Source organism: Lactuca serriola, chromosome 5 (genome assembly GCF_051521515.1).
Source record: "Lactuca serriola cultivar US96UC23 chromosome 5, Lser_US96UC23_V15, whole genome shotgun sequence".
Lineage (NCBI taxonomy): Eukaryota > Viridiplantae > Streptophyta > Magnoliopsida > Asterales > Asteraceae > Lactuca > Lactuca serriola.
The window spans coordinates 284,783,177-284,853,932 of NC_136412.1; the positions used below are offsets into that span (position 1 = coordinate 284,783,177).

A 70,756-nucleotide genomic window follows, 5' to 3' on the forward strand; every position below is an offset into this window, starting at 1 on the left:
TCGTACAACATCTGATTGGGATTTGGTATTTTTCATTAGGGTAAATTTGTAACTTCCTGTTTTGGGGGCTAAAAGTTTTGTGCTTTTTGGTAAAACAAAAATCTTTTTAAAAAAATGGTATAAAATAAATCGAAGCAAAATAGATTAAATAATGGAAATATGATTATGTGATGATAATAATAATAATAATAATAATAATAATAATAATAATAATAATAATAACAACAACAACAACAATAAAATCTTTTCATTACATGGTGTTTTAAAAATAATAGAATTTTAATGTCCATCGAAGTATTTTTGTTAGAATGGCTATTTGCGTCAAATGGGTGAAGCTTAGGTTTGACTTGAGAGTCGACCAACTTAATGACTTGCACTAAATTGTGAAGATTATAATGAATAGGGACCATTGTAAAAGATATTATATGTTCCTTAGTTTAGAGTATTTTTGAAAAGACTTTGTAAGGAGTGACTAAAAATGTGTAAGTGGCCAGAGATGGATCTATTTGAAGCCTTATTCTTCCTTATTTCCCCTCATTCATGTATTCTGCCATTTTCTCCCATATGAATGATTTTTTCACTTTAAATCCATGGAGTTTGATGATTGAAGATCCCACTCGAATTTGGTCAAATTCCTTCATAGTCTAACAACTAGAGGTAGTTTTCTCCTCCATTCTCTCTTTCATTTCATGTTTTTGGTTATGTGGCTCTCCAAGTCCAATTTATTCTTCAATCCATGGTGTTTCCATGAAATCTATGTTGTAATTTCATTCCATGATCCATCTCCAAGCTCCAACTAGCTAATAGTTGTGAGTTTTGTATGTTTTTGGTTGTTTTTATGGGTTTTCTAAACCCTAGATGATGAAATCCAAATATAATGTTATTTGTTTAGATTTGAGCTTGATTTTATGATTAATAGATGTATTTGACTTCAAATCTATGATTTATTTGTCAAATTGTGACGTATGGTGATATTTTCTTGATGTCTGGATCAAATCCAACATTTATGGTGGTGATTTGGGTGTTTTCAATTCTATGAATCATAGACCCAAATCAGTGAACCAATGTTTTTACAAAGTTATTTTTCATACTTAGATGAAGATTTGAACTCAACTAATGAGTGGATAATCTTCAAGACCTCTCAATTCATATGTTTTAAGTTGTAGAAATCATGTTTGGTCTTTTTGGTTGCATCTACCTTTCACACATAGTGAATTGTTGAAAATTTAAGTTCCTTAACCTCATTAAGCTTCTAGGTGAATTTTGTAGGATGTTTTGGTGTTTAATTTCTATTCCAAGGATATGAAGCTTTTAGGGATCCTTTCTTATGTCAATTGTATTGTTTTATTATGTATTTAAAGCTCCTTAAGTCATTCGGTAAGTTATAGGATGTCAAGATGCATTGGGGCCAAAGTTGGATGCATAAAAGTGAGATTTTGGCCATTTTTGACATGTTGTGTACGACACGAGTTGTGTCAATTAGACACGTGGTCGTGTATAGTGTTCTGATTTCACATCACAAATTGGAAAACTTGTTTTGTTCATAACTTTTTCATCCGGACTCGAAATTGCGCATAATTTTTGCCTACATTTTTATTTTAACACGAGGAAGGTTTTGAAACCATAAAAAAAATTAAGTTTTGGAATTAAGAACATAGTAAGTGACTTCATAGACCATTTTTGGGGTATTTTAAACTTAGAATGTTAAGTTAACCATAGAAGGGTATTATAGTCTTTTGACACCTTGTAATGATATTAGGTGTTTTATTTGGGGATTTTGGAGTTGGAAGTGGCATAACTCATGATTAGAGAATCATTGGTGTTGCAAGCTTACAACTTAAGGTGAGTACACTTACCTTGCAACACTTGTCCCCAAAATAACTATTCTACTTATGTTTTCCCTTTTGTGCTATGTTATACATATGTATATTATTTGAAAATATATGTTTCATTTTCTCGTTATGATTTTTTATTATTCGGTGACCTCCTTTTGAATTAAGGTCATGTTTTGAGAAAATTGATTTATTTGTGGGGGGGGGGGGGGGGGGGGGGAGGGGTAAACTTATTCTTTAGTAATATGGGCACAAGTGCCTTTTTGGTCTTTCTTGTGAAATATTGGAAGTACACATCCTTATTATTGATTTAGTGTTTTTGGAAACTATTTGGCTTATCCTTGATTATTAGTTGCCCGTATGGGATTTTCTTGTGCATTCATGAAATATTATTTTCATAAATGCTTTTGATTGATATAAAGCTAAAATGCTTATTTTAAGAAAATAGATTTTTGGCATCCTACTTGTTATATACATGAATATCATGCTAGGATGGGTGTGATTTTGTGGTCCCAAGTACCCAAGGATATTTGTTATTGCTTATTATTTGTTTGTGGGTAGATTTCTAGATAATCCTCACCTGCACCAGTAGAGGCTTGCTACCCCTCATGTGGCCTAGGTTGGATGGCCCCTAGTTCCTGGTTTGTTATGGGTGTAAGTGCAACTCGACAATTTTGTCTTTCGTGCGTTCTTCACATTCGATCATCTTTACCTTATTATCGGAGGTGAGTACAAAAGTTGACTATTTTTCATGAGTACTACACATCCGACTTTTGTTGTGAGCTGTACCTTGAGAGTGACAAGTGGTTTGGAGTAGTTGCATGCATTGCATCATACTTTTTATGATAAATATTGTTTTACCCCTTTGTTAATATGAGACATATTGTCTCTTTTTGGAAACTTAAATGTTTTATGGAAACCTTTTGGGCATTTAAGACCCTTAGTATTATTTTGGATTATAAATCAAATTTCTTATAATTCTTTTGGATGTGTTGGAAACATGTATTCAACAATGTGGATTTTTATCATGTTTTACGTCACTCGAGCATTTAAATGTTTTCCTATTGTATTTTGTTCTTATTATGGAAAGGTGCTACTCTGGGTACACCCACTTAGTATTATTTACTCAACAGTGAAGTTTATTTAGGAGTTGTCATAAATAAAAATGTATTTTGTTTTATGTATCATTTTACTCCCAAGCTATTCTTGAATTTGATTTGTTGTTTTTGAGAAGGTACAGGTTTATACATTGGTGTATGAACCATAATGTTCATTTATACACCGTCCATAATGTCTAACCCTGGGATCGTACTCACTAGGCTCCCCATAGCCTAACCCACTTGTTGATAAATTGTTGCAGGTTAGTAGATATTGTCAGAAGCTTAAGGGATTCATAAGCTTTTGGTATTTAGAAGACCTTTGGTTTGTAATATCTTCTTAAACCTTTGTTTTGACATATGTTGTATTACTCTCGCATGATTTGTTGTATTAAACCACTAAATGTTTTGGAAATTTTAATTGGGACCGTTATCTGTGTAACAACCATAAAAATCAAGCCAATTTTAAACTTTTTAAATCATTCAAAAAATTATAATTTGTAACGTCCGAAAAATTCCAACAAATTTTTAACTTTTTAAAAACAACCCGATTTCATTAAATTATTACAAAAAGGTTTTTAATACAAATGATTTAGAGTATTCCCATAATCACATCACAACATAAACATGAGGAGCGGTACGATCACGCCTTTGCCTTGCCACGGTCTCCTGAAGAACCTGAAAAACATTAAACCACAACTGTAAGCCCGAAAGCTTAGTGAGATATCCCCAAAATACCAACCACATATACCATACACGCATAACACGCCATATCATATCCGATCACAGAACAACCATGCACTTCGGGTCTACTGTGTGACTAGTCTGCGGCACCGACCAACAGTCCACCTGGTCCACCCTCCGAGTCTAGCCATATACATCGACTCTGCAGTGTGATTGGTCCGCCCGCTCCGGGCCTTCAATACACCTGGTCCACCCTCCGAGTCTAGCCATATACATCGACTCTGCAGTGTGATTGGTCCGCCCGCTCCGGGCCTTCAATACACCTGGTCCACTCTCTGAGTCTACAGTATGACTGGTCCGCCCTCACCGGGCCTTCAGTCGGCCTGGTCCACTCTCCGAGCCTCGGCACGTCTGGTCCGCCCTCTTGGGGCCTACAACATATCCGGACCGCTCGCTGGGCCTTCGGGACAACCGGTCCGCCTTGGGTATCTTGGCCTACAACACAAAGCACGACCCACCTCAACCCAACCCCAGTCCAACAACCATGTGCACATAACATACAATCATATAACAATTCACAGTCAACAAGCTGATCTAGCAGATCACATAACATATCATCATCCTAACCAGGATATCGACCTAACCGGTCACTAGCATAGCATCATCCTACATAACAGGATACCGACCTCAACCAGGTCTATAACATATACCATCCTAGCTACCAGGATGCAGCCATATCAAAGCAATAACATAACAACAAATACCCGGATCTCAATCGAATAAAAGGGTCGGCCTTGGTGCCTTAGACCCTGTTGATATAGTGAGGATAACTCACCTTGCCACTGCCGAAACTCTGAACTGAAGAAGCAGATTCTCGAACCACCGACTCACCGGAAATCCCGAACTAGCCAACATATCACAAATAATAATTAGGCTAAGCACAATACCCTTCCAAGTATAAATTGACCAATTTACCCTTAACTCATTCCAGCCCAACACTGGATAAGCTCTCAACCCCACTAATGGCCCAAAGACCAAAAGTCCAAAGTAAAGCCCAATATTGGCCCAATTTACTAAATTGGGCCCACCTCACCAAATGGACCTAGACCCATGGTCCACAACAACTAATGGGTCCACAATAATCTATCCAATATGTCCAGTCACGGCCCAAAATCCAGCAGCCCAATAACAGCCCAATCTCTAAAGCCCAAAATGAAAAACCCAACAGAGGCAGTACGCTGGGCGTACCCTCCTTGGTACGCTGGGCGTACATGCTGATTCACAACTGGGGACCGGGGCACTGACCCGCTACGCGGGGCGTAACCTCGCTGCTCATTAAGTCCACATAACTTCTTAATGGCTTAAGCTCTTAAGCCCAAACTTCAGATCCTTAGGCCAAATATGCCTAGGATCCATAAAGTCTCAAACTTTATCACTTGGGACGTCCATAAAGCTCTTAATCCAAGGTCTTAATCCATTAAGACCTACATATCTCACACATGGGACAACCACAGCCCTTGGGACCTCATTTTTCTCACTCAAGACCTCTCCAAAGGTCTGAAAGGACAGATAATCTTGACCAACTCAAAACATGCATCAAGATGAGGACTTTTGGGACAAGAATGATGCCAAAACTTCACAACATATAGATCTATGCAATATAAATGACAAGCAAGAAGCTTTATACCTCAAATAAGCTCCAAAGGATGAGATCTTCCCAGATCTATAAGCTCCAGCCACTCAACTCCTTCTTTGACAACTTCCTCTTTCTTCTTCTAGCCTCTCCTTTGCCAAAATAAGCTTTCCAAGGCCAAACACACCCAACAATGGAGGTGGAACGGCTATTCTAGGGTTTCTGAGGTTAAGAGAGAGCTTATGGAGGCTAGGGTATGCACCAACATGTTCCTTATATAGTGGCTGACCCTAATTTTAGGGTTTTAGAACTCTGAGAGTATGCTGGGTGTACCTCTAGTACGCTGGGTGTACCTCTAGTACGCTGGGCGTACTCAACCTTGCACCCGCATCACTTGCTCCATTACGCTGGGCGTAATCCCATCTTACGCTCGGCGTACTCGGCATGTCCCCAAATTTCATATTTAGCCCTCCTTTTCCACTTTTCCCACAAAAGGACCAAAATACCCTTCCTCTTAAATCTCGGGGACTCACAATAAAGTACTCTTAGGAACGGGGCGTTAGATAATTATTAGAAATATGTTTTCAAGATGGTTTAGTGTTAGAGCATCCCAAAATCAAATAATAAAAAAACATAAGGAGATGCACGATCACGCCTTCGCGTTCCCGCGACCATCAGAACTACCTAAAACAAAACCAACCACTGTAAGCCTGAAGCTTCGTGAGTTCCCCCAAAATACTAACGTCATACAAACCTTATCAATATCATATAAACAAACAACATGCATAATGAGCCATCAGCCTGAGTGGACCGCCTCGCAGGGCCATCAATCTATCTGGACTGCTCTCCGAGCCATCGACACATCTGGATCGCCTCTCAGGGCCTTCAGCCAATCCGGACCGCTCGTCGGGCGTTCGGCCTGGCTAGTATGCCGTCCCGGGCCTACATTCTATTCGGTCCGCCCTGGGTATCTTGGCCTTCAGCACAAAGCAGGTCCGCCTCAACCAAACCCCCAAATCAAACAATTATGTGCACATAAATATCATACGCTAGCATATATAACAGTCAAACTAATCTAACAGATCACTAATCATAGCAACATCCTATAACCAGGATAACGACCTAACCGGTCACAAACATATCATTATCTTATATACCAGGATATCGACCTACCAGGTCACTAAGCATATCACCATCCAAACTACTAGGATGCAAATCAATAAGCATATCATGCAATAAACCCGGATACAAATCTGAAAAGGGCTGACATTGATGCCTTAGACTCTGTTGATATAGTGAGAAGAACTCAAAATCTGGTAATGCTAACATGATTAGGTCTTGCATGGTCGATTTGAGCTGTTGAAAAGCCTCCTGTGCAGCCTCTGACCATTGAAAGGTTTTGAGTTTAAGAATATTGGTCAAAGGTGAGGCGATTTTGGCATAAAAATGAACAAAACGACGGTAGTATCCCGTTAATCCCGAGTAGGCACGTAGGGTAGTGAATGAGGTGGGTGTCGGCCATTGTTGGATGGCTTGTATCTTATCTGGTCCTGGAGCTAGGCCTTGTGCTGAGATTTTGTGTCCTAGAAAAGAGATCTCATGCATGGCGAACATGCACTTAGATGGCTTTGCATGGAATTGGTGTTCTCGTAATTTTTCAAAGACAATCTATAGATGTTTGTAATGGTCGTCTATGGAGGAGCTGAAGATGAGGATGTCGTCAAAGAAGATAAGAACGAACCGTCGGAGAGCTGGTCGGAATAAGTCGTTCATGGCAGATTGAAACGTCGATGGGGCGTTAGTGAGGCCGAACGACATTACAAGGAACTCGTAATGACCGTCTATCGTACGAAATATTGTCTTGTGTATGTCGTTTGCTGATACCCAAATTTGGTGGTAGCCGGAGCGCATGTCTATCTTGGAAAAGACTGTGGCGCCATGTAACTCGTCGAGTAGTTCGTTGATATCGGAAATTGATCACGCACCGTTACAGCGTTTAGTGCCAGGTAGTCTACGCAAAATCGCCACGATCCGTCTTTTTTCTTTACTAAAAGCACGGGAGATGAAAAGGGACTTTGGTTGGGTCGGATGACGCCCTGTTGTAGCATTTCTATAATTTACCCGGTCATGATTTGTTTTTGGTACTGTGGGTAGCGGTAGGGTTTTACATTGATTGTGGTATTAGGGTCTGTTTAACGGAATGGTATGGTCATGGGGTCGCGGTGGTGGTAGGGAGGTAGGTTCCATGAAAATGTCTTGAAATTGTTAGAGAAGGGAGTGTATTGTAGGGTTGGGGTGGGTGAGCTGTAATGGAGTCGTGGTGGGTGGGGTGATGTGGGATTATAGTTGAGGGTGTGTAGAGAGGCGATGGTACCTTGGCACAGTAAGGTAGATAATGCACTAGGTGATACCAGTTGACTCCAGGATTCGCCAGTCAAGGTGCATGATTGGCCATCGTGCAGGAAGGTAATATCAGGAATTGAGAAATATGCTAATAGTCATCCCAATGTGCTAAGCCATGTAATACCCAAGATTACGTCTGCTCCCTCTATGGGGAGAACGAAAATTGGTACCTGGAATCGAGCAGTTGATAGTTGTAGATGAACATTAGGACAACACCCTTGGCAATGGATGTATTGACTGTTTCTGACCATCACTGAGAATGGGTTGATACGAAGTGTTTGTGAGTGCTCCCACAATCAATCAAAACTCTGACCGGTTTGTTGGCAACGTATCCTATGATACGAAGTGTTTGTGGCGATGAGATCCCAAAAAACGCCGCGTCTGATAGGGACAAGAATTCGGGTGGTTGCTATGCTTCAATGGTGGTGGTGGTGTTTCCCTTATCCATGGTTTCGTGGTCGTCGTTGTCTACAATCAGAAGGAATTGTGGTGGTGAACACTTATGGCCTGGAGTGTACTTTTTTGGGCATTTAAAATAGAGTCCGGCTTTCCTTCGTTCCTGCAGTGCGTCCGCTGATAGGCGAGTAAGTGGTAGTGTAGGGTTTATTCTCGTGTTGGGCGGGTTGGTTGGTGGCGAAGGAGAGAAGGTAGGCGATACATTAGGCTTGGTAGGTGTAAATGGGGATGTTGTGGACCAGGTGGGTTTGAAGCTTGTGGGGGATCGTGACTTGGTTGTAGGCGCAAGTTTGTCTTCTATTAATTTTGCCAGTGAGCAGGCCTAGTGTAGAGAAACGGGCCTAAGTATGGTGAGCTCATTTTGGATGTCTTGGCGAAGCCCTGAAACGAAGATGTTTTTTAAACTTTGTTGAGAGAGGTTGTTGACCCGATTACTGATGCGTTCAAAAGCCATTTGATACTCTGTAACGGTGGAGGTCTGTTGTAGCTTGTAGAGTGCTACTTAATGGTTTTCGTAAGAAGATGGGCCAAAGCGCAGCTCTAGTTCTCGTTTGAATTGGGACCAGGATCCCAAGATATCATTTTGAGCTAAGTGTTTGTACTAGGAAAGGGTGTCCCCTGTGAGGTAAAATGTTGTGAGAGGAACACGCTGGGTGGGTGGAACTTGATAAAATGTGAAGTAGTTATCGGCCTGAAAAATCCAATCTAGTGGGTTGGATCCATTAAAAGAGGGGCAAGGAGATTTTGGGTGGTCGAAGTGTATGTTGGTTATGATGTGGCGGTGGTGGTGGGTTGGGGGTGGTTGGTGGTTGGGTGTATGACATAACGGAGTGGCGGTGTCATCCAACAAGAGGTGGTCGGATAGCGTGGTAATGTAGTTCACGAGATTAGCGGTGGTCTGGGACTGGGAGTCAAATTTAGTTGTTAAGGCTTCTATTGCTTTGATGAGGGTACTGAGGTGGGCGTTGTGCTGCTGGGTGGCTGTATTGGTGGCGGAAATAAGTTAGGCTAGTTGGTCGGCTATGGTAGGTGGTAGATCATCGGATGTAGAGGAGACATCTTTTCGGGGTGGCATTGTGGAAGGTTGAGACGTGAATGAAAGCACCAATTGTTAGGTTAACCCTTAGAGGGGGTGAGGCTCCAATAACAACAGAGAAAAAGAAAAGAAACACACTGGAACAATTTTCTGATCTCCTTTTATTCATGAAGTCCTAATCTTAAATGCAAGATAATATAGTGCATGAGAATTAAACGGAAACATGGGACATTATGGAAACATGGAAAGTAATCTATTCCTATATGCATGCATGAAAAACAGAAGGTGGAAGACTTATTCAATCCTCCAAACGTGCTGGTCTCCTGGTGTTTCTTTTGGGTCTTCGCTGGACTATGGTGTCTTTATTGGGCTGAATTACTGGGTTCATAACACAACAAGTCAGAACACCCAATTTCAACTTAAGTTCTTAATACACAATGTCGGCACCCAATCAAACAGCCTTCGCAGTCCTATCTCAAGTAGCCCTTGCCGCCGATGGCGCAGTACTTGGGTTAGCCTTAGCGTACATTGCAGTCCGCAGCGTCCTCAAGTTCAAGACGACCTCATCCTCCTTGAACAAAGTCAAGAAGGCACCGCCAGCGTCTCCGATCTCCTTTCTATCCTCTGTCATCCTTCTGATCAAGAGTCAGATACGATTACTTTCAGTGATGAGAGGATCGTCATCGTTCGAGGAGTCGTGGAGACGAAATCCGTCGTCAACGGTGATTGGAAGAAACAAAACGTTTTGCTCTCTCATGAGTCTAACGAGAAAGTTGTTACCTTGGAGAGGACACAAACGATATATATATTCCATATCTTAATCTTACTTTCTTTCGCATTGAATTCTATCAAAATCTATTCATATGCTGATATACAAGAGGTTTTCTAATATGCATCATCAGAACTAAGTATGCCCTCCAAAATTGCTCAACTAAAAATCCAGAACAATTTGCTTTGTTTGACCGATCGAACCAATTTTTGTTCATTACTTATAAATCCTGTCTTCTTCTATATCCAATTCAAAGTTTGAATAATCTTGAATTCCTGCAGTGTATATACAACGAATGGAGGGGATTTTTTGGATGGACTTCAGATTTTCGCTCCTTGTTTGCAAGACACTGATAAGAGCAAGAATCTTCATCAATAAGAACGGTAACTTCAAAATTCTTGATATCCTGTAAGTTGTTAACAACTTAACATAGAACTTCTCATGATGTAGAGTCCATTCTTGCATGTTACCTTTGATTTTAATTCATTAGTTTATGATAATGCTGGTTCAGTTCCCGTTGTCTATGATAATGCCACTTTAGTTTCAGAAGTATATTCATCAATGTGTTTGTGGTGTAACATGAGATTATATGACTATTTGATTAATGAATTTTATGTGTAAATCTTATTTTATCAACTGAATTTGTCAGTGTGTTACTATAATCTGATAATCTTTTTGTATAGGTTCCTTTTATCCTTGTTGATGGGGGAAATATGCCAAAATCTGATTATCTGAAAGTAAACATGGATGAGTCAAAACATCCTTTACCTCTTAAAACTGTATACCACAATTTGTAGCCTATAAGTGCGTTTCCTTATACTTTCCTCCAAGAATTTTTCGGTCATGAGTACCCTGTAAGTACATACATTATTTATTACTTTGTCACTTGTTTTTAGTTCTTCATTTGATTTTAGTTTTTGTGTTTCTTTGTTGCTGGTGTTGTAGGTCGGACTTCTGGATGAGGATAAGATTTTACCAGTTGGAAAGGAAATCACTGTCGTTGGTCTTGTCAGTTTGAAAAATGGAATTCTTGAAGTGATGGCATGCAGGGATCTACCTTTCTTCTTGTGAGGATAGTTGTTATCAAGCTTTTTTATGATATTGCCTGTGAAATATTTTAATGACTTTATGTTTCTCTTGCAAGATCAAATATGAGCAAAGATTAGATGGTAATGGAACTTGATTTTAGGACAAAATTTTTGTTGTGGAGTGGAGTTGTGATTGGTTTAGTGGCAACCGGCATCCTTAGATATGTTGTGACAAGGTACTAAAAATTTGACTACAAGCATGTGATATATTTTTACCATATGATTAAGTTCTCCAAATATGTATGTAACACTTGAGATGACAAACCAAGATATTGTCCCCTTTGGGCAACCTGGTATGAGAATTTCCCAAGGGGTCACCAGAGACTTTGGATATCAGAACTCCGCAGTTTAGCATGTTTAGGTAAGAGTAGATGGGTGACCCATTTGGAAGTTCACTTATCAGGTTGTGACATCCCCAAAATCTCGGCCAGAAAAGATCGATTTTCATTTATGCTTTTAAAATATTTTCAGAGTAAATCCTTTTGATTTGAAAGAGTTGCGGAATTTGTTCCCAAAAACAAAACATGATAAAACAATGTTTACCAAAGCATTTCATAAAAGAAATGTATTTTTCATTATATAATCAAAACTCAGGGTGTCATGTTCCGATACAGACCAATAAGCATAAACGATAACCTTACAAGTCATTCAACAAATATATACATATACAGACTTGTAAACAAAACAACTGATGGTTCATCCATCTCATGCCCTCGCGCCACTTCCTGTAATACAAATAAAACTGAGTGGGTCATGCTTGGGAGCCTGGGGAGCATATAGGGTTTTCAACCCACAATAAATAATCATATTTAATTTTTCACCAACCAACAATAACCCAATTACCCATTCCCGTTATTCTCACTTTATGTCCCTAAAACAACTAACATAAGGGACCTAGTCTAAGAATATTTCATCGGGGCGACAACACATGCTTCGGGGGTACCTCAGCAATATAAGTCAAATAAGGCAACCATGAGGGGGATGGAGTACAGCGAATGAACACCCAAGTTCATTAACACCTACAGGTGGCGAACTTGCTAATGTTTCCACAAGACTGTCTAGAATAGCCAGTGGTCGCCATCTAAACTCTGCTAGATGACTAAATCAAACAACAACGAGGTCTCTCATCTGTTTATTACACACCAACTATCTACCCATGTTCTACCCAACATATTAGTAGATAAAGATATACATTTTTATACATAGTTTAAAAACCTGTATAGCATGCTTTGATCAACACATAATCCACATAACAGATGAGGCACACACACACATAACACATATCTCATAGAGAATAAATCATATCTATGAGATAGAAGAAAGTGAATACACATTCACACATATAAACAACAATATACCAAACACATAGCACGTATTTTATAGAAAATACTTAATATTTATGTGTTAGAAGAAGGTAACTACACACTCACACCTATAAACAACAATATACTTAATACACTCGAACCAAACTTGTATTATTATCGTGTTTATGAAAGGTAGTATACACTCACTTGATCAGAAGATGATCGGACAGCACTACGACTTGCAGAAGTAGTAATCCTCAGCAGATCTGGAAGATCTTCACAAAAATCGAACTTCTCGCGGGCAGAGCTTCGGCTCGGGAACCGCACTTCTCGGGATCTTCGGGATCTCGGGACTTGCCTCGGGGCTTGAGTATGATACCGGGGCTTGGGGATATTTCTGGCACGCAAAACGATGCAAAACGGGAGAGAGAAGAGAGAAAATGAACAAAAGACTCGGCTGCCTTCAGATCCTATTTATAGGAGGCTGGAGCCTCGGAGTACGCGGGGCGTACTGCAGTACGCGGCGCGTACTGCTTCCGAAATCGTCATTGCATGCATCATCCGAGCCACTTGCTGCGAGTGTCGACACCTTCGGAGTACGCGGGGCGTACCTCGGATCAGACCGGTGACTCCTTCGGATAATGCTTCCGAATTAAAGATTAAAAATAAATACAAATTATTTAATAAACTTCGGAAATTCATATCTTCTTCATACGAACTCCGTTTTCGACATTCTTTATATCCACGCGAAGGTGAGACTACGCTCTACAACTTTCGTTTAGACTCTGTCGGCTAATTTTGACTTTATTTTTATTATTTATTTTTAATAGGCCGCGACAGAAAAACTTCGTTATAAATTCATAACTTCTTCGTTTGACGTCCGTTCTCGCCTAACTTTTTATCGCTTCGATACCAACAACGAGACCTTTGATCCTCGTTTAGATTGCTTCGGCTAAAACCGCTCGATCTCAAATCGAGTATTTCGGGCTGCACACCGCTAAGCCGAAACTTCGATAAATCATAACTTCCTCATACGAAGTCAGATTTGGGCGTTCTATATATATTCGGGAACCTCGTTTCAACTACTACAACATTATTCAAAGATATTAAGTTTATTTTACACTTAAATTTTGACGCTTATTTTTATTCTTAATTAATCAAACCACATAATTAAGCAATTAAGCACAAAACACACAATACTTAAATAATACAATCTTTATTATTTCAAAACGGGTTACAGAGGTTAACCTAGACTATTACATTGCTAAAAATGGCAAGCCCGGAAGCACAGGCGTTACACAGGTTACCTAAAGTGGACTATTTCTTGGTATGTGTGTCTGGGATGTTACAAAATAATAAACAAAGCCTTTTTTTCGAGCGTATCAGGAATTGGAACAAATGGAAAGACTGGAGACATCGGAGGAGGCATATTGAATAACAAAATGCTGCAGTGGAAATGAGTGAGGCGGAAAGTGGTGTTGTAGTAGGGGAAGAGAGCGGTGGTGTTCCGGAGGGGCAGTTGTGTGTGATCTGTTGGATGAGGCAATGACAGTCTGTGTTTGTTCCTTGTGGTCATCTAGTTTGTTGTCCACGGTGTGTCCTCTTGGTTGAGCAGGATTTCTCCCCCAAATGTTCGTTTTGTATGCAAACAATTCACAGTTCGTTGAGGATTAGGGGTGTAAACGAGCCGAACTAAGCCTAAGATTACCCAAACTTAGCTCATTTCGATCCCCAAAAAATAGAGCTCCAGCTCGCCTCTTAAACATTTTCACAACACCGACTTCAAGAGGGTTAGCCAATTCTATAAAAAGCGTCTTTATCTTCCATTTTGATAGATTTGTCGTGAATTTGTCAAAAACTTCCTTCCGACTTTAAATATGACTTATATTAGACCCAACCTATAAACTAAGGTACACAAAATGCCAACCTATAGGTGAATATCCAATCAGAAACACAGTCTCTTCTACATCTCTGAGCCTCCTCCAAGATAAAAAAATCTAAGAATTATGACCAAACCTTGTGTATTCTCAATAGAGATCAACATACAAAACGCAACAATCAAGACGCATTTTTCTTTTACTTTTGATACTATTTTTTTAAAGAGAATTTTACTTTCGATACTAAAGTGGTTTTAAATTGAAATGAAAAGAATGCTTGTTTTAAATGGTAAACCACACCATTTACCGACGTGCACAGAACATGTCCCAACCAATATGTTAAAAACGTTAAATATATGACGTTTTGCAACCACAACTTGAAGGGATTTTTTTGGTAATGCTTCTAACTTGGTTTTATTTAATGTAGATAAATTTAAATATAAAATGTTGGGATCGGTGAGTAAAGTTACAAATAGATGGAGGGCTAGATGTGGAATCAACTTTGTACCGAGGGCTAAAAGTTCTAAATTGGAAGTTGTATGGACTAAAGTGCAAAAGTTGTGAATATATAAGTAGAGATAGAGAGACAGAGAGACATTACCATCATTCTCGTCACAAAACCCTGGTTCTCTCGTCTTTGTGTGTTTGTGAGTCGGCATGCATATTCAAAGCTTTAAGACCAGAGGGAGTGGTGTCACACTTCCTCATTTTGTCACACTCCCTTACCACACACAAAGAGTGGTATACCATTGTGTGTGTGAGAGAGAGAGAGAGCACTCTCTTTTTTGGCCGCACATCCCAAACTGCATAGGAGGGGCGGTGTTCACTGTGGTAAGACATGTCATGTAGGGTCTCACCTCACTCCACTCCTTTAAGTCTAAGTATAATTAATCATTTGAATTAACTTAGTGGTGAGAAGTATAGATTGAGAGTTTCTATTGTAGTGAGCTTTATATTGTAATCTTTTAGGGTTTGTTGTTCCGATGAAAGTAAATCAGAGCATACGTTATACTAGGTAATCATTGTTTCTTTGCAGTTCGTTTTATCATATCAAAGTTATAGGGAAATTGTCAGAAAACTCTCAATATTTTCAGAAAAGTTATACCTTAGTCCAAAAAAATGAACAGAAAAGTTTGATTATTTGATTTTACATGATAATATGTCATTTCATGTTAAAAGAAATAAAAAATTATTAATTTGAGCCAAAATGAAATAATCTGGACTTTTACGTTAAAAAAATCATTACTTAATCGTAACTTTTCCGAAAATATTGAGACTTTTTTTGACAATTTCCCAAAGTTATACGATCTTGTGTGATCTGCTTCTACGGATGGTTCTTGTTTGTTGAATGATTTATATCGAAGTATGCTGGTTTGACCTTCATCACCTGGTTGAAGACTAATGTGCAATTTATATACTATCTAGTATAAAATTTATAATCCTAACCTATTTAACTAACTAATTGCACTTATGCAGTGTACCTAGTCAAATTTATAGAATGGTTCAGGTAAGTCGAATGTCGAACACATTAAACGGATTTAGCTAATAACTTAATTACTAAAAATTAATCTAAAAACAATAAGTAAATAAGGGGTTTATCTGATTTTGCAAGTTCAAATTAACTTAAAACTAAACACTCAATTAAAAATGATTGTAAACAAGATTAAGAAGACACTTCCGTTTAGCTTCGAATCCCCCTTTTTCCTATGTGTAGTTTCTAAGTATGAGTTTATTCAGTTGGTTGCCAATTTAGATGTAATTAGCAGTCTTGATCCGAACTCCTAATATTTTCATCAATTCATTAAATACTATGTAATGATCATACACAAGAAAACACATAATTGTTTAATAAAGATAATTGGGCTATGTAAGATATATCTAACTTAACTATCTATGATCAAGACAATTAATTAAACACAATTATGATCAAATTATGCTCCAACACAGTTAAAGTTGTTACATTTGTTACTTAATCTAAGATGTGATTAATCCTAGCTCTAGCAATCTAATGATCATAAACTACTAGGTAAACAATTTCATGCAATTCATTGGTCATTAAACTACACTTAACTTGAATCAAAGATGCAAGCTTTAACATGCTAGGTAATGGTAATCAAACACATGCATTAACCAACTTCATAAAATCCAATTATAAGCTAGAAAATAACATATAATATTAGGGTTCATCTACACTGAACGAAAGCCTAATGATTATCTACTCATAGCATAAAATAAGCACACAATCACATAAGATTTAGACATGTTTAATCAAAATGCAAACCGAATGTATTGTGTAATCTTCAAATCTTCAATCTCCAAGCATTCTCTATTCCAAGTGGTTGTTTTTCACAGATCTCTGGCCTCTAAAATCGACTATCTCTCCAGAAAATTTGATTCCAACCTCCCAAAGTCGATATGTAAAGCAATATTTATAGTTTCCATAAAATCGTAGCTCACGTCAAGAGCATTAAGGTCTCACGTCATGAGATCAGTGCAAATCGTGTCTGGCAAGGAAACTGCATTCCACGTAGTTATCTTCTGGAATAATCCTCCTCATGACATGAGATTATAATGCTCACGTCATGAGCTCAGTTATTGTGCTTATCATTGAGATTTTTCTTCTTACCACGCCTCCATACTCTGATGCCACATCGCAGAACTTGTATTTTCATGGTTCTTCTTCTTTTTAGGTTCCATTAAGCTCTCGGTTTCAGCTTTGAGTCTTCAATAATTTGAAACTTTGAACTTTTCTTCATAATATTTCTTAACTTCATAACTTTGTAGACTCTTATTCACTCAAACTTTTGCAACTTTTTTTTTCTTTTTTCACAACTCAATTTTTTCACTCAAAACTAAAAATCCTAAAAAACACATATGTTTGCGTAAAGGAACTTAACTTCAACCTTTATTTGTTAAATGTATTAGTCTAAGGTGCAATGACTACATAAGCTCTCCTAGATACATTTTTGGTACACAATGTTAAACATATTATGTCCCTCAAACTAAGAAAGTCTGTGTTTTTGTCCCATAAACAAAAACAACATAGGCCTTACAACCTCTATTTATTTCTACTAGCCTATAATCTATAATCTCTCATCAGATCATCGCATTTATGCTCTTGTGCCACTACCTGTATACAAGAAACTGAGTGGGTCAGGCTTGGGAGCCTGGTTAGCACATAGGGTTTTCAAAACACTATAAATAGTTTATTAATTTTATCAAAACAATCAACCTGATTACTCTTTCCCGTTATCCTCACTTTACGTCCCTAAAACATCTATTATAAGGGATCTAGTCTGAGGATTTTCATCGGGGTGACAACACTGCTCAGGGGATTCCTTGTCAATTTATGTCAAATAAGGTAACCATGAGGGGGATGGAGTACATCTGGTGAACAAGTAGTTCAAATAAACACCCACAGGTTGCGATCCTGCTAGCGTTCCACTGGACTGTCTAGAATAGTCCGCGGTCGTCATTTATACTTCGCTAGATGACTGGATCATTGTAAAAATCGAGGCTTCTCATCATTTTATTACACATCAACTATTTCATCTACCCATGTTTTATCCAATATTTTCGTAGATATAAAATACATGTACAGTTTAAATCATTTAAAACATGTATAAATTGTTCATCTAGCATAGATATCAAGAACACAGATAATATGTACACATATCACGTAATTTATATTAAACACTTCATATCTATGTGTAAGATGAAAGTATATATGCACTTGTTAAAGTGATGATTCCAAACTCGTACAACGCTTCACTTCTAAATAATATAATTTCCTTCGACGAAAACTAGTATTATTACCACTAGATTTTAGTCTAATATTTATCACGGCAAATTACCCGCGTTATTATTTTATAAGTTTTGAAACAATACTTTTCAACCACTATGTACAGACATGGGCCAGACATGAAACACCGGAGGGCAGGACCATTTTGGCATTATAGCACTGCTGAAATCCAACAATCCTATGCAGCCCTTCAAACCAGATTCCCCGTACCGCAAGTAGTTAAAAGATATTATAATAACACTTTATATATATATATATATATATATATATATATATATATATATATATATATAAGGTTCATAATAACAATAATAAATTTAAACCTAAGCTATACTCAAAGTAGGGTAAGCATAACTCACTTACCCGGAGGTTTGCTAGAAACCGGGCTCTGTGGGGGCGAAACTTTCCGAGCCGAAAAGCTCTTTTTCACGGAGCCTTCTGGCTCTCCAGGACTTTCCTCTAGCATCTTTAGGTTACTAGGGCTTTGGGAGGTCTTAGAGAGAAGTTAGGGAGAGAGAGAAAATGGGTTTTTGGTGTGGGAAATATGGAGACCCTCGCACCTCCTTTTATAGTGGAGTTGACCCTCGGTGCGCAGGGCGCTCCTATGTACACAGCGCGTTCGAGAGGGGTACGTGTCCGAAGCTGGCTGGGGCGACGTGGAAGATCCGAGGCCTAGTCTTTAAAAGAGCACAAGGCGTTCCTTCTATGCGGGGCGTTCCTTGAACAACTTCGCAATTCACACTCCCGACTTCTAAAATTTGTAACTTTCGCATAAGAGCTCCATTTTCGACATTGTTTTTATCCACGTGTAGGTAGAGACGTACTCTACAACTTTCTTTTAGACTCCGTCGGCTAATTTTGACTTTATTTTTAAAGTTATATTTTAACAGACCGGGACAGAAAAAGTCCGTTAAAAATTCATAACTTTGTCATCCGACGTCCGTTTTCGTCTGTGATTTTATCGTTGAAATCCTATTGATGAGATATTCAATTCTAGTTTAGATTGTGTCGATTAAGAATCGATCGATCTAATATTTGGACTCCGGGTTGCATACTGTTATGTCGAATCTTGGAAAAATCATAACTTCCTCTTACGAAGTCAGATTTGGATGTTCTTTTTATGCACGTTCTCAGTTTAACGTATACTACGATTTTCATTTAGATCGCTAAGACTAAAAAGTACTTTATTGTAAACTCACTGGTTACGTCACACAACGTCGTGTCGGTTTTGTCGCGAAACTTCGACAGGTCATAACTTCTTCATCATAACTCGGATTTCAACGTTCGTTATATCTCCGGAATCCTTTTCACTACCACTACAGCATTGGGTCTATCTATTATTTTATTTTGACGCTTATTTGTATTCTTAACTTATTATATTTATAAATAAGTATAATACACATAAAATCATATAATTCACATAATATTTAAGTAATTCCTATTTATTACTTCAAAGTAGGTTACAATTATTGACCCCAACTATTACATCATCATACTAATGCTTAGCCTAGAAACACGGGCGTTACAGGTTCTCATCGAATCATCCCACATAATACTAGCAAACTAGCCCATATGCACTAATATTAAAATTTTAAAATTGACTATATTTATTAGACTATTGTTGCAAGCCTACTAACTTTTTAAAATTTTGTAGCATTTTCTAAATAATTATTTTATGCTTGATATCCTTTTTCGACCTCCTACCCCACACTTATTTCATACAATGCCCTCATTGTAGGCTAAAACAATGAATGCAAATATAAAGCAAATAAAAGGGATAAAAATGGACAGGCTCCCATGGGTAGTAGTGGCATGATCGAATTCTTATTGTTGTGGAAAAACTCAAACATCTTGAATATGTAACTGGAACTGGAATTGTGGTACCATTCGTGAATGTGTCGACTAAAATATTGAATAAAAAACTCACATCTTCAAAAAGTGTGGTGCATAAAATCTTCAAAGCAATGAATCATAACGTAGGAAAGCATACATCATGTTTTATGGTTGAAAGGAAGAGCAAAAATACAATTTGTATAGCTCACATTAGGAGTATAGAGAATCACAACGTGAGTCTGGATTAAATATCTTTTGAATCGTGATTAAAATCTTTCTCTCGATGTGAAGTATAGAGCTCATGTCGTGAGAACTGGAGCAACACAGAATGTGTATCTTCTTCAAATTCTTCATGTGAGAAATCATAATTGTCTTGTTAAGTGATTACGATACAGTTTAAGACCATATTTTCTGTAACTCATTCATTTCTTCTCTAAAATCGCACACAATTGTCACCCCACACATATCAAAAAGTGTGGTCTTCGATTCTTATCTCTAATGCTAACGGCTTCTCTCTTTCTTTCTTTCTCTCTCTCTCTCTCTCTCTCTCTCTCTATATATATATATATATATATATATATATATATATATAAACAATCCCTCCCTTTCTGTTACCTACTTTTACTCATATCTTCGCAGTATACCTCAATACAAGACAAGCACAAGAAAGGATATTCAATCAAAACCGTGCTATCACCCTATCTAAGTAGGTGTCCCTTCTCCTCTATAGAAGTCATCTTTTAATCTATTTAAGTTCTTGTGTCTATCACTATCGTCCTATTTTCTCTCAATTGCCTTTGCATGTGCGTTCGTCGGCGGTTGATCATGTATGGCCGGATTAGAAGGAGGAAGGGCGGCCCCACCCTGAAACAAAGGTATACGTACATAAATAAAGAGATTGGTTATGGTCTTGATAGGACTCTTTCCCATCTACCTTGATCGGGCTCTCTCTCTATCTCTCTCTCTCTCTCTCTCTCTCTCTCTCTCTCTCTCTCTTTCTCTTCTCTCGATAAAATATTAATCCTTCAAACAAAACAAACTCCTAGGTTTCAAAAAGAAAAAAAACATTCATCATTCGGCTACATCATCTAAAACAAACCAAATTAAAACACACCAAAAATAAACAAAGAAATAAAAACAAAAACTTAAATAAAATAAAAGGATAAATAATTCATCACGCATCATCATCATCGTCTCCATGTGCTCCAATTGAACCGACCCCGTCATATTGTCTCGGCCACATCTCGTTCCATGATGGACAAAATGGGTATTGAGTTCCCAATGTTGGTGGTGGAGTAATGTTAAAATGTTGACCCATGTTTTCCATTGTACCCCCATTCGAATTCATGCTCAAGCACATCCTATCCATATACCCCACCATCATTTCATCACGAGACGGTCCTCCTCCCATGGGTGCATGGTGTTGTTGCGAGTTGCGACTGGCCTTTTTTTCCTCCCCCCTCATGTTATGGCCTCCTCGTGGTCTCGATTCCTCTTCGGGTTGCTCTAATGGTACCACCGCTTCATCAGCCGATATACTCCATTGTGTTCCTATATTGATTACAAGATTCATATATTCCAAGAAACCCATTGTAAGATCGGTACCCTTGATGCATGTTAGAGTATGCATCACTCTTGGTGCAAATATCTCATATGATTTTTCCAAGCGGGTTACAAGATGTCCACCCGCTATTGGGCTCCCGACTCTTGATGTGACTGCCTTACTTGCCAGATATTGCCCAAGAAAATAAGGAATATTGCAACAAACTGTCGGTGTGATTATGCTCCACATAAAAAACAAATTCAAAGTCATCACTTTATCCCCATTTTTTTATTAATTGAAATTGTCACAAGGAGGTGAATGAGACGATGGATAGGAGACTGAATTTGGCTTTCTTGAGATACCCCAGAATGAAATTCGCCATTAGCTATTGTTGTCTAAAAGGTATACCCATTCACACATTGAGAGTAATCTCGAGCAGCTAATCTTAAAAACCTGTCAAAAATAGGTGGCATTGCTTCATGTTGTTTGTGCAAACCCATTCTCCATGCAAACGAGGCCAAACTACATGCTCGATATTGGCCACCAAGACGAAACACCAAAGGCATGGCGAAATGAGGATCAATTGTGTTCTCTTCGAAAGAAGTCGTTAAGAAAAACTCCATACACAATTCCTTGAAAATTGGTTCCTTAATTGAAAATAAAATTTTCCACTCGTTGCAAGTGAAAGAAATCCCATTTTCAACATACGTCTTTGTGAGATATAGGTTCATTCTTTCCAAAATCCCAATTTTGTTCAGATTGCTCCAATCTACTGTTGGTGAAATGGCAAATTCACGATTGTAGAGCCATCCCAACTTGTTCGTATAGTTGTTCAAAATTTCACGTGGGATATCATCCGGAAATTCATAAAACGGGTGTAAGCTCGAGACATCGCCTTGTTGCGGTTGAGGAGATTTTCTCATACCCATAATACCCGAAAAATAGAAATCAAACCAATCGCAAGCAAAAAAACCATAGATATAGCATCAACAAAAAAATAGAAACTGAGTTACCCAATTCTCAGGTCGTGAGCTTTAAAGCTCACGTTGTGAGTTCGGTTAACGTCAAGAATTCAATCGGGTGGTTTTATGAGCTAATATAACCAAAATAACTCATAGGGTTTGGTTAAGAAGTGATTCTAAGGCTAAAAAGTTTATCAAAAATTCACTTTTTACGTTATGCGGTGTCGTGCCGGTTTAGCAGTAAAACTTCGACAGGTTGTAACTTCTTCATTATAACTCGGATTTCAACATTCGTTATATGTACAGAATCCTTGTGACTTATACTATACTTTGTTTAAGATTATTTATTCTAAATAACCTTCTATCAAGAAGTCATTTGTGACGCTCAATGTCTCTAAATTGACTAGCCCGAATCTGCGGGCGTTACATCAATTATCTGAGAAAGGTTAGAAAATAAAACCATAGTCAACAATTCATCATGAAATCAACATGGGGTTCCATTCCAAGATTCAAATTCAAATATTGTTAATAGAGGAAAAATTATACCTTAAAACTCTAGATCTCTTCCACTCCTTGCACAAAATGATCTATGTTTGCTTGAAATCAACTCTAGAGAGTATTACACCATGGAATCACCATCTCCAACCTCCACCTATCTATCAAATCGTGTTATGGATGAAATGGGGATAATAAGTGCATCATATAAGTCATTTTTCGATTTCTACCCTCAATTCCACATAGTTTGATAAAAAATGGTCTTATTCCAAATCAATTTTATGAATTTTGTGGTCCAAGAATCACTTAAGTGAGTCAACCCTTTGGTCAAACATACTTTCACCATTTTGACAGTTTTAGTCATTAACTTTCAAATGTTGAAATTTAGATTCTTGAATCTACTAAACTTTTACATTAGTTTAAATATGATGAAATTTTGTTATTTAGTTTATTTATTTATTTATTAGATACTTATTTAATTTATATCGAAAAATTCTAGCCCCAATTTTGGGATGTCACATCGAAGGTCTAATCATGATAAGAAGGTCCCTTTTAGGTTTAATGGTTTTGTGGTAGAAGGTAAACATATGTTTGGTATCAAATACTATTTTGGTTATGCTAAGTTGAGTGACGAACCCATGTGGTTTTCTATGAATTTGAATAAATCTTTTAAACTTAGTTGTTTTATTAAAATAGCTAAATACCCTAAATTTGTTAGATTTGTGAATGATGAAATGGAGGCTCTAAACCAAAATGGGACTTGGATTATTATTGATTTACCTAAAAGGCGCAAACGCATTGGATGCAAATGGGTATATAAACTTATATATAAATCAAGCAGAGAAATAAAAAGGTTTAAATCTAGACTTGTAATAAAAGACATTTAATCAAAGAGAATGTCTAGACTTTTGACGAGTCCTTCTCTCCGGTTGAAAATCTTGTAACTAGAAGATGTATTATTAGGATGGCTATTCAATTTGATTGGAAATTATATCATCATATTCATGATATAAATAATGCCTTTCTTTATGGATCCCATGAGGACGATGTTTATGTCTCTTCCTCCAAGTTATTTTTCTCCGAACGACAAAGTATGTAAGTTATTTATGGAATTATACAGGTTTAAACCAACCCTAATAAAGTGGAATGAAGAACTTACGCCATCCTTGTTGGATTTGATTGAGGCTGTTAAAGGCTTTTTCAAAAACTAAGTGTTTAATAAAAGTTTTAAACACTCTTAAGTATTTTTTATGAATAAAAATTCTTGAATCATCCGTACGTACCAAATCTTTCACAAAGGAAGTATTGTCTTTGAACTTGTTTATGAGTTTTAGGTTACTTGCTTCAAAACTAACAACCATTACTTTGTGTTTATATGCGGTTGTTAGCAACAAGGGAGTTAGCTTGGATGATGATTTTCTTGTGAATGTGACTGAGTTTCAAAAGTTGGTTGTGAAACTCATTCATCTTTGTATGTCTCATATTTGAATTAAATTTATGTAAACAACTAGGTGTGAAATCCATGTATTAAATGAGTTTATTTAAAAGAAAATTTTAATATGAAATTCTAAACATATGAGAAATTTAAATCAATAAGAAAAATGAGAAAAAAATATTGAATCATTAAAATTAAAATGTTTTTTTTTAATTTAAACAATAATTTAGATAAATAAAAAATTGAAACTAATTAGGCTTTAAATTATGAATTTTGCAATTAGATTTAAATACAATGTGAATTTTAATAAAATGAAAAAAAAACATAAAATGACATGTTGAATAAAAATTAATTTAAAATAAACACAAAATGATATGTAGCAAAATGAATTAGCATATGACATATGACAAAAAAATCTTTATTTATTATTAGAGTAGATTTTCGGGAAAATGAATTATTATTTCCATGAATATTACACTTTGTTTGTTTGTTTGGGAAGATGTTGATTAAGGTAAGAGCGTTAAAACTATTATAAGATAGGGTGCTGCTAATAAGACACTCTTGGTACACACCTTTAAACACCCAATTTAAAAACACCCAATTTAAAAGTCAAATAACTATTTGCATTGGAATTTCCGTTTGACTGCTTAACATTCAATAAAGATTTCAGCAAAGTATATTTTAAAATTTTACAACATAGCCCCTTATAAAAAGCAAAATAACAATTTTAGCTTTTAAATTAAACTCATTATACTTCAAATATTTTTCAAACTGCCACTTACGATCCAATTTTTTTTTTATTTCAGTGTAATTTTTTTTTACAATCATAAATTTCAATTAAATAACCACTAACCATTTTTTGAAGACTGTGTTTTTAATAAGAATTAAATTTGATTACATTGAAACTTGTTCAAAATCAACTACTAACCAATTGTTAAAAAAATTCTTAGTTTATAAGCTAATAACACAAATTAACAGTAAACAGACCAAAATCTAGGTAAATAATCTATTCTAAATCTTAAATAATCTTTTGAAGTATTTATTGCAATGCTGTCATCTTCACCTTTACCGGTGGTCCGACAGTGGTATACCGAGTATACAGATGTGTATTGAGAAAGAGTGGAGAGTTCTGTCAAAAATCGGATGCTGCAATTGTCGTTCTGACGATGTCAAGGCCATATGCGATTTCAGTAACCATGGTCGAATACCAGGATTCGGTATGAAGGAAGAATCGGAGAAGACGGCGGAGGTAAAGAGACGGCGACAATGGTCGACAGGAAAGAGACGACGACAATGGTGGTTCGTCGTTTCTGATGGTGGTGGTGTGTCGTTCCGACGATCAATCCGATGAGAGAGGGTGGAGAGTAGTGGCTTTCAGTGAGAGTGTAGAGCGTGGATTGACAGAGATACTATAGATTTTGGAGTGGAGGCTAACAAATTTTAGGGTTTTCTTTTGTATTTATATGGACGGGTTAAACATTGAGCTAAAAAAAATGGGTTGAAAGTTAAAACTTGGGCTTCATGTTTTTTAGTTTACACTAATTTTTTTTTTATAAAACATATTAGTTTTTAGATTAATAGTTTATATATAATTTTATTTTTTATAATTATTTATTATTTTGCAGTGTTTAGCAAAAAATGTGGAGACCCAACGGAAATAATTTAAATGACGGCGTTGAGAACACGACGACGATATCATCGTTTTCTACCAAGCAGGTATAATTCAAATGTTGATTAACATTTTTTATCATTGTGTTACAATTTGTTAACAATTTTTTTTTTTTAAAAAAAATAGGTGTTTGAGTCTCGTGATGAGTTGATGGAATGAGTGCAAAACATTGCATTCTCTCTTGGTTATGTCATCGTGATGAGAAGATCAAAGGCAAAAAATGGCATGGTGTCTTATATTACACTTATTTGTGACTGTGGCCAAGAATACGAAAGCAAAGCAACAATTAAAAATTATGGAACCAAAAAAATCAATTGTAACTTTCAATTGGTAGGTTCGTATATAAAAAAATATGACGGTTGGACCCTTAGGGTGATATGTGATCAACATAACCATCCACCTGCACAATATATGGAGAGACACGTTTTTGCTAGGCGGTTAAAAAAACACGAGAAACAATTGGTAGCTGACTTGACAAATTTGAATGTTACACCACATGACATACTCTCGATAATAAAGGAGCGCGACGAGAATAATGTTTCTACACTAAAAACCATATACAATGAGCGTCTCAAGCTTCGCTCGTCTCGGAATTACGGAAAAACTCCAATGCAGGTTAGTATATCCAAAAAGTAGTATTTTAAATTTAATTTATATATTAAATTTTTTATTATTTAACAGTATATAAATGTAGGTTCTAATGGAAATTTTGAACGAGAAACATTTTGTTACGGATTTCTCGGTAAACAGTATTTCAAATGAATTGGAAAATCTTTTCTTCATTCATCCACGGTCGTTGAATATATGGAAGACATTTCCACACGTTTTGATTATAGATGCAACATACAAGACCAACAAATATGGTATGCCTTTTATTCAGATTGTTGGCACAACTTCAACCAACAAGACATTTAGCATAGCTTTTGCCTTTATCGTTAATGAAAAGGAGGAGAACTATAATTGGGTGTTAACGTGTCTAAAGTCCACACTAGAGAAGTGCATGCACCCACGTGTTATAGCCACAGACAGGGAATTGGCACTGATGAACGCATGTCAACAAGTTTTCCCCGGTGCCACTCGGTTACTTTGTAGATGGCACATTACTGAAAATATTAGAAAGCGTTGGAGGAGAACATTCAAGATAGACGATGAGTGAAAAGTCTTTCGTATAATGTGGATTGTACTTGTTGACTCCCTAACATGGATAGTGTACAATGAAAACTACAAAACACTCCAATCGATGTTGAGAAATTATCAAGGTACAAATCTTCTTATTACAATTTCACTTGTACATGGTAATCATTATGTTATGGTACAATTAAAAGAAGATTTTCCGACGCCTACCATTTCGGCTTACTGGATCCGCCATAAAGCCTCATGTGCAGCTGGATGGGAAACGATGTTTATGTCACGTCTGCAAAGTTATAGACAACTGAAACTCTGTAATCGTGATTTTATAACTATAGAGGATTGTTGAAGAGTATTATTTATGTCTTGTATTTGAAGATGATTTTATTAAATTAGATGATTGTTGTTGAATCAATTTTCATTATTAATAATGTATTTATGATATTCATTATAATAACTTTTTGTTTAAAAAATCATAAATAATAAGTAATCTTCATATACATTTCGAACACCTCTTGGTTTAAAACTTTATGTGGCCACAAACAATAAAAATGTGTCCCCCTTATCAATTGTAAAACAATAAAAACTTTAAAATATATAAATTTAAGAATAAATTTAGTGGGTAGATAAGTAAAAAAAATTATAAAACAATAAAAACTTTAAAAAACGATAAAAATGTGTCCCCTTATCAATTGTAAAACAAGATAAGTAAAAACATTATAAAACAAGAAAAACGATAAAAATGTGTCCCCCTTACCAATTGTAAAACAAGATAAGTAAAAACATAATAAAACAAGAAAAACTTTAAAAAACGATAAAAATGTGTCTCCCTTATCAATTATAAAACAAGAAAAACTTTAAAATATATGAATTTAATAATAAATTTAGTGGGTAGATAAGTAAAAAAATTATATAAATTTAAAAGTAGATTTAGTGAATATGCGAAATAAATTTTATCGATTATATTACTTTATAATTGTATTGCATTAACAAATTTATGAAAAAAAGGGTCTAAATTGATACAACCAATTTTTAGAGACTAAATTTGACCAAATTAATTTTTAGGGATTAAATTTGTGAATAATAAAAGATATGTTGAAAAGTAGAAGATAATCATAATTTAAAAGTAATTATTATGTAATGATTGATTGTAGGGTTGTCTAAATAGCCAAATAGGATGTCCCTTTAGCCAACCCCTATAAGATATTGCTTGTTTTTCCGACAACTTCCTTAATTAATGGAAAAGTAAAAGCACTTAATAATTAATTAATCATCATCATCAGAAGAGTATGTAACATTAATGACCGTTACTCAGTGAATTTATTTCGGTTTTGAAGTTAATGTGTGATTTGAAAGAAGTAAAATAAAAAAAAAAAAATCTAACCTTTTAGTCTAATTGAAAACTTTCAACCCTTATGCTATTTGAAAGAGCTTTCAAAATGAAGTGGAAACTCTATAACTTACATAAAAAATAACGGTTCTATGAAGACAAAACTGTAAAATTGGTCCTTATGGTATTCAAAAATCTTTGGATAGGGTCCAAAAAAATTTTAACTTGCATGGATTGTCCAAAATCAAGAATTTCCTGTAATTTTAGTCCAAAAAATGTTGAAAAGACTATTTTGCCCTTCTCATTTCTTTTTTTTATTTTATATTTGTTTTAATACCTTATTAATTAAAAAATAAATAAAAGAAAAATAAAAAATATATTTTGGGTCCACCCCACCAGCAGGTTCTCTCTCTCTCTCTCTCTCCATTGTATTCTTCTTCTCATCCTTTCTTCTTTCACTCATAAACAAATACCGATCCACCATCGTCGGCCACCACTCTTCGCCACCACCACCACCATTTATTCTATCTTTACCTCTCTCTTATCTCTCATACATACACACAAAGAAAACAGAAATACAAAAAAACACTTTTAAATCCAGAAATCAACATCAACCCACATTCAGTAGTAAAACTTTGGATCTGAAGGTGTGATATGTCACCGATGGTGCTCGACGATTCTCAGGAGGTTGGAGATACATCGACCATCCATCTTCCCTCTTTGTTGCCTCCGTCATCGCTTGAAACCCTAAACGGAAACGGATCTGAAACCCTCATTTGCGAATGATTGCTTGAAACCTTAAATGTCGCCGCCATCAGTGAGCTGGAACATCTCCGGAGAAGGAGAAAGACGGGCAGATCAACCATCATCTTCGTCGAGTTGTAGATCGGAGAGACAGTTGTTTTGGAAACGGCCAACGAGTGGGTTTCTTCTCGGCGGCTCATGGGTCTTCTGAGGCGTTGAGGTGGTGGTTGTATGTTCTTGAGTGAGTGATGTAGTGATGTTTGACATATTTGGGGTTGATTTACTCTGGTGAAGAGAGGGAGATGATGAGGATGTTTCTGTTAAGGGTTGTGGTGGATGACGGTGACTGGCGGTGGAGTTTATCGGTGAAACCGGTGTTGTTGGGTGGAGTATTCAATTACACACTTGCAAATCAATTATGGAGAGTGTGTTCATCATTGATTGTGTTCGTATATGGAGTGTGTGTGTGTGTGTGGGTTCTTTCTGGAGAGAGAGAGAGAGAGAGAGAGAGAGAGAGAGAGAGAGAGTAGGGGTGGGAGTGGGCCCAGTTCTTTCATTTTTAATTTTTAATAAATAAATTATTAAAGAAAATTTAAAAAATACAAAAAAAGAAATAAAAAGGGCAAAACAGTCTTTTCAAGTCCTCCATGGACCAAAACCAAAGGAAATTCTTGATTTTGGATCTTCCATGCAAGTTGAAAACTTTTTGGACCCTATCTAAAGTTTTTTGAATACCACAGGGACCAATTTTATAGTTTTGTCTTCTATGAATATCTTCATACTTCAGTTTTCTCAGCACTCTTAAATTATGTATTATACGAGTATGCCAAACCTATTGAAATTGACATGCATCTACTATTTTTAGCAAACCACTTACAACGAGTTTAAAGTTTATATCTTAAAATAAAAAAGAAAAAATTACAAAAATAGTCTATGTGGTATGTATTTTTTTGGGGTTTTAGTCCAAACCCCAACTTTTTTTTTAGATTAATGGTCTTTATGAATTAGTTTCGTTGCAGATTTGGTCCCTCCAAATATTGAAATGACTAATACCATTGGGATATTTATTTTCTAATATTTTTTCATTTTTTAAAATCTAATAATGATTTATTTATTTTAATAATCAAAATAATAAGAAGGGCCCACCTTCTCTCTCTCTCTCTTTCTCTCTCTCTCTCTCACACACACACACACATCATTGACCCTACCCCCACTTCCCTAACCATTGCCTCTTCCGGTGAAGTTGTCTTCTCCGACGAGTTTATCTTCAAAACCAATTTTAGCACTTCTATTCTTGCTCTCGTTTATTCCTTGTTGCATCCAGTTCCAATTTTAAACACAATCACTACAAACCTAAACAAAAACTCAAAAAAAAAAAAAAACCGCAAAACCAGTTTTTTTTCTTCCGTATATGTGTTCAAAAGATCAATTGAAATTGCAAGAACCAAATATCCATGCTTAGTATATTGTACCCGACCCAAAACCCATATAATCTTTTATAAGTATATGTACTTGATCCAAACTCTACTCATTTTCCCAATCTTATGATTGATCCCTTCCGACATTAACTTAATCAATGCAATATATTTAAATTAATATCAAACTCGATTGTGGAACATGGGTGTAAAGCAGAGGAATTTGCTACACCTAAGTAAACATTGATGTGTTAAGGAACTGGGATCTGAATCTGAAGCGATGAGATAGACGATACCCTCCCCCAATTAGTGACCACCACCCACCTTCTTGTCGATCATCCATTTGCAAAACGAACACCTCCATCAGAGTTTCCATACAATCTGGTTCAAACCCACTTTACTGGCACGAGCGACTTGCCATTTTCTTTTTTTGGAGGTGTGCATTACGGGACTCTGTCGACATCACCTTCTCTATTGTCTTCTCCGACGATGGTGGGGTTATAGGAGATGAACATCAAAACACCGCCAGAAGATGTATGGTACTGAGATGCAGGTGAATCTGGTGACGATTTGAAAGGGAAATGCCGAATCTAAATCTCCATCGATGGAATATGTTTGCGGGTGCCGAAGGGGATTTTTAGACATAGAGACCGGGGGGGGGGGGGGGGGGGGGGGGTTGTGGTGGTCAACTGAGTCTCTAAACAATTGTTGCAGATCTTCTATTATACCATTTTGTTCTTGCCAGATATTGATGGCGGATGGGGATTATCGGTTTATTTGCAAATGGGTCATTGGGGGGGGGGGGGGAGAGAGAGAGAGAGGTGAACCTTCTTATTTTTTATTTTTTAAATAAATAAATAATTATTAGATTTAAGAAAGTAGAAAGAAAAATAGAAAATAAATACCCCAAGGTATTAACATCATTTCAGTTTACTGAGTAACCAAATCCGCAATGAAACAAACTCAAAAAAATTACTAATCCAAAAAAATCGAAATTTAAACTAAAACTTCCCAAAAAATAATACATACTACAAGGACTATTTTTACAATTTTGTCAATAAAAAAATTCTAAAACTATTTCGAAAAGCTTTAAAAGCCAAGAGTATTTAATTTTTAATTTTATACAACTTTACAAAATAAGCCGTAGATAATCCATAGTTCCATACTTATCCGACTACCCATTACGAGTTTTATTTCGCTCGTTTACCCACCAGCCGGATCGTACCCTCGCCTCCTCCGCTGTTTTCCGCCAGCCGGCAAAGGCGACACCGCCACCCGCTACATCGACCTACTACGCATCTTCGTCGCCGATTCGATGCAAAAAGTCAAAACCCTCGATTCCATCTTAACTTCTTAATACACGATGTCGGCACCCGATCAAGCAGCCGTCGCAGTCCTATCTCAAGTAGCCCTAGCCGCCGATGGCGCAGTACTTGGTTTAGCCTTAGCGTACATTGCAGTCCGCAGCCTCCTCAAGTTCAAGACGACCTCATCTGCCTTGAACAAAGTCAAGAAGGCACCCTCTGTCAGCGTCTCCGATCTCCGTTCTGTCCTCTCTCAGCCTTCCGATCAAGAGTCAGATACGACTACTTTCAGTGATGAAAAGATCGTCATCGTTCGAGGAGTTGTGGAGACGAAATCCGTCGTCAACGGCAATTGGAAGAAACAAAACGTTTTGGTCTCTCATGAGTCTAACGAGAAAGCGGTTATCTTGCAGAGGACGCAAACGGTATTTATATTCCATATCTCAATTTCTATCAAAATCTGTTCATATGCTGATATATTAGAGGTTTTCTGATATGCATCATCTGAACTAAGTATGCCATTTAACATTACTTAACCAAAAATTTAGATCAATTTGCCTTTCTTAATTCACTATCTTTTAGGGCTTTATGTAATGTTTGTGTAAATAGCATAACTAATTCGACCAGCTGCTTGACTGATCAAACTGATTTCTGTTCATTTTTTATAAATCCTGTTTTCTTCTACGTCCAGTTCAAAGTGTAAGTAATCTTGAATTCCTGCAGTGTATATACAACGAATGGAGGGGATTTTTTGGATGGACTTCAGATTTTCGCTCCTTGTTTGCAAGACACTGGAAAGAGCAAGAGTCCTCATCAATAAGAACGGTAACTTCAAAATTCTTGCTATTAGAATCCATTCTTGTTAGATTTGATTTTAATCCATTAGTTCCGGTTGTTAATGATAATACCACTTTAGTTTCTTATGTATACTGTATACAACAATCTGATAATCTTCCTGTATAGGTTCCTTTTATCCTTGTTGATGGAGGAAAGTGGCCACATTCTGATTATCTAACAGTAAACTTGGATGGATCAAACCATCCTTTACCTCTTACAACTGTATACCACAATCTGCAGCCTATAAGTGCTTCTCCTTATACTTTCCTCCAAGCATTTTTCGGTCATGAGTACCCTGTAAGTACATACATGATTTATTACATCTGTTCTTTCATTTCTTAATATGATCTTATTTTTTATATTTCTTTCTTGTTGGTGTTGAAGGTTGGACTTCTTGATGAGGAGAAAATTTTACCCGTTGGAAAGGAAATCACTGCAGTTGGTCTTGCCAGTTTGAAAAATGGAGTTCCTGAAGTGATGGCATGCAAGGATCTACCTTTTTTTCTGTAAGAATATTTCCTCATGAAGCTTTTCCATTATCCTGTAAACCTGATTATGTATTAATATTGCTATTTCAATTTGCAAGATCAAATTTGAGTAAAGATCAGATGGTGGATGAACTTGACTTTAGGACAAAAGTTTTGTTGTGGAGTGGAGTTGTGATTGGTTCAGTGGCAACTGGCATCCTTGGATATGCTGTGATAAGGTACTATAAAATATCACTATATGATGGAACAAAATATTAAACAAAGGTTTTTTTTGTTTTGGGGATACTATATCAGGAATTGGAAAAAATGGAAAGAGTGGAAGCAACGGAGGGAGATTGAACAACAAAATGCTGCAGAGGAAATGAGGGAGGCGGAAGGTGGTGTTACAGCAGCGGAAGAGAGCGGTGATGTTCCGGAAGGGCAGCTGTGTGTGATCTGTTTGATGAGGCAACGGCGGTCTGCGTTTGTTCCTTGTGGTCATTTGGTTTGTTGTCCGCGGTGTGCTCTCTCGGTTGAGAGGGAGTTGTCCCCCAAATGTCCCGTTTGTAGGCAGACTATTCGTAGTTCAGTGAGGATATATGATTCTTGAGGTACAAATAAAAATGGGTTTTGGTTGGGAGATTAGAGGTTGCTACTACTTATTGGTATAATCTAATGAAAAAAGGATGTAGATATATGAATGTATTGCTGATGATGTTTTGTTCTTACAGAGTATCATGCAATTGCTATCCTTAATCTCTATGCAACGGAATCTTGTATATATAGGTTCAGGTTCATTTGAGACAATTCTAATTTTGTGAGACCGTGAGACCAAATCTAAAAATAATTTTAAAATGCAAAATAAATAGAAAAATCCAAAAATTCTTTTTTTAAATATTATTTTCGGAACTTGAATTAACTAAAAAAAAAATAAAAAAATGCGTCTCACGGTCTCACAAAATATGGGTGGTCTTAAATGAACCTAACCCTATACATATATAGAGTTAGGTTCATGTGAGACGGCCTAATTTTGTGAGACCGTGAGACGCATTTTTTTATTTTTCTTAGTTAATTCAAGTTCCGAAAATAATATTTAAAATTTTTTTTTTGATTTTTCCATTTATTTTGCATTTTAAAATTATTTTTAGAATATGTACAGTGTAATATTCTATTTAGAATATTTCACGTATTTTTCAAAATAAATGAGATTTTTTTTCTTATTTTTTTTTAATTTTATTTTTAGTTAATTCAAATTCCGAAAATAATATTTAAAAAAAGAATTTTTGGATTTTTCCATTTATTTTGCATTTTAAAATTATTTTCAGAATATGTACAGTGTAATATTCTATTTAGAATATTTCACGTATTTTTCAAAATAAATGAGATTTTTTTTCTTATTTTTTTTTAATTTTATTTTTAGTTAATTCAAATTCCGAAAATAATATTTAAAAAAAGAATTTTTGGATTTTTCCATTTATTTTGCATTTTAAAATTATTTTTAGAATATGTACAGTGTAATATTCTATTTAGAATATTTCACGTATTTTTCAGAATAAATGAGATTTTTTTCTTATTTTTTTTAATTTTATTTTTAGTTAATTCAAGTTCCAAAAATAATATTTAAAAAAAGAATTTTTGGATTTTTCCATTTATTTTGCATTTTAAAATTATTTTTAGAATATGTACAGTGTAATATTCTATTTAGAATATTTCACGTATTTTTCAAAATAAATGAGATTTTTTTTCTTATTTTTTTTTAATTTTATTTTTAGTTAATTCAAATTCCGAAAATAATATTTAAAAAAAGAACTTTTGGATTTTTCCATTTATTTTGCATTTTAAAATTATTCTTAGATTTGGTTTCACGGTCTCACAAAATTAGAATGGTCTCAAATGAACCTGAACTTCTATATATATATATATATATATATATATATATATATATATATATATATATATATATATATATATATATATATATATATATAATGGTTGATTGATATATTGACAAAAATGTGAGTTTGAGTAAATAATATAATATGAGTAAAATGTATTACAGAATTAATGTCCTTTTTGTATATTGGGTTATGCAAATTTTCTTTTAAGAAATTACTTTGTAAACGGTGTTTTATGAAAAATAAAAATAAAAATAAAAATTTTAGCAACTGTTATTATCTTTTTCTGAAATGACATCATTTTGCAATGAAAACATTAAAAAAAAATCATAGCAGAGAAATCTCCATTTTGCAAAAGAAATGGTTTTATGTCATTTTCTGCAATTAACTTTGTTATAAGTATGGTAGAATTAAAAAAAAAAAGAGCTCTAAGTCTTTATTTAAGGTCATTTGTTATACCCGTTACTAACTTATATGTGCAACGAGGTGGCTCATTGTTGAGGTGGACCACGACAACAACTGTACACATCATCCCGACTGGTTGTGATTGATCATGGTCGTTATGGTCCATGTTCCCGACAACGAAATGAAACGGCAAATTGTATCGTTTTCCTTTCTTTTGACCGTTCAACGGTCATTTTTTAAGTTTTTATTATTATTATTATTATTATTATTATTATTATTATTATTTATTTTTTCAGAAACTCAATACCTATATAAATCTAATAAAACCATCACATTTTACTTTCATTCTATAAACCAAAAAAACACGTGGAGGATTTGGAATTGTTAAAAATTTTTGACTCGGATGATGACGGAAAATTCATCTCGACCTTCTTCAATTTTGTGCAACACATTCACGATGAAGAAAGTTCGAATGTTACTCCTACAATGTCGGTCGTCAATCGTGATCGCCAAGCCGCATATGACTTATTGGTACATGATTACTTCGCGGATATTTGTGTTTACAATGATGACGCATTTGAACGTCGTTTCCGTCTAAATAATGCTATATTTTTACGTATTAATAATGCTTTAGAAACTCATTATACTTTTTTCAAACAAAAACCCGATACTAGAGGAAGAATGAGTTTTAGTAGTATACAAAAGTGTGCGGCTAGAGATGGCAAAAAAACTCGTACCCGATGGGTACCTGAAACCTTAACCCGAGTTGACCGGGTAAATCCCCGAGTTGATCATGGACAGGGCGAGAATGAGTATTACCCAAATGCAAAAAACGGGGATGGGGATGGGGATGGTTCTATTTGTCGAGTACCCTTACCCGTACCCGAAACCGACCCCGATGGGTACCCGATATATATATATATATATATATATATATATATATATATATATATATATATATATATATATATATATATGTTTTTATTTTACATAATGCATAAACAAATGTTAAGTAGACAAATAAAGGTTTTTTAACAATCAAACGTATAGTTTTGAGAAGACCTTTTTTGTCTTTTTTTTGCAAAAAATAATTTAATTTGTAAACTTGAATGTTATGGTTCGTATTTGAAGACATTCAGTGATTATAGTGCTTTATATTAATTCTGTTAGTTTTTGTTTTGTTAGTTAATCTATAATTATGATTTATTTTTCATAAAAGTTCAAAACTTTGTAATGAGGAAAAATCCCCGATTACCTATTGGGTAACACCCCGTTACCCATTGGGAATGGGGATGGGCATAGGTTTTTAATCCCCGATGGGGATGGGTTCGAGTATGGGTATGAGGATGAGGAACACGAAACCCGGTTGTAGCCCCTGTTCCGTCGACTTTGCCGATTACAGATGGCCGACCGGGCAAGGTGGAGGCGCCTATGGTGAGGAGCAGGGCTTTTCAACTGACAACCGAGGAGGCTTGTGCAACAATAGATGTGGTGACGGGTATGTATCTCCTCCTTATCTCTTTATTTATGTTAATTTTCCTGCTTATATTTTGTGTTTACTTTTAGGGTCGTTCCATGTGAATAGTATCTCTTTTATGGTTCTGTTTGATTCGGGGGCTACCCGATCCTTTGTACCTCTCGTGCTCAACAATAAATTTTCCAATGCTCCGGGGGAACCGGAATATCCATTAGAGGTTGAGATTGCTGATGATCGTCCTCTGCGAGTATCAAGGGTTTATCGGGGTTGTCTTTTGGAGTTGTTTAGTGAGCGGTACTCGACTGATTTGGTTCCTATTCCCCTCTGTGAGAATAAGGTTATTGTAGGGATGGATTTGATGAGCCCCAATGAGGAAATGATTGATTGAGCAGCAGTTGATGCGTATTCGGACCCCAAGTGGGGGAAAGTTGGTGATTCAAGGAGAGGGTGTTCAGCATGGGCCGGTTCTATGTTCAACAGCTAGGGCCAGACGCTATATTCAGTAGGGTTGTTCCAGATTTATTGCCTATGTTATGGATACCCGGGAGAAGGGTAAATCGACCGTTATCCTTCATAAGAGATAGATTTTGTATATGATTCTAATTTTAACAACTCTTATGATTTTGGTTTTTATATAATTTTAGTTTTAGTTAGGGGTCGTTTGATAGTTGCTGACTGGGTTAGAGCTGACTGGGTTAGAAATGCTGACTGAGTCCATATCTGACTGAGTTTATGTTGTTTGATTATTTATCTGAATGGTTGTGCTGAATGAAAAAATGACCATATTACCCTTGTGTTATCTCTTGTGCTGGATAAAAAAATTATAAAACCACAAATTATCATATAAAATCCAAATTAAACATACATCAATTAAAATCCAAATACAAAGTGTAATACAAAATCCAAATACAAATTGTCATACATAATAAAAAAAGTACACCATTTAACGTGAACCATTTGAAAATAACTGATTAGCAATCTGGTCACGCAAATTAGTCATATAGTTAACGACTTCTGAACCCCATTCTATGCCTTCTATGTTTTGAACCTCATTTCCTCCACCACCCACATTATGACTAACCATAGTGTTTTGTTCAAAGTTCGTAAATAATTCATCTTCAATATCGTATTTCCTTATAAAATTATGGACCGCAACACAAGAAATGACTATGTCTCTTTGCACTGGAAAAGGATAAGGAGCCATTTGTTTTAAAATTGGAAATCTCACCTTCAATACACCATAAGCACGTTCAATGTAATTTCTAAGTTGTGCATGAGCATGATTGAACATTTCTTCCTTAGTCAAAGCTCTGTTTCTTCGAAAATCGGCTAACCAATACCTACTATTGCGGTAGGGAGCCATAAATCCACGGGTGTTGGTGTATGTGGCATCACAAAGGTAATATTTATCTGTAGATGCATGACAAATTTATCATATAAATAATATAGATAATAAAACGTATAGTAAAGTTACAAACCTGGTGGAGGGAATGGAAATCCGGAAGTTGGGTTAAATGCAACTTCTTTCAAAACTTTAGAATCATGTGCTATGCCCTCCCATCCAGCCCATACAAAGGTGAATATCATATCAAAATTACAAATTCCAATTACATTTTGATAACATTCACCTTTTCCTCTTCCCCTATAACGAGTTTGTTGATCAACAGGCACAACTGCATGTACAAGTGTTCCATCTAGTGCACCTATTGCTCCGGGAAAAATCTGCATTAGCCGTCTATGTCGTTCTGAGGTATTTCTTGTTGAATTAGACGAGGTTGGTACTATAATTTCTCGTGCAAAACACATCATTGCACGTAAGACCTCATGAAAACATTGATGAATCGTTTGTGTGGAGTGATGAAATCTTTCTTTAACGGCTCGAAAACGTTCATTATGTCCTATAACATGTAAAAACATAGCCATCTTCTCTTCAACGCTTATCGTCCTACTAGATTGCAACCAATTTCTTTGTGTAAAGTGATTGCATAATAGTACAAATGCATCTTGTGAAAGACGTATCATATCGTAACATTGTATAGGACATTCGTGTATCAAATCTTGCGTATACACATATCCCTTTGCTACCTGTTCGCTAGCTCTTATTCTTTTAATTATTCTTTGCCTTTGTCGGACCAACATCAACCAATACCACGAGAATATAAGAAAATATAAAAAGTCACCTTCTTTATCCATGTGTCCTGTTAGATGTCAAATACAAATTACATTTTAATCAATAACATAACAATCAATAACATACCAATCCATAACATAACAATCAATAACATAACAATCCATAACATAACAAATCGTAACATGTAAATACGAAAAACATAACATTCCATAACATATAAATTCATATAACATAACCGCACCTAAGAAAAACAATCCATAACATAACTAAACCATAGAATACTAATGTCTAACAATGAACCATAACATACTAAAGTCAAACATAACATGTAAATACTAAAGTCAACCAACTAATCCAAACTTTTTTCCTGCATTTGTTACCCACGACTCACAAGTTGACAAGTTAAGACACAACCAAATTTTCCTATTACCAGAACTTTCAGCAAATAACATAAGAGCAGTGGTGTATTTCGGATCATATTCTCCCCACTCCAAGCTTGTCAACTTCGCCATACAAGCATCCATCTCCTTGTCAAGATTATTTGCTTCGGTGAATGCTTATGCAACCTTGATAATCTCTTTTCCAACTTCTTTCAACTCATCATCAAGTGTGGTTTCTTTAGGACCATTTCATTTGCCCCCCTTGTTTTTTGTCCGCCCAGATGATTCCTCACTAGTAGGTTGAGGTACTGTTGAGCTTGGGGTATCTGCATGAGGTGCTGGCTCATTCATCTCTGTATCCTCAAAATCATGTGTACTGAAGGTTTCATTGGGATGAGGTAATGTCGAAGATGGCCCCCAACTGTGAACACCGGTCGAGGTCGCCCCATCAAATAGTTGGGTACAAAGTTCAGGGCAAGGGAGGGGTGCATTTCTCAGCTTATCTACATACTTGTTCAACTGTTTGACAAATTTAATAAATATTATTAAAGTAGTAAAAAAATAATCTACTTTAAAAAATATGTATATATGTACCTTCGCTTCCGCTTCCCATTCTTCATTAGTCATGTTAAAAGAATTCGTAACGGGATTATAAATATTTCCTGTTTTGTTTTTAAGTTTTAACCACACTGCATACTTTGCTTTTAAATAGTCATATCGGTTTTTCATTTGTTTTTTGTCGACAATAAAATTATGATCTGTTTTCAATTTCTCCGCGACCACAGCCCATGAGCTTGCTTTTAGTCTGCAACCTTTCCGGCCATTTCTTGTTAATTCTTGTACACATGCTTCCAAAAAAGTTTTGTCTACCAATTCCAACTTCCAACTAACCCTAATTCTTTTGTCTGCCATATCTATTGTAAAAAGAAAAAAAAATCTAATCATCCACATAACAAACATTTACAAACACTATTTACTTGATGTCAATAAGATAAAACATATATTTTTTTTGTTTAACCTAAAGTTAATACAACTTGAAGACAATACTTGGGAGATATCATATACACAGTACATAACTTGAAGACAAGATCTCATATATCAGTTTGGTAATACACATACACCTATGTAACAAATTCTAATCATTGTCTTGAGAATTTTGATCTTACACACATATGCACATAAACATATCATATACACACAGTAAAGAATTCATTCGATTTAACAACTATATAAGGGCTGTGATTTCATACATTAGTTCATACAGATTTCATACACAAGCAATTCATTCCTTCATATAGATAAAATCAGATTTCATAAACAAAAAGACATTATAAATTGATTTCATGCCAACCCTTTGTTCTAATTGAATCCAAAAATAATGAAAGAAGTAATTTCAAACCCTAATTTCAGAATGAAATCATCAATTTGACAGCAAACATTGAAGGGGTTTTGTGATTTCAGAAAAAAAAAAAACACGAACAAGCGTACCTGCAGTCGATCTCCTCACCGGGGCTGTTACTTCGTCGGCGCCGGAGCTGTTACTTCGTTGGCGCAGGAGGTTCGCCGGAAGCTGGAGGTAATCGTCGATGGAGCTGTTGCTGCGTTGCGCTGAATGTTGAAGGAAGAGGAAGAATAGCGGCGATTTGTGTTAGGGCGCAGAAGAAAAATGCATCGGTCGGTCGGTCAGCCTCTTTTTTTTTGGACCGAGTCAGCTCCTTGGACATTGATTACTTACCGAGTCAACCACAATGGAAGCCCATCAAACAGTCTGACTACTGACCGGGTCAACAGTCAGCTCTGATCAGAATGGGTAAGTGCAAATCAAACGACCCCTTAGACAGTCAATCAAAATCCACTTTTACATATTTTTTATGAGACAAATTACAAATAAGGTTATTAGCTCCAGATTTTACAAATTTTGAAAAGGTAATTAACAATTGTGATTATATCAAATTATCTGTTTTGAATTTTAAGTTTCATTCATCCAGTTTTTTTTTTTTTTTGTCTTTCTGATTCATAATATTACATTTCACTTTTCAAATTGACTTTTCAAGGGCTGGAAAAGAGAAAATTGCAAATAAGGTGTTATTATAATATATCTTCTATAGAGAGGTGCTATTGAATGGTTGTGTTCAAATATTAAAAGGATGATAATTTTTAGGTAGAAACAAATTTACTTTTTTATTTACTATTTTGAATGAATCTTTGTTTTTTATAAATATATTAAAAGTGTGATATTTATAATTTTCAAGTTTCAAGGCTATTTTTTACTCACTCCGTCCCAATATTATTGTCCACAGACAAAAAACACACAAATTAAGAAAAACATTAATTACCACTAACTTTATATAATAAAATGACAGTTTTGTCCTTACTTTGCATTTAATGTTCAATTAAATGTTTAGTTGGTTAAGTAACAATGAGGGGGTATTTTGGTAAAAATATTATTTATATTTAGAAGTGGACTATTATTTTGGGACAAACCAAAAAGGAAAGATGGACTATAATATTGGGACGGAGGGAGTACTAAATTGCACATAACCTTGGGGCCGACCTTGGATATAGGACCCGATTCTTGTAATTTCCCGATTTCTTGGGGCCAACCTTGGATATAGGATCTGGTTCTTGTAATTTCCACGATATAGTTTCCTTTTCTATCTAGCTCGTTGTTAGCATATAAAATTTCCTTCATTTAAAAAACATACGTTATATGGAAAATATTGTAGCTAATTATTTATCTATAAGATAAGTATGTAGTCTAATAGCTAGATTTTCATAATATGGAGTTTGAACCTAACAGGAAGTAGTAGTGCTGGTATACTTGTAGATGTAGTCAAACCGAGTCTCAACAATTTTTATACGAGAGTTGTAGTTTCATTATGGATTGAGCTCATTAGACCATCTGATATAACTTTTACGAAGGGCCTTCGTTGCCACCAACGTAGCCCACCACAACCGTGTACACCATACTTTGTGTGTCATGGTGGTTGCGGTGTTGTGAATTGTGATTAACACAACAATGGAGGATGACCAATCATCTTTCTTCTATTCTTTTTTCCACCCTCTTTTTTTCTACAAAAGTGTTTGTGGTTGGTGATATATACATTGAAGTTGGTGTGGAAGAAAATGGTGGCAATGTGGGAAAAGAGGCCGAGGTGGAAGAAAACCACGGCCATGCATGCATGTCCATGGTGCCCATGTCATATAGCCATAGGTCGTGTGGTATACATACAATGAGCTTGGTCGTGGTTGAGCTGGCCACGCACAACGGTCGTGCACACCACCCCATTGTTTCGTGGTTAGCCGTCCTCGTGGTGTTTCGTGTTGGCCATAACGGATGGAAACATCCAATGAAATCGAAGCCCACTTTGACTAATTTGTATAGCCGTTCAACGGCTACTTTGTTTAAAAAAAACAAAAATTTAACTTTTTTATTTACCTATAAATACCACACTTTTACTTCTTATTTTTTACATCATTCTTTTCTTTCTCTATACACAAACTACACACTACATCTTCACAACCAAAAACCATGGATCCCAATGAAAATACCCCCTCCAAACTACAGAAATCGCAAACCCGATAACGCTTTTGCGTTAGATACAATCCCTCGCCAATTCCCGACTATGGAGTCACCTCAAGGCGGTTTTGTCAGTTTGCTTCAAACTGGTTCCCATATCCAACAAACACCACTTTTCCAACAACAATATCAACCTTTTCTGTCTTTCCAACAACAACAAATGCAACAACAATACCAACAATTTCAACAATTCCAACAATTCCAACAACTCCAACAACAAGCGTCACAACAACAACAACTACCAATTTCACAACCACCACTTTCGCCGGATTTTGTTTCGGAAACGCAAGCTTCACCGCCACCTCAACCAAAAAAGAAAAAAGGAAAAAACCCGGCCCGAGTCACTACCATCTAAGAAAGGGTCCCATGGACAAAAGACGAAGAAGAAAAGTTAGCGGAGGCATGGGTGTCGGCTTCCCACGATCCAATTGTAGGAGATAGTAAACCTTACGAAAGTTTTTGGGAGAAAGTCCGCGTCATTTTCTACGAATTAATGGAAAGTGAAACTCGAAATGCCATCAAATTACGTCGAAATGGCGAGATATTCGACTAAAATGCACCGAGTTTGGAGGAATCTACTACAACCTCCTAAACATACGCAAAAGCGACTTGAATGATTTTGATGTTTTCAACGCGGCCATGGAGAAATTTGCAAAAACAACTGCAACATGCAAAACTTTTCCGTATATGAAACCGTGGATAAAATTGAAAGATGCTCCAAAATGGAAAGAGCAAACGGAAGGAACTTCTCAATCTTCCAGTTCAAAGCGTTTGAGAAACCCCGATGGAACTTCCCAACAATCGGACGGCCAAACACACATCAACATCAACGATGATCCACTAGATCTTGAAAATGAGCAATCTCTTCGTTAGCCCGTTGGAAGAATAAAGCAAAAAAAAAGCGCTTCAACATCTTCGAGCTCTAGTGTTATGGATTTTTTTTTGGCGATAAATTTGATCGATATGTGCAATTTCAAGAAACGAAGGCCGATGTGATGACTCGGATGGAGCAAAAAATGATTGAACCACAAACATCATTTCAAGAGACACAAACGACGATCCAAACAAAAACCGATATGAAAATATTGAAAATGAAAGCGGACGACCTCGAGGACAAAGACTTGGAACTTTTCCTCGCGATGAAAAAGTCGGTTCAAGCCTGACATAGGCATATGGGGTAGTTTATTTTATTTATGGTTGCAATTTTTAGTTTTTTTTAATGTTTTATTTTAATTTTTTTATTTTAAGTAATGTAATTTTTATTTTTATTGTTATTATTTTTTGATATCAATTAATGTAGTTTTTATTTAATGTAATTTGGTCTTTTAATTTAATGGAAAGCTAGTATTAAAAAATCATTTTATTGTATTTTTGAATTAAATTTAAATGAAAAAATGAGGTTGAGTGGCATGTTAGTGGCAGGTAACCTGTTTTAATGGTAGGAGAATATGGTTTTGATGTAACACACCAAATATGTAATATGTACGGATATAAGGGGTGGTTTTATAGGCACTAGACTCTTATGTTGTGCACAACCGTGTGAATGGTATCTGAAATAATTACTTTTTTTTTTGTAGAAACCATATGAAGTAGAATAAAGAACATTAAAGAGTAAATTACAAGAATGGTCCCTATGATTTAGGGTAATTTACGCGCTTGGTCCTTAATTTATTTTTTTTAACTTGGAAGGTCCATACTGTTTGTTTTTATTACGCGCTTGGTCCCTACTATTTATTTTTGTTACACGTTTGGTCCTTATCTTACCTAAAAAGACTATTATTTAAATAATGAAAATGGTGGGGTAGGTAAGGTAATGTGAGGGGGTGGGGTTCGCGGTGTGTTTATTTAAATATATTAAAAAAATCAAGGACAAAATAGTCTTTTTAGGTAAGACAGGGACCAAATGTGTAACAAAAAAAATAGTAGGGATCTTTCGAGTTAAAAAAAAATTAGGAACCAAACGCACAAATTACCCTAAACGATAGGGACTATTCGTGTAATTTACTCGACATTAAAAAAAATACCGTATTACAATATGAATGATCATGGGACACACTATTTGACTGGAAAATCATTGATCCTATCAGTTGTCCTTTAGTTAAAGTTATATTATTATTATTATTATTATTATTATTATTATTTATTTTAACTCAAAAATACATGCTAGTTAAAAAGGTAAATAGCACAACGAACAGAAAAAGGTGAATGGATAGTGGTGAATCCACGGAGAAACAAATCTGTGAGTAAAAGATGGGACCACAAAGGGGTAATCACCATGTTTGTATCAAACATTCCCAACGGTGTAAGTAAGGAAATTATAAGAAGAATATTCAGTAAATATGGAGAGTTAATAGATGTGTACATGGCAACCAAGAAGGATTCAAGAAAGAAGAACTTTACATTTGTCAGATACATAAAGGTTAGCAGGGAATGGGAAATGGAAGCGGCGTTACAGAAGATTATGTGCTCAGGTACGTTGCTTGATGTTAATATTGCAAAATTTAAAAGAAAGACGGCTGCTGTGATGGATGAAGGGGTGAAAACAAAACCCCAGTTTGTTCAAAGACCGTCGACACTATCAGTACGTGATAGTAGATCCTTTGTGGAGGCTGTGACAGGGAGGAATCATCAACCTCCACCACTTTCAAAGAAACCGGTGACACTTGTAAACGGGGCTTGTATGGCGGAATGTTTACATAGTCCCCTAACTCTAATTGGTGAAGCCCATTTCCTGGAAAAACTAAGGAAAATTCCACTCTCCATGAGACTGGGAAATGAACAAGCTTACAGAATGAAATATCTGGGTGGTTTAATGGTGGGAATCCGTTTCCGATCCCCGTATGATGTCAGTGAATTCTTATCAAAGAAGAATGTTTGGAATGCATGGTTCAAGGACTTCAAGACTGGGGATATAATAATTGAAAATTTTGATAGAATAGCTTGGTTGAAAATTATTGGGCTCCCAATTAGGGGGTGTTTGGATTAGCTTATTAGCTTATTTGTGGTGGGAATAAGCAATAACCAATAAGAGGGGAGAGATGCTTATTAAAATTAGCTTATTTAGCTTAATAAGCTGATTTTTAAAGATTTTATCAAAACACTCAAAGTTAGCTTATTGTGGTGGGAATAAGCAATAAACAATAAACACCCTTTTTTTTCCTATCCAAACACCCCCTTAGTCTATGGAACGAGGAAAACTTTTCCAGAATCGCTGGAGAATTTGGTAAAATTCTTGAACCAGTTAAGATCCTTCCAAGCTCTCAGGATTTATCTATTGGAAACATTTGTATATTGATGGGAAAGAAGTTGAGAATTAATGAAGAAATACAAGTGGAATTTAATCGAAATATCTTTAATGTGGGGCAGTGGAAAGAGATTTCGATTGGTCCCCTTTCCTATCTGGACCATGTGACACAATTGAAAATAGTGAGTCTGATCACGTCAGAGAAGCGAATGATTTTAGTAACACAGTGATGAATGTTGATGAGGGGTTATTAGAGGAAGGAGAAATCCAAGATGAAGCTGCCGGAGAGTCTGTCATTCCGGCGACGTTGGACTTGGACCAAGAAGTTAAGATGCTGGGAGCTGAGAAGCCGTTAGAAGTTCAACAGCCAGTATGCGATAGTCAATCGCCGCCACCAAAAGAATTAAAAAATCGTATCGATGAGGAGGCAATTAATGATAAATACAATCAAGATGCAGTGGCTAATAACCCAGGCGTTGGGAATTATCAAAGCCCAATAAATACGGAGCAAGTTCCTTTTGGGCTGGCTGCCAACTTAGCTCGTTAGCTGCCACGAGATGTTTTGGGCCATTTCCTTCTGGTGGGAATCATAACCGGCCTTTAGACCCAACAAAGGTACAAGGGGTCACAACAAGGTATGAATCAGGTAGCACTATTGATAAAAGGCGCAGAATAAATAGGTCCCCTATTACAGATTCACCACCAATTCCACTATCAATTGATTTAAATTGTCCAAACATAATTTCTCCTGAACAAATCCTGCTCCCGGACTCCCCTGAATCGCTATCGCCAAATGATGAAGCACTAAAAACGGTGGAGATCGGTCAAATCCTTGGTTTTGAGATTGAGAATGGGGATCCGATCCTCACTGAGGCTATGGGTGATGTTGGCGAGAATCATATTCCCAGATGAACCTGGTGACCCTCAATGTTCGTGGGTTAGGAGAGAAGCACAAGGCAGAATGGGCATGTAGGCTCCGAAGATCTCATAATCTAGTTCTTATGGCGATTCAAGAAACCCAACTTAGTGACCTCCATAACTCACTTGACGTCTCAAGTTGCTGGGGCAATTTTAATCATGGTTTCGAGTATGTCAATGCTACTGGCAGATCAGGGGGACTACTCACAATATGGGACTCAAACTTCTTTAACATTGAAGCAACGGTTAAATCCAGGTACTTCTTAATGATAATTGGTACTTGTACATCTATTGATGGTCAAGTAGTGATTGTTAATGTTTATGGCCCTAAATCCTCCCCTGATAAACTGCAACTATGGCGGGATCTATTGAAGCTGAAACAACAAAGAATGGCTACCTGGATAATTCTTGGCGATTTCAACTAAGTTCGAAGTCCTGATGAAAGAATAAACTCTACCTTCTGTAAGTCAAGCACATAATGTTTCAATCATTTCATTCAGAGGGCAGAATTACATGATTTAAAGATGTGGGGATTTAGGTTTACTTACTTTCAACAATATGGGGCAAAGCTGAGTAAGTTAGACCGAATCTTAGTTTGTGAAAAATTCATGATTCAATTTCCTTTGGCCTCTTCCACTGCTCTCCCGAAAGAAATCTCAGATCATTCACCGGTGATACTTAAAACGGAGGTGGTAGATTTTGGACCACCTCCTTTTATGTTGTTTAATTCTTGGATGATGCGCGATGGATTTGAGCAGATTGTGATTAAGGCTTGGGAAGAATTTAATGGTTTTGGAGCGGCGGACACCATTTTAGCTTGTAAACCTAAACATCCAAAAGGTGAAATAAAAAATGGAGAGCCACTGAGTATAGAAAGGAGAATCACGAGCTCCTGGAGGCGAAAAAAAGAATGGCAGAAACGGATCTAATGGCGGAATCGAGACAATTATCCGAAATTGAAATGGATGACAGGACGAGGGACTATAGTAGAATTATGGAATTGGAAAGATTTGCCTCTCTAGACCGAAGGCAGAAAGCAAGGATTAAATGGGTGGTAGATGGTGACGAAAACACTAGTTTCTTCCATGGATACGTAAACAACAGGAATAGGAGAAACCAAATCCATGGTTTTGTGATAAATAGTGAATGGAAATCTCGACCTATAGAGATGAAAAACGCAGCAGTAACATTTTTCTCAAACAAGTTCCATGAGAAGTGGGTGGACAGACCAAGCTTTAGAAGTGATTTTTTTAGAAAATTATCCTCATCAGATTCTGAATTTCTTGAGGCCCCGATAATGATGAATGAAATAATAAACGCCATATGGTCTTGTGGTAGTGAGAAGGCCCCGGGGCCGGATGGTTTCACCATGAAATTCTTCAAGAAATATTGGGATATCATTAAAGGTGATGTGCTAGCTTCGGTCAAACATTTTGAAAGATGGGGTAAATTTTCAAGAGGTTGCAATGCCTCTTTCATCACGTTGGCTGCAAAGATAAAGGACCCGCTTCGGCTTGATGACTATCGACCAGTTAGCCTGATCGGTTCGATGTATAAAGTCATCACAAAAATTCTTGCCCTGCATATTAAAAAGGTGATTGCCAATGTGATTGATGAAGTGCATGCCTTCGTGGAGGGGAGGAACATATTAGAGGGGCCCTTAATAGTAAACGAAATTTTCTCTTGGGCGAAATCAAATGGAAGGAAAATTTTGTTATTAAAGGTAGATTTTAACAAGGCTTTTGACTCAGTCAACTGGGGATACATAGACTCCATAATGGCTCATATGAATTTTTGGTGTAAATGGAGATCGTTGATACAAGGCTGTTTGGAATCGGATAGGGCTTCTATCATTATTAATGGGAGCCCCACTGCCGAAGTCTCAATGACAAAGGTGGTGAGACAAGAAGACCCTTTATATCCGTTCTTATTTATCATTGCGATGGAGGGAATTAATATTGCAATGAAATCTGCAACATCTAAAGGTATATCTGATGGTATCCATATCCCTAATACAGGTGTATGTCTATCTCACCTTCTGTACGCAGATGATGCTTTATTCTAGGGGGATTGGTCATACATAAATGTTGCAAATCTCGCCAGAATTCTTAGATGCTTTTATGTTTCATCCGGTTTAAAAGTCAATTTCACAAAATCCAAAGTTTATGGTATTGGTGTCCCGTCCCATGATGTTGTTAACTGGGCGACCCCCCTTAGTTGTGAACCTGCAGTGCTCCCCTTCACCTACCTTGGCATCCCGGTAGGATCAAATATGAACCGAAAGACCTCATGGAACATTGTAATGGAAAAACTGAGGTCAAAACTTTCAGCTTGGAAAGCCAAAACCCTCAGTTTCGGAGGAAGAATTACTCTTGCCAAAACGGTACTGGGAAGCTTACCCACATTCTTCCTATCTATTTTTGGAGCCCCGAATGGAGTCATAAGCTCATTGGAGAAAATCCGTAGACAGTTCATTTGGGGGAGGTCCTACTTGCAAGAATAGCATAAAATGGGTGGCCTGGGAAAATGTTATAGCTCCAAAAGCGGTTGGTGGTTTGGGTATTGGCTCTATTCGATCTCTAAATTTGGCGTTACTAACCAAATGGTTATGGCGGCTAAAAAACGAACCCAACTCCTTTTGGGTTCAGATTATCAATGGGCTTCATAAATTGGTGGATACAAATAATAGATTTGGAGCAAAAAATCCTTGGAGCAAAAAATCCTTGGAGCAGTGTATAGAATAATATAGTATTGCAAAAAAAGTTAGAGAAATTAAATATTTCATTCAAAGATGTAATGCGGCATGAGGAGGCTGGTGGTACATGGGTATCTTCATTCGTCAATGATGGGAAATTATGTGTGGCAGCCCTACGTGACAGAATCGAAAGAGCATACTTCCCGGTTTGTGATGGGAACTTCTCGTGGCTAAAAATGATCCCATTAAAAGTATTGGGATTTATTTGGAGAGCAAAACAAAGTCGAATACCCTCGGCAGCAGCACTCAATAACAGAGGTGTTGCATTGGAATCAACTGTTTGTGGTGTATGTAATACGACAGAAGAAACTGGTGACCATATCCTTGTAACATGCTCATTGGCGAGGAACGTATTGCGAATGATTCTTCACCGGTGTGGATTATGAGGGATGGACTTTCATTCGGTATCAGACATTATCGATTATGCATCTAGATGGGGCAATTGTCCTAAGAAGAGAAGAAGATTAACGACGATATTATTTGGAGCTATATGGTGTTTATGGAAAGCCCGTAATTATAGAATTTTTAAAAAAATTTCGTTGAATTTGGAGAGGATATTTGGGGGGGGGGGGGGGGGGGGGGGGGGAGAATCGTTGACATATGTGTGGGTTAAAAATAGGGGAGCCAAAGATAGTAAAGATCGGAGAATATGAATTTCTTCCCTTATATATTGTAGACTAACACCTCTACTAGCTACTTGCTAGTGGGGTTATTTATACTTTTTTTTATTAATATATTGCTGGTTCAAATTTTTTATTTTTTATTTTTAGTTTAAGCTGAGTTGTTGATACGAATTTATTATCACCTGAGTTAATTTAAAACCAACATAACGTGTTTTCATATGTTATTGCTGAAATAATATACTAAATTAGATATTAAATTCATCTTCAATTTGTAAAAAAGTTTGCCCATACAAAGCATGAAGAAATAATCAGTTTTTAACTGAAAAAAAACAAATTTATAAATGTAAGGTTTCTATCACATTTACCATATTATATTACAAGATATATTTATAAATATTATCGTCTTCATTACTTTTTAAATTACGAAAGTCGACAAATTAATCTAGCATGCGTTGTAGTGGACTAGTGGTCGAGTCAAAAGTGGGAAAGATGCCTATTTATAGTTTTTTAGAGTTTGGGCTTTGGACCATAGTATTTGTCGTATTTATTGAATTGGACAAAAAAAAAAAAAAATTAGTTTTATATATCAAAATAATTTTGAAATGGTAAAATGATTGGATCCAACTAATAGTTGTTGGCATATCAAAACTGAACGACTTTTATTTAACGTTAGACATTAGACATAATATTTAATATGCAAAAAGTTATGACATCATAGGTAAGCCAGGTATATTGGCAAAAGGAATTATTCGTACACAAAACAGTTTTTTATACAAAAATTTGTGTTTAAAAATGTGACGTTGTAAATTGTTTTATAATAAATTGTTATGTATGAAAACTAGTATATCATAATCACTTTTTATTGTTGGCCAATGCCTCAAAATCCTATGTTCGGTGTCATGTTGTACGAGAATCATTTGTTTTAGTGGTGTTCGTTTAGTTATCTTTTGTATACACAACCAAAGCAGTATGATTTTTAAGTTTATTAAACACTAGGTGTGAAATCTGTATATTACACGGATTGATTTAAAAAAAATTAAACATTAAAATGTAAACAAAAAATATTTTTTAATATATAACTTTAAAATAAAAAAAAACGTATTTATTGCAATTTAATATCATATATATAATATTTAATATTTTACATATATAGGTATATGATTTTAATATTAAAAATTTAAACAAATTAAAAAATGACAAATAGATAATATTTATTTTAAAAATATCATAAAATGACCAATATCAAAACTTATGAGAGATTGATATATAGAAAAAAAAAAATTCAAGGAGATTTTGCCTTTTTATGGTATTCACAAATCACATGTATTTAATTTACAAATCTTGAGCATTGCTAATTGGTTACTTCCCTTTTTCACCTTTTGATAAATGCGATTAAGGTGATTCAGACATTGAAATCTTTGATGATAATGGCAAGGAAAATTAGCAAAAATGGAGTAGTAACAATCTAACTAACAAATGAGAATAAGAAGTGCAGTTTAAGGCTTAGTTTTGCTCTACACAAAAAGAGAGAAAAAACTGATACAAAATCAGCACAATCCAGACTTATTCTACTAATAATTCTACAAATCACTAGTTTTTGGATCTATTTTCCATAAAGAACAGAACGACACAGATTGCCCTTTCCACCGTAACCCAATAGACTCATCTTTTTCCTCAACTCTCATTTCCCAGTGACTGTCATACTTTTTCAACAATGCACGAGCTTGATCCATGGCATCTTCTCCAAATGCATTCTCTACAAATCCAACGCCCCTCATCCTCTCTCCCCACTTCTCTTTCGTTTCATTCATTTCACACATGTTAACCAGAGCCTTTGCAGCTTCCCCTTCCATCACTTTCCGTTCTTCCATTTCTCTCCCTTTAAATGCCACACTTGTGGAGTCTAAAAACCTCCATAAGTAGTCCAAGCTCCGGGAAAAACCTGCATCGAAGCTGCTACAGCTTTTGCAGCTGCAATCCATGTTGTTATCGCTCAAAATCACTCCTTGGGGGTTCATACTTCGCATCAGTTTCAAGAACTCTGTTCTGTTGTCTGGTTTCGTGTGGTGGTTTAGGTCGTGGAGTCTAAATTGAGCACATACGATTAGGGTTTCATCTGGGGATGAATTGATGATTTGGGGATTTAGATTATTCAAAGGACAATCGTCGAGTGTGTTGATCTGTAAATTGACATTGATATCTTTCGCGAAACGGAGGATGTTTGAGGTGAAGTCGTAACCAGGAGGGCAGTTTGCGAAAGGAAATTGTCGGTTTTCCGGTGAGACAACAGTGAGTCGAACCAACGGCGGTGGACCTCCAGGCCGGCGACTCAGTGCTTCTAGAAGCGTAGGCCACTGGAATCCATGAGAGACTCCGATATCGAGGATATGAAGAGTCCTGTTATTGACTTGCTCCGACAACACTTGTAGGATCGCGTTGTTGGCAATGTTGAAAGGAATCGTGAACCATGGATTTATATCATTAAAATTGATTAAAGATCGTTGGAAGAATTTAGGTGTCGCCGTGGTGAAATTCATGGCATTGGCAGGGGTCCGGGTCACCACCTTTCCGGTGGAGGAAGAGAGGTGGTGCAGGAGCGCTTGCAGCCCGTGAGACGCCAACCTGTAGTTAGCATCTCCGGTTGGTGACGCCAGCTCGTGAAGAACAAAGAGTAGATGCTGGACACGTGTCACATTTCCGGCGGTGATTGCTGCAGCACATGGATTCAACAACTGCTCCGCCCAGCTCCCATCATTCTTCCCGCCATTACAGTTATCTTTGGTGGCTTTTCCTGTCCCCTTCTTGTGTCCACCGGATCTTTTTCCTTCTTCTGTTGCTTTTCGTTTCTTTGACAAGTCAACCACCGGTTGTTCAGGGACATTGAGAAGATGAGTAGGTGCTGTAGTAGTACAACTGCTGACTGTAGTGATTAAGTTTTCTACGGAGTTACAAGTAGAGATAGTATTAGCATTGATGACGTCATGTTCTAGCTCTTCCAATGGTGCCCACCATGGATCATCGATGATATCAGTGGAGTCATATAGATCATCTAAAAGAGATGGAAGGTAAGGTAATGACTCTTCTAACCAATCCATGATTTGACCCGAGCTGAGATCCGGATATGGATCTGGTTCTCCAAACAACATGGTTTCAGAAACTGGGTTTGTGTTTAGGGGAAAAGAAGATAACAACAGGGAATCTTGCTTAATCATTGGATATATCTGAAACAAGAAATGATACTACAAGTTTTGTGAATAGAGGAAGAAGGTTGTGATCTTGATTGTGATCAGAGGATAATTAAGAATATATATAGGAGGGGATTGGAGGATGAAAAGCATAATTAAGGTGAGATGGGTGTGCTGTTTTTTGGAAGATATGATGTTGGTAATTATTATTAAAATCAATCTTAAAAGACAAAAAAGGGGGAGTTTGAAAGAAATCTTTTGGAAACTATTTTGATTTCATCCAAATAAAATATATATATCTTTTACCGATTTGTATTTGTATGATTCTCCGAAAGATAGTCTATCTTATGTGGATGAATCAAAAACCCACAAATTGGATCATCCATATGAAATATATGTTTAACGGATTTGTATATAACTGCAACATTGTTTTATTTTATGTGGATAAAAATTGATTCATTCATATAAAATATATATGTTTCATTAATTTGTATGATAGTTAGAAAGGTATTACAACAATCGGCTTTTTTGATTTAATTTTTGTAATCAAGACGGCAATTTTGTATTTTTATAGGATTAATTAGGTATTAAACAAGTTGTTCTTGTGTGGGTCTACTCCTTCCTGTCTTATTAGCTAATTAAAATATTTTTGGCCTGGTTTAATGATGATAACTTGTCGGGTTTGTATTATATTACATAAATTGAAAGTTTTAAAACATTTGATTAGATGAGATTACGTCATGATGTTTATGTTGGGAAGATTTTAAATTTGGAAAATTTAAGATTGGCTCAAGATTAGATTTGACTTTTTGGCCTACCTTAAATAATTCATTAAAGAAACCCCATCCCAGCTATTTGGAGTGGAAGTCATTTCTAAAAGGGAAACAAAAGTTATATAAAAGTGGAAAGAGACCAAAATATGCAAATGCTTTCTTAGATATAAACATAGCAAACATAGAATGTTCCCTCAAGTACATTTACTAAAAATGTATTATGCAACTTAATTACACACTTTATCTATGGATATTGCTCACTTAATTAGCGGTTTGCAGGCTGTTTGATCTAGTCTTAATTTTTTATGAATAAGTAGCACAGTTGACAATATTATTTTTGTCATTCAATAAATTGTATGACTCCATTTAGAATCAATTTTTGGAAAGTCGCAATTGAGAAAATAGTAGTTAATGTCAAATATGAATCTTTTCTTTCATTTGATAATACGAGTGCATTGCGCAACCTTAATTATTAGTTCACCAATATGGGAATCTAGTATATAATACCTTTGTTAATACTAATTAATCCAGAAAACAAAATCAGAAAAAAGAATGGAATTGAGACAATAGTACATCAAACTTGTGATGAAGAACACTTAAGACCAACATAATCCTATATACATAGGGGTTGACTTGCATGCCATAATCATTAAGTTATTGAAAACAGACACAAAAAGACAGGTAAATTAATCAACATAAAAGATTAATGGTTCCTTAAGCTTCTTCAATTCACAGTAGCATCATCAACGAAAGTAGTCACCTTCACCTCCACAACAAAAAAGGCAAAAAATCATTTGCAAACAAAGCAAAATCAAGAATCTGTAAATCAGGAGTCGCGTTACTAAAGCTATCAAATGCAACATCTGTCACACCACCAGCATTCAAATAAAAATGCAACTCATTAAACAAACGCCATCCCAGCTATGTGGAAGTCATTTGAGAAAAGGGAACAAATATAAAAGTGGAAAGAGACCAAGAATATTCCCAAATACTCGTATACTAAAAAGTTATGCAACTTATTATAATTAGCCACTTTAATACTTTATGTTGTTGATGTCATTACTTTTTGGGGTTGCAGGCTGTTTGATTCAGCAATAATTGTTTATGAATGGATAGTACAGTTGACATTATTATTTTTTATCATTCAGCAAATTGTATAACTCCATCGATCCAAAATCAAATTGGAAAGTCTCATAAGCATGTTATCATTTTTTGGTTATTGAGTAGTTGATATTGGTTAAACAACATTTGAAAATGTCAAAACGTTGAGAATTCCTTCAAATAGTTAAGCGGAGGGTGTTGATCACCAGTTTCCTCAGAGTTGATTTGGTTGTTACATATTCTATCTCTTCCACTAAATTAAGACTTTTAACAAACATAAGTTGAGAAGTTGCTTACTTTTACATTTTTATCAGATTACTAAGAAAGATTTTGCAAAGAGTTATAACAAAGCCACTTTCATGTTAATGTTGGATCATACCTCTAACCAAGTGGCAAATTTAAAACAAAAAAACCATGTGGTTCCATATTAAAATTAGATAGGTCTTAAAACCCACCTAAGGTGTATGTAGCTCGGCCCTACTTTAAACTAAGTTGCACCGACAAATATTTTGTGTTTTTTTTTTTCACTATTTTTATAGATTTAAAAAAAACAACCCTGCTATTTATTGGTTTTCACGAATTTGACCCATATCTTTTTATTGCTATAACTTTATAAATTATTTTTTTTTACAAATTTATAACAAAAGTAAGTTATTCATGTATATAAGCCTTTGTTGTAATATCAAAAGAATCATTCAAATGAGTTTGCAACATATAAACTAATAGGGATAATGACACATTAGCCTAACAATATTTTTGGAATTTGTTGAATTAGTCCCTTAATTTTCTTTGTTGCTTTATGAGGACATAAAATAGAAGTTAACATGTTTATTTAGTATCTCTAACATGATATAACATATTCACTATGACATACAATTAGTTGGAGAATATGTGGTTGCGCGAATTAGCATGATGTGGCTGGCACGTGGCAATCCATTTGGACCTAAGTTTATTAAGAGGGTAATAAGGGTATTTTTTACACATACACACATACACACACACACACACACACACACACATATATATATATATATATATATATATTGATAGCTTATTTTATTTCCTTATTTTTATTAGTTTATTTCAGATTTTTAGATCTTTTTATCATTAATGCATTGCATTTTATTTATTTTTCTTTAGTATGGATTGTACCGGATGCTTGTTATGTTGCATGATATATTTTGTAGGTTTTTTGGTGCTTGTTGCGGTTGCGGGTTGATTGGAGACGGGCTTAGTGGGCTCCCGAGGCATTATTTGGGTTTGGCGGAATCAAAGAAGAAGAATTGGGCTTTGAAAGTTATTGGCTTGGATTATTTGGGCTTGTGAAGATGGATCATAAATTTCTAATTTGGGCTTGGAGCATCCATTTGGTGGCTAAATGATGATTGGTGCATTTCAAATTACATGGACAAGGGGGGACCAAAGGAATCTTTGGTAGTGGAAGGGTGGAGTGGCTTGGTGGACCAATGGCAACACAGCAACATTTGCGCGGGTGGAATTTTCGTCACGCGGGTACCCGCGCAACTGCCCAGTTTGGACATTTTGGTCATTTGGCTCACCATAACTCTTGGGGATCAGATCTAGAGGCTCATTCACGTTTTTCCACCATTGGAGACCTGCAAGGGGCGATTTTGGGAGCTAGAAATCATTTCCTTTCATCTTTCCAAATCTTAGGTAGTTTCTTTATGCAATTAGATTATTGTTCTTGTTACTTTGTTGCCATGAGTGGCTAATACTCTTATTTGGTTGACTTTGGCTGAAAACCAATGAATGTTTGTGGGTTTTGAAGGATTTATGTTGATTATCAATTTATTCCATGTTTATGATTCTAGTTTACTATTCTTATGCTTATTTGATGCTTTGATCATGAGCTTAGTATTTGATTGAGCAATGGTTGATTTGTTTCATTGATTTTGCATTGGATCATTGAATTTATCTAGAACAAAGGCTTTATGATGGTAGAAATCATCTCTAGCTTATGAATCATATCTCCTTTATGGATGTGTAAGCATTTGACATCCTCTAGGAATTGGGGATTCCTTCATTCTTAAGGCTAATTGATTTCATGGGATTAATTGCTTCAATTGACCCTTGATCTTCATTAAGAAGGTGTGTTGTGGGCTTCCCCAACCTCCATACTGCCTATGAGGAATCTTGGCATATCATGCTTCATGATTGCTATAACCAATTTGGGACGAAGGATAAGCTTTGTATTAGATCCTAATGATAAACACACAAATGTTCATTGTGTTGAATTGCCTTAGTTAACCAATTATTCCCAACCTTTGAGCATCTCATCAACTTTCTTAATTGCAAGGTTTTTAGTTATTCAAGTATTTTAGTTTTCAAGTAATCAAACACCCCCCTTTTAGTTTAATTGTAGTTAGTTAGTTTAATTTCACTAGTTCTATTGAATTGCATTGGTGATTGAATACAACCATTTCCCCGAGGATCGATACCCCTTTTTACCATTATATTACGTTTATTTAGCAATCAAAGGGTGTAATTTTCTTGGTGGGTTTGACATCCCACCAAGTTTTGGCGCCGTTGCCGGGGAAATTGGTTATTGTTATTTGATTGTTTATGCCTAGGTCTACAAGAACCGGTGAACTACTCTACAATCCGAAAATTGAAAGAGAAGCAAAAAGGTTGAAAAAGTTAGCCAAACAAGCAAAGAAACAACAACTAGTTCAAGCTTCTTCCTCTTCTCCACTAATAAACATAGAAGATCAAGTTCATACTTCAAGTGATACCGACACCGAACCGAGTTCTCCAATTGTTGGTCATTCCTTTGAAGACATTCCGTTTGAAAACCACATAGCCATGAATCACACTCCACCTCACAATCCCAACGCAAACTCAATCAATCAAGATGCTAATACCCCACCCTATCAACCAAGACAACAACCACAAGAACCTCTCATTGATATGCCACCTTGGAATCAAGCCCATCCTCAAAACCAACCCAATTATCAACCACCACGACTACAAAACCAACACTTCCACCAAAACAACCAACCTCAAAACAATGTTTTTCAAGTTCAACAAGTACATTACCCAAATCAACCCAATTACCAACACCCTCCAATGTACCAAAACCCAATGTACCCACAACAACAACCTCCTTACAACCAATACCCTAACTACCAACCTTATCCACCACCAATCTACAATCCCCAACAATACCCATATCCACTTTATCATCAACCACTCAATTACTTGCAACAAAATCCCAACAACCCCAATCCACCCAATCCCCCTCAAGAGTTGACACTTTGACAAATGATGGAAACAGATGTTACTCATACACCTCTTGCTATTGTTTATCCCGCAAACTGCCGAGGGATTGAATCGAAGTCAACTTTCATCCATCAACTAACCAAATTCCATGGGTTGGATAGAGAAGACCCTCAAAAGCATTTGAAGTCCTTTCATATGATATGTGTTAGCATGTTGCCCGACAATGTGACATTGGATGATTTCAAGTTAACTGCATTCCCGCTCACCTTGGAAGACAAAGCTAGAGAGTGGTTATTCAACTTACCACCGGGATCCATTTACACATGGGAAGAGTTACTCAAGGCCTTCAATAGCAAATTCTATCCCACCTCCCGCATTTCAAGTCAAAGAAGTGACATTTTGGGGATTCGTCAAGGGGAAAATGAAATATTTCATGATTTTTGGGAGCGCTTCAACAATCTGTGTACAAGTTGTTCTCAACACAATATACCCGAACAACTACTTCTTCAACAATTTTATAAAGGTATGAATGAAAAAGATCGGAGGATGATTGATGTGTCAAGTGGTGGTGACATCTTCAACAAAACCCCTCACGAGATTCGATTACTTTTTGGTACCATTTCTCAAAATCAAAGGAATTTTGGGACTCGAAATGACATGAAGAGAAATTCTACACAAGTGGTTGGTGAAGTTACCAACACTCAACACTTGGAATCAAAGCTCTTGGATTTGACTAATGTGTTAAGTCAAATGGTGGTGGGAAGTGGTCAACAATTGATGGTATGTGGTATTTGTGCAATTACAGGCCATTATACGGATAAGTGTCCCACACTTGGAAGTGAACCGGAAGATGTGAATGCAATGAGCGGATATCAAGGTCAACCAAGACCCACGAGATTTCAAAACAATTTCAACCCAAATTGGAGGAATAACCAAAAAAACCCTTATCCACCAAAGCAAAATCCACCAAATCTTTTGATGAGACCCCAACATCCACAATACCAATCCCAAAAACCTCCATATCCACAAAATTCTTATAACCCTCCTAATTACCAACAACCTCCACAACAAGGCCAATCAAGTGGTACCCATCAAATGAGCCTTCAAGAACTTGTCACTTCTCTTGCTCAAAGCCAAAACCAATTTCAACAAGAAACCAAGAATACTTTCTCCAACATTCGAGCACAAATTGGATACTTGGCAACCGGTCTCAGCAAGATAGAACAAAGGGGTAAACTTCCATCACAAACCGAGAAGAACCCCAATGTGAGTGCCATCACCTTGCGAAGTAGGAAAACACTTGGAGAAAGTCAACCTAAAAGAGTTTCAAGAGAAGTCGAAGATGAAGTGATCATTGTGGAATCTTCAAAAGTTGTAGCTCCCCCAAAGGAACCGGTTGTGCCAAACGTTGATCAACCCGACTCTTCCAACAAACCCATCAAACCATTGGTCATACCACCACCCTTCCCTTCCCGGATAGCCTTTTCCAAGAAGATAGAAGAAGAAAATGAATTATTTGAAACTTTTCGCAAGGTCCAAATAAACATTCCACTATTGAATGCTATTAAGCAAATTCCAAGTTATGCAAAATTCCTCAAGGATTTATGTACCAAGAAGAGAAAACTCAAGGCAAATGAAAAGATTTAAGTCAATACAAATGTGTCTGCGGTTATCCAAAAGAAGTTACCTCCCAAATGCAAGGATCCGAGAATATTTTCTATCCCTTGTACCATTGGTGATTTGCATGTCGAAAGTGCCATGCTAGATCTTGGAGCCTCGATCAATGTGATGCCATATTCGGTTTTTCAATCTCTCAATGTTCGACCTTTGGAAGAAACTGGAGTAATCATTCAACTAGCAGACAAGTCAAGTGTGTCTCCAAGAGGAGTGTTGGAGGATGTGTTAGTACAAGTTAATCAACTTGTTTTTCCGGCGTATTTTTATGTCATTGATCTTGAAGAGAAGACTCCTTCCAAATCATCTATGATCCTCCTTGGAAGACCTTTCATGCATATCGCTCACACAATCATTGATGTCTATAAAGGAAAGATAACTATGGAGTTTGATGGAGAAACCATTCACTTCAACATCTTTGAAGGAATGAGGTACTCTAGAAACATTTCTCCATTGTATCGGGTTGATGTGATTGAGCCAATAAACAAGATAAGCCCTAATGTATGTACAAACAAGATAATCATGGAAGATGATTGTAATCCTAAGAGGGAACCTCAAAGAAGATTGGATCCTCCAATGATGGAAGTGGTCAAGAAGAAGATAATTAAAAGGTTCAAAAGGTGCAAAGAGAAGAAAAAGGCATTTCATGACAAGCACATAACCCAAAAACACTTTATTCCGGGTCAAAAAGTTCTTTATCATTCACGCTTAAAGCTATTCCCGGGAAAATTCCGATCTCGATGGCATGGACCTTTTATTGTTATAAAAGTGTTTGATCCTAGTGTGGTTGAAATCAAGAGTTTGGAAACAAACCAAATCTTCAAAGTGAATGGGCACCATTTGAAACTATTTTATGAAGGCTTTGACACGGGAGAATTCGACAACGTAACAATGGAAACACCGATTTACGAAGGTTGACGGAAGCGGGGCTATGTCTTGGCAAAGACGTTAAATAAATGCATTGTGAATAAATAATCTCCGCTTGAAGTATTGGGAGTTTCTAAACTTGAAGTTGACCTAAAAATAAGCATATAGAAGTCTTCTAGTGATTTTGGTGAAGTTTGAAAAATTCCAAAAATTTGACTTTTGCGCGGGTGCCCGCGCAGACTTTGCGCGACCGACCCTAGCCGCGCAGGTCCCGAGTTCCAAATTACCCCAACATGGGGTGCTCTCTGATTGCTGTGCATGGGTGCCCGCGCAGCCGTTGCGCGACCGACCCCCAGCCGCGCAGATTCCGAGTTCCAAATTACCCCAACATGGGATGTATTTTGACATGTGCGCGCGGCCGTCCCCCACCCGTGCAAAGTTTGCGAGGGTACCCGCGCAAATATGTCATTTCATAAAAAAATTTCGAGCCATTTCATATACGTCCTTTGTGTGACCAAGCTTTCATCCATGTGTATTTGGGCAACCAAGAACTCCATCCAAGCATCATTATACGACCCATGTGTTGCTTCCATACCGTCCTTGCGGGCCTCCTCCACCCTGATCCCGGTATGATCCTTCCTTACTCTCATCCTAAGCATTGAGGACAATGCTTAATTTTAAGCTTGGGGTGAGGTAATTTAATCTTTTATTTTTATTGCATTTAGGTTGTATATAGTTGCATTTAGAGTTAGTCATTTAGGGCATTTATAAAAAATTGCATTAAAAATCCAAAAAAATAAAAATAAAAATAATGCATATTTTGTTTCTTTCTTTTCTAATTTTCATACTTTTTAGATGCATTCTAGGTTAGGTTCATGCATTTTTGTTCTCTCTTGTCTTCTCATCCCTACAAGTACCATAGCGCCGAGTCATAAGTATTGAATCATAGATTGGTCCCGGGTCTTGATATGGAATTCCTTGTATTTGATTAATGGGACACGTTTTGAGCCTCACAGACCACTTTGAGACCACTTGTGTGAGGGTCAGATGCAGGTAGCTTGATTGGGTCTAGGTGCGGAGGGATGTGGTTGGTCATGCCAATGTGTGCGAGCAAAGACTAGCCCGGTAAGGTATTTTGAAGACATTGGAGATATTGAAGACTCGCATCTTGGTTTTTGAGGGAGTACTCCTTAGTACTCTCGAGTCTCGTCCGAGCCTTGCTTATTTAGATTCTCACCACCTTTTTAAGATAGGTTATTTTTTTTAGGAGTCTAGAGTAGATAGTTAGATAGATTTTGTTTATCACACCTTGCATTGAGGTGCTTGATGAACTTTGAAGTGGGTCCCCCAATTCACATCTTTTGGGACCAAGTTTTTACGGTAACACCCATTTTTGAGTCATATCCCACCCCTTTTTAGTTGATCTTGGCACATTGTCAATGATCATTAGGTGTTCATATTAGCCTCTATCTACCACTCAATTTTCACTATTGGAGTCCTATGTTACTTGGTGAAATTCCTTAGACCTTCCAAGAAGCAACACAAAGAATGAAGAAATTTGAAAAAGTGAAGACAATAAGAGCTTATTAAAGATGATTCAAGAAAAGAAACAAAAACAAAGAAGAAAAATGAAGAAAAAGAGCAACACAAAAAGAAGAACAAGGTTCCAAGTTCAAGACTTATGTTATATATCTAGTTTTCAAAAAAAAAAAGGATGTCAAGCAGCAAATGTGACTGAAGACCAAATAAAAGAAGTTCAAGATTGAAGATTTAGGTTGTTAGGTTTAGATTTAGGTTAAGTAGAAATTTTATGTTTTTTGTTTTATTTTTGATTTTTGGTGAGAAAAGGCCCCGACGATGAGACGGTAGAGTGTAAAGCACAGTACAAGGGAGAAGCCTCTGAAATCGGATGTTTGCCCGGAGGCCATGCTGCAAAACCCTATTTCATTATTATACACTTTGGCCTGACAAATGTAGGAATCATAGTGTGTGAAGAGGCGCCTTTCCTTCGTGCACTATGGTCTACATTAGTGATTTAAAGTGCCCCCACTGGGCGCATCTCTGTTTCCTTTGTCTTGCACACCGCGACCGCATCCAGCCGTGATCTATTCGCCCATCAAGTGGTTAAGAATGTGGTTTATGGTTCTAAAGCGGGGAACATTTTGAAGATGCGTAGGGTCCATTGAAGGACTAATTCTGACCATGTTGACTAATGTTGACCAAGTTCCATGGTATCTTTCTTTTTCCTTTTTAGATAGTTCATCCCGAGCTCATTATTAGTCTTGTTCTAACTTGAGGACAAGTTAGGTTTAAGCTTGGGGTGATTTGATAGCTTATTTTATTTCCTTATTTTTATTAGTTTATTTCAAATTTTTAGATCTTTTTATCATTAATGCATTACATTTTATTTATTTTTCTTTAGTATGGATCGTACCTGGTGCTTGTTATGTTGCATGAGATATTTTGTAGGTTTTTCGGTGCTTGTTGCGGTTGCGGGTTGATTGGAGACGGGCTTAGTGGGCTCCCGAGGCATTATTGGGCTTGGCGGAATCAAAGAAGAAGAATTGGGCTTTGAAAGTTATTGGCTTGGATTATTTGGGCTTGTGAAGATGGATCATAAATTTCTAATTTGGGCTTGGAGCATCCATTTGATGGCTAAATGATGATTGGTGCATTTCAAATTACATGGACAAGGGGGGACCAAAGGAATCTTTGGTAGTGGAAGGGTGGAGTGACTTGGTGGACCAATGGCAACACAGCAACATTTGCGCGGGTGGAATTTTCGTCACGCGGGTACCCGCACAACTGCCCAATTTGGGCATTGTGGTCATTTGGCTCACCATAACTCTTGGGGATCAGATCTAGAGGCTCATTCACGTTTTTTCCACCATTGGATACCTGCAAGAGGCGTTTTGGGAGCTAGAAATCATTTCCTTTCATCTTTCCAAATCTTAGGTAGTTTCTTTATGCAATTAGATTATTGTTCTTGTTACTTTGTTGCCATGAGTGGCTAATACTCTTATTTGGTTGACTTTGGCTGAAAACCAATGAATGTTTGTGGGTTTTGAAGGATTTATGTTGATTATAATTTATTCCATGTTTATGATTCTAGTTTACTATTCTTATGCTTATTTGATGCTTTGATCATGAGCTTAGTATTTGATTGAGCAATGATTGATTTGTTTCATTGATTTTGTATTGGATCATTGAATTTATCTAGAACAAAGGCTTTATGATGGTAGAAATCATCTCTAGCTTATGAATCATATCTCCTTTATGGATGTGTAAGCATTTGACATCCTCTAGGAATTGGGGACTCCTTCATTCTTAAGGCTAATTGATTTCATGGGATTAATTGCTTCAATTGACCCTTAATCTTAATTAAGAAGGTGTGTTGTGGGCTTCCACAACCTCCATACTACCTATGAGGAATCTTGGCCTATCATGCTTCATGATTGCTATAACCAATTTGGGATGAAGGATAAGCTTTGTATTAGATCCTAATGATAAACACACAAATGTTCATTGTGTTGAATTGCCTTAGTTAACCAATTATTCCCAACCTTTGAGCATCTCATCAACTTTCTTAATTGCAAGGTTTTTAGTTATTCAAGTATTTTAGTTTTCAAGTAATCAAACACCCCCCTTTTAGTTTAATTGTAGTTAGTTAGTTTAATTTCACTAGTTCTATTGAATTGCATTGGTGATTGAATACAACCATTTCCCCAAGGATCGATACCCCTTTTTACCATTATATTACGTTTATTTAGCAATCAAAGGGTGTAATTTGCTTGGTGGGTTTGACATCCCACCATATATATATATATGTATATATATATATATATATATATATATATATATATATATATATATATATATTACGATCCTTCGCTTCTTTCTCTTTTGATTTTCCTTTCTTCAAAAATATCATTGAAAATCTTATCAATACTTTTGTGAATTTTCCTCAACTTTGATCTCGTCTTCCGATCCTTCTGTTTCTTTTAGATACCACCAATACAACTATACTTGATCTTCTTACTGTTGCCTGGACTCCTCCATTAAACAATGAATATGTACCTATACTTGCTCAACTGTTTAGCAATTCATATCCGATGAAAATGATTCAAGAAACTGCAGGTGTATCCTTATTAGACATCTGGTTGAAATACATCCTTGCGTTATCTATCTCCACACTTTGCATACCCACCAACTAACACAATCCAAGAAACTTGACTTCTTTCAAGCATTTCATCGAACAATTTTTGTGCATAATTCATCTGCCCTGGTTTTACATACATATCAACTAATGATTTAGCTACAAACAAGTTATGTCCAAAACCTTCTTTAACAACATGTTCATGCACTTGGTGGATTCTCCGGACATCTAGAGTTGAAGTACACAAGTTTCCCAAAGTCAAGAACATATAACCATCTAGTTTAAAGTTACCCCTTCTTCCTAAATGTTGAATACTGAGATGAGTTGCCATCATGGTGTTGTTGATAAAGGTGTCATGTTTATTAGGCATATGATTGAATAGTTTGTGGGCATATCGTATGAGATCGGTTTCATTTTCAAATGAGGTGGTAATTCGTTTAACAACTATGGAGGAACATACGGCGATGGATTTGGAAAGCATGTTTTTTGTTCTTGTAAATAGAATTTCTAATCGTGAAAGCATGGATTTGGAAGAGGAGATCTTTGGTGGTGTAGTAATCGTATGTTTAAACTATAGTTCCTGTGATCTAATGTGTTGAAATGTGCTGTTTTCTGGTGAAATGTGTTAAGTAAGAGAAAGTATGAGGGTGTTTGTAAAGAAGATGAAAACGTATGATTAGATTGAGAATTGAGAGAGAAGAATGAGTAATGGGAAATTCGAGACTTTTCAAAGTTAACATGGGTCTATATGGCAAAGGGGTAACCAGGTTATCCCTTTTATTTGTCTAAAATGACCAATTAGACCCGAAAAAATAACTTTATGCCCTCATAAAGCACCAAAAAAATTAAGGCACAAAGGCATCTCTCCTAAGCAGGCATACTAGCATTCAATTTTGAGCAGATCCCTAGCCCTAAACTAGCATGTAGTTCTATCAGCTCATAATAACAACACATAATCAAGTACGAGTATTTTGGGAAATCACCGCTCGGGCTCTGGTTGATTGTACACACCACTTTGGATCTGCTTTCAAAACTCTTTAATCTCTTTGAAAAATAGTGTGATGAAAAATCATTCTCTTTTGAAAAGTTATCAACTCCTCAGTTTGAGTCCATACATACCCCAGGGTGTGCCCGAATCCCTCAAACCAAAGCTTTGATACCAAATTGTAACACCTCAAATTTCAAGAAAAAATTTTCATTTTTAATTCTCAAAATATTACTCATAAATTCGAGTGATCACATATATTGTAAGTTATTATCAAAACAATATCATAGTATCCTAAAATCCTCAAATCTCCATAAGCCGACGGATGTGTACAATCGTGCCTCCGCCTTCCCGCGATCCTGAGATGCACCTGAAACACATTTTACACAAACACTGTAAGCACGAAGCTTAGTGAGTTCCCCAAAATACCACATACACAAATAATAAGCCTCTCATGGCTATGTCTCGATATGGACCCTCCGGTCATGTGTCTCAATGAAGACCCTCTGGTCTCACAGCTTGGTTTGGACCCTCCGGTCATGTGTCTCAATGAAGACCCTCCAGTCTCACGGCTCGGTATGGACCCCCTGTTCATAGCTCAACATATATACAAAATAATATAACAAAATAAGTCACAAAGATAGAATGCATAATAACACATAAAGCAGATAAGACCCTCCGCTCAGTAATACAAATAAGATCCTCGAGTCAATAATATAAATAAGACCCTCTGGTCAACAACATAAATAAGACCCTCCTGTCAATAACACAATAAGACCCTCCGGTCACTCATGCATTACCACACATGTAAGTATGATGAGAAGACTCACCTCAACTCTTCGCGATTAATCCTACACTGCCGCTTCTGCTGCTAACCACTCCCGATTTGGGACAAACATCCAATGCCATAATCAATAACCGAACAAGGCTAGAATCCAGCCCTAGGCCCAAAGATAGCCCATATAAGCTAGCCCACTAATGACCCAAACATATTAGGCCCAAAACCAAAGGATTCATAAGGGCCCACTAATGGCCAATTTTCCAAATTAGGCCCAACCCTATATAGACCCAAACCTAAAGCCCAATAATCCTTAGTCCCAAAAAGTTGATCTCAGATGGCCCAAAAAGGCCCAACGCAACAAAGTGGCCCAAGAACACGAAGCCTGAAACACCACAAGCCCAAGCCCAGCTGAACGTCGTACGCTGGGCGTACATTCGGCTACGTTAGGCGTACACGGCGAACCAGATCGCGACTCATACACGGTACACTGGGTGTACCAACTCTTACGAACTAAAATTGATTTCCTAACTTAACGACTTAAGCTCTTTGCACCCAAACTTCAGGGAACCTTTGAAATTCACTCTTAACTAATAAAGTTGGCAACTTTATCAGTTTTCATGTCTTAAAGAGGCCTAACAATGTTGTTTAATCATTTGAGATCCATAAAACCACCTTAACTCATGTATGGTCCATTCATAAGCATCAAGCAAGCACCTTTATGAACTAATGACCTCAGAGATACTAAGAGTAGCAACTCAAAGCCCCTGGAGTGGTGGCAAACCACTAGATCTCACCCATGAGACCAAAATGGGACCAAAACTCATATAATACTAGATATAAGTTTCAATTGAGCAAGGTTGGAGCCTTTATACCTCTAATGAGCTGGAAATGAAGAAGAGAATCCAGATCTACAAGCCTTCCCTTTGATCCACCAACTTGCATCAAGTCCTAATTCTTGAATGAACACCAAAACCCACTAAAGATGCACACAAGGAGCTCACAACACTCTTGGAGGAGGCTAGGGTTCGTAATTAGGGTTTTAGAACCATGGAGGCTGATACATAAGGGAGTCTTGAGGTTATAATGATCTTTATAGAGTGCCCAAACCCTAAAAATAAGGTTTGGCATCCTGATCATTACGCGTGGTGTACCTTTAGGTACGCTGGGTGTACCGAGTTCATCCGCACGTCCCTTTTCTCAGCACATAGGACTAATCTACCAACTTATTCCACCAAGCGCCCAAAATTTCAAACTATCAGAACTCCTTCGTTATAAGTCCATTTCTAATGAACCTTATATCCACGGAAAGGTGGCGAGAAGCCCCATGCTTCTAGCAACACATCATAGCCTTAAAACTCCTCGAACAAAAAACTCAATATTCATAAAAGACTGGTTCGATGCCTTTACCGATACTCTTGGGCTCTAAAGCACAACCCGAACTCTTTTATCACACAAGCTACCTTATCCATATCAAAAGTTGGCCTAGACTTTCTCCCTTAAAGCCTCAAAACCTTCCCATACCCGGATTACGACCCACGAGCCTTAAATCATAAAATGATTCGAAACAGGATGTTACAATTCTGCCCCACTTAAATTAGATTTTGCCATCGATCACGCCTTATCAACACGTAGAACGAATCAAACAACCCTAGAAGCACAACCGGAAAACTCAAAACATAGAACGATCTCCCCAAGATAACCGAAACCAATCAGAAACTTCCAACCCAAAGAAGGACGAACCCTTTGCAGATGTAGAAACACTTCCGCCTCTCCAAAACCTGGAATCTATATTGGTCTGTCTCCCCGACAGACCGTCCATGCAAAACATCACCATATCAATCCCTCATCGAATAACAGACCTAACAAAACACTTCCAACCCTGAATATCTCGATGTGATTGATGGAATCAAGTCGTTGAACATAATCAACTACTGAACGGAGGGGTCTCCTCGTACCAAGGACCAACCACCGATAAAACTGTCAAACCCCATCTGAGGAATGGACCTCGATACTCTGCCCTCGGACATTAAATGAATAACCTGCCTATGTCTGACCTCCTGTCAGACAGGACCATTCCAATACCAAACTCAGGACGATTCAGCTTCGACCCCAAACTAAATGACCATGCCCGATTGGAACTATCCACTGATATCTGCAAATATAAGCCCCAACTACCTTCCAAGGCTTAACACCAAATCCGAATACAAGATCGACACCCAACCCAAAAGTTGAACCGCTAAAGGCTGCTTTAGCCTATCCTCCAGAATGACTCCATCAGTCGTTCAACCCAACAGGGCCATCTCAACCAATCACATTGCATATGCAATCACTAAGTTCGCTTTACCCCAAGCGAATATTACAACCGATCTGAAGTCACAACTCACCTCCAACGTCTGTCATTTGCCACTTACTAATTCCATGCGTGTTGCGGTCCTCCCTAAGACAAATGAACCGACCCACCCTGGTCTAAGACATCAGATGGAAACCATAACGACTCAAAATGAAATCCATCTAACAATCCGAAATCCCAACCTGCTTATCCTTTACACAGATAGAGCCAAACTCAAGCACAAGAGTTTGGTCCGACAACAAAAAAATGAACCCACTCATATTCAATTTGATACTCAACTCATGACCCGAGATCCGCGAATCTACGCGTGTATTACAATCCAATATTTCCGAATTGTGACAACCCCTCCCTAAATCAAGATATAATGGTTTCAACCATCACTAAGACCCCAGTCTCTCCCCTGGTCCAGCCACCAGGTTCCCAAAGACTTAAATGGCAAAGCTAACCAAGCCTAACCCTCTGTGTCACACACTGACTAGTTAATGCTACGGCTCCCCGCAGCCTTACAACACTCTCTCACCGACTAGTGAATGCTACGGCTCCCCGCAGTCTACGACACTCCCTCCCTCAACATGGGCTCACCCTGTGGTTTTCCCCGACGTTCCTAATTGATTACTACCACCTGGATCCATCCATTCTCTTATCACCTCACATCTGCTAGTTTACCGAACAATCCCACAATCTCACCATCAAACCATCACCATACTGAGTTCACTAAACTCATGCTCTGCGATCCAACATAGATAAGTGCGCACACCCACCCAGATTAAGCATCACTACTCCTGACGACAATTATGGAAACAAAGCACTTTCCCTCAATACAAATTACATCCTTGGACAATCCCCGTCTAGCAACAATTAATTGATGGGTCCACAACTAGAATAGATAATAGTCGCGTGATACTCCACTTGCCGTCTAACAAACCCGAGTCTTATAATAATCCAACAATTTAGGTCATCATACTGGGATACCACGATACACCATCACATAATCTCACAATAGCTTGCCACAACCACTGATCTTCAACTTACACGACTCGAAACCTTTAAAGTACTCAAACTCATATTTTTAAGTACGGAGGAATCGTCAATG

The 70,756-nt window shown here is 36.7% G+C and overlaps 5 protein-coding genes and 1 pseudogene across 5 annotated transcripts; 4 read left to right on the forward strand and 2 right to left on the reverse strand.

Annotated features, from left to right (window-relative positions):
- Positions 1 to 9,578: 9,578 nt before the first annotated feature.
- On the forward strand, positions 9,579 to 13,998 carry LOC145050579 (E3 ubiquitin-protein ligase SPL2-like; annotated as a pseudogene).
- A 12,331-nt stretch (positions 13,999 to 26,329) lies between these two features.
- On the forward strand, positions 26,330 to 27,074 carry LOC145050580 (protein FAR1-RELATED SEQUENCE 5-like). Its single transcript, XM_078998805.1, has 2 exons — positions 26,330 to 26,533; positions 26,613 to 27,074. Exons 1-2 carry the CDS (start codon positions 26,330 to 26,332, stop codon positions 27,072 to 27,074), a joined length of 666 nt encoding a protein of 221 aa, XP_078854931.1.
- A 4,646-nt stretch (positions 27,075 to 31,720) lies between these two features.
- Positions 31,721 to 33,899, forward strand: LOC145054515 (E3 ubiquitin-protein ligase SPL2-like). Its single transcript, XM_079002731.1, has 6 exons — positions 31,721 to 32,264; positions 32,563 to 32,664; positions 32,803 to 32,973; positions 33,061 to 33,182; positions 33,263 to 33,382; positions 33,459 to 33,899. The coding sequence occupies exons 1-6, from the start codon at positions 31,899 to 31,901 to the stop codon at positions 33,751 to 33,753; spliced, it is 1,176 nt and encodes a 391-aa protein (XP_078858857.1). The 5' UTR covers positions 31,721 to 31,898; the 3' UTR covers positions 33,754 to 33,899.
- A 3,964-nt stretch (positions 33,900 to 37,863) lies between these two features.
- On the reverse strand, positions 37,864 to 39,575 carry LOC145050581 (uncharacterized). The gene is made up of 3 exons (XM_078998806.1): positions 39,482 to 39,575; positions 38,549 to 39,118; positions 37,864 to 38,330 (listed from the first exon to the last, which is right to left on the reverse strand). The coding sequence occupies exons 1-3, from the start codon at positions 39,573 to 39,575 to the stop codon at positions 37,864 to 37,866; spliced, it is 1,131 nt and encodes a 376-aa protein (XP_078854932.1).
- A 12,459-nt stretch (positions 39,576 to 52,034) lies between these two features.
- On the reverse strand, positions 52,035 to 53,944 carry LOC145054516 (protein NODULATION SIGNALING PATHWAY 1-like). Its single transcript, XM_079002732.1, has one exon. The coding sequence runs from the start codon at positions 53,761 to 53,763 to the stop codon at positions 52,132 to 52,134; it is 1,632 nt and encodes a 543-aa protein (XP_078858858.1). The 5' UTR covers positions 53,764 to 53,944; the 3' UTR covers positions 52,035 to 52,131.
- Positions 53,945 to 59,375: 5,431 nt separating this feature from the next.
- On the forward strand, positions 59,376 to 60,497 carry LOC145050582 (uncharacterized). The gene has a single exon (XM_078998808.1). It carries the CDS (start codon positions 59,376 to 59,378, stop codon positions 60,495 to 60,497), a length of 1,122 nt encoding a protein of 373 aa, XP_078854934.1.
- Positions 60,498 to 70,756: the final 10,259 nt, after the last annotated feature.

Coding starts and splice junctions, on each gene's coding strand:
- LOC145050580 (XM_078998805.1), top strand. CDS start 26,330: ATGGAGAGACACGTTTTTGCTAGGCGGTTAAAAAAACACGAGAAACAA. Junction 26,534..26,612: donor ACGGAAAAACTCCAATGCAG/GTTAGTATATCC, acceptor ATATAAATGTAG/GTTCTAATGGAAATTTTGAA.
- LOC145054515 (XM_079002731.1), top strand. CDS start 31,899: ATGTCGGCACCCGATCAAGCAGCCGTCGCAGTCCTATCTCAAGTAGCC. Junction 32,665..32,802: donor AGTCCTCATCAATAAGAACG/GTAACTTCAAAA, acceptor CTTCCTGTATAG/GTTCCTTTTATCCTTGTTGA. Junction 33,183..33,262: donor AAGGATCTACCTTTTTTTCT/GTAAGAATATTT, acceptor TCAATTTGCAAG/ATCAAATTTGAGTAAAGATC.
- LOC145050581 (XM_078998806.1), bottom strand. CDS start 39,575: ATGGATGCTTGTATGGCGAAGTTGACAAGCTTGGAGTGGGGAGAATAT. Junction 39,119..39,481: donor GTTATTTGCTGAAAGTTCTG/GTAATAGGAAAA, acceptor GACATCTAACAG/GACACATGGATAAAGAAGGT. Junction 38,331..38,548: donor TTATAGGGGAAGAGGAAAAG/GTGAATGTTATC, acceptor ATGCATCTACAG/ATAAATATTACCTTTGTGAT.
- LOC145054516 (XM_079002732.1), bottom strand. CDS start 53,763: ATGATTAAGCAAGATTCCCTGTTGTTATCTTCTTTTCCCCTAAACACA.
- LOC145050582 (XM_078998808.1), top strand. CDS start 59,376: ATGAATGAAAAAGATCGGAGGATGATTGATGTGTCAAGTGGTGGTGAC.